Below are 71,849 nucleotides of genomic sequence, written 5' to 3' on the forward strand. Positions count from 1 at the left end.
CACATGGAGCTCCCTCTCTCTCCGAGCTCTTCTCCCCGTGAGGACAGAATGAGGACTGTCCCCATCACTGCCCGTGCTACAGACTGTGCTGCCCAAACCTCAGAGCTCCCTCGTCTTCCTCCTCTGCAAAGTGGAAACCAGAGTGTCTGCCCTCGGGATTTCTGTACGATTAAATGAGAAAATTCTGTAGACCTGTGCATGGTGCCCAGCACATAGAAATTCAATGCTTAATAGATATCAGTAATGATACTTCTAGGCTAATAATGGTCATGCATTTCAGCCACTATTTTGCATTTTGAGCCTCTCTCCTCTACTGGGATTGAAAAAACCCCTGGATATGACATGTAGGCATGTGACATGTGAACAAAGGGACCCCAATATCACTCTGTGAATAAGGCTAATCCCAAGGTGACAGGATTAGTCAAAGGGCTGCGTGACCCAGCACGACCCCAATGTTATAACTGCTGAACGGTGGGCTGTGCCCGTGCATCCCAGTAGGGTAAGAAGCCAAGGCCCAGCCTGAGAGTCAACCTGGTGGCCAGCTACCTCCCTGCGCCTCTTGGAAGGTGGGAGCATCAGAAAGCCCTCCACGATGGCTGCAGGAGAAGGTGGGTCTGGGCCCTAGCGGGGGCTGACTTTTGCCTAGGGGGCAGATGTGCACCTGGGATGTGGGCCTGGGGCGTGTCTGCTGGCCTCCGGGCCCTAGCCCCACAGCACTCCTGCCCCAGCCGCCTCCTTGGCTGCTGTGGAAGCCTCTTCACTCCGTCCAGGCCCAGAGGCGAAGCCGTTTCCAGACAGGAAGTGGAGAAGGGGCCGTATCCGCGGTCACTCGGGCCTCTCTGGGTGTGTGCAGCTTGTCCGCGCAGAACAGGGTGTCCTCACCAGGAGCTGGCGGTCCCAGGGCGGTGGCCACGGCTGGAAATCAGGGTGGAGGGCAAGACCGAGCGGAGGCTGGGGCAGAGCCAGGGCGGGCCTCACGAGGTGTTTATGGAGAAGGAGGGGTGAACTCGGGCTTCAGATGTGGGATGCCTGAGCTGAAGGCAGAGAGCACAGAGGACTCAGATGGAAGATTCTGGGACAGAGTGCACAGGGTCAAGGGTCTGGGGTCTGGTTGGTATGACTAGTGTGGGTGGCAAGTCTCCTGCAGGGACTGCTCTGGGCCAGGGCTGAGCCTCCCTGAGGCTGGGCAAGCTGACCCCGCTGGGAAGTCCGCTGAAAGCTATGAGGCCGCTCCAGAATATGATGGCCTCTCTTGGGGGCTTTATGTTGGCAAAGACTAAGTCTGTATGTTGCATGTAGATAAACATGCAAAGGGGTCTCTGGGTTTTTATTCCTTTCTCATTGCCGACCTGCAGGCATCAGGACCCTGGGTTTATCTGGGCTCCGGGGTCCTGCCTCTGCTCCTGGCTCCAGCACACAGGCCTGTATCAGACCTGAACATCTGCTCCTGTCCGCTGCCTCCGCCCTCCCTGTCTGGCCTGTGGTCCAGGACATTGAGGTCCAGGGGCTGTGGGTGTGTCCTGTCTGGGAGGGGGCTTTGCGCTTTCACAAGCTTCATTGAGACGAAGCCACTGTGGGTGGTTCCACTTACCAAATGATGTGTGAGCCCCGAAGCTGTCTGTCCTGAGAATCTGTGTTTGTAAGAGGAGGCAAAGCTGTAATTCTGTGTATTATGGAGACTGTTCATTACAGAAAACTCTTTTATACTCTTCCTCTCTGCCCGTTCCCTCATCTGTGAAAACAATCGCAAGGTCCCCACTTATCTCCTTAGAGAGTTCCTGAATGCTGTGGGAATAGGAAGATGTTTGGGGACTTACTCCGGTTTCCAGGGCAATGTCTGGGCTGGGAGGGGCCGTGAGAGGAAGCTGGGGGTGGAGTGCTGTGGGAAGCACTTGGAGTCCTGACCTCACCGCAAAGGAAGCAGCTGCACCTGAGAAAGGGTCTTATTGAGGCTCCTGATGCGTCTCTCCGGCCTGCGTGGCACTTGCTCGGCACACTCCTCAGCACACTCCTCATCCCCCGGCGCTGCTGGGCTCCTGGAGGCTCAGGAGACCTGGGGCGGATGCCAGGCCTGGAGAGGGGCACTGCCCTTCTCAGTAACCCTGGTGCTGAGGAAGGCCTCTAGGGGGAGCTCCCAGGCGGGGGTCTGGGGGGCCTGGGGGGTCCTCTGTGGGGTGGAACAGGTCGTGTTCCCATGTGGAGAGAGCCCAGAAATGCTCATTTGGGTCGAGCATTTTGAACTGGTTTGAATCCAAATGAATGCATAGCCAGAAATATGACAGGCATTCATATTCTAGAAATACACACGGAGAAAGCCAAGTAGCTCGGGGTCCACCCAGCAGATGAGCTCAATGGCGATAGACACTCCACTCACGTCCCGATTCCCTTCCCCAATTCCGGGATCTGCGGAGTTGTTTTGAACATTCTGCTTAAGTAAACGTATTCTTCACCAGCAGGAAGCAGGGCACCCATGTCGGGCATGGGCACCGCTGTGTGCCCACAGATGGGAGGCGAGACCCTCTCCGGCTGCCTCGCAGAGCCCCTCACCACCTGGGCCTCCATTTCTCTTTTCCTGTGCACTGAGTTCAGAACCTGAGGACTGGGGCTAGCTTCCTGCTACTTTGTCAAAACTCCCAGTGTGATGTTTTTACCCCTGAACTAGAAGAATTCCTAGGAGTTAAAGGAAGGTTTGGGGAGGCCCTGGAATCAGGGGATTTGAGGGCAAGGGCTGCTTCCAGTACTGATGATCCGGGTCCTGTCCGTGCGGGGTTGTCTCATGGGTCGAACGCAGGCTGGAGGAGATGGTCTCCCAGATGGCTTTGAGCTGCTGACTGATCTTGGTGCCTGTTATCCATGTGCCGCTGAGCAGGGTGGGTAAGAAATGCCCACTGGAGTGGAGTGCAGTGCTGGGCGTCACTGGAAGAGATGCCCTTGGTGTCTCAGAGACGGGGCGCAGAATAAAAGGGGCAATGTTGTTGGGAGCAGGTGAGCGTGGGGCTGCCGGGGAGCCTGACCATGCGTTCATTTCCTGGAGGTGAAGCAAAGTATAATTCAGAAGGTGCTTCCAAAGTGGTTAACTGTGAATCTTTTTTTTTTAAATTGACATTTATTGAAGGTTGTTCCATGTGAATATATGTGTATATATGAACATTAGAAAATTAGACTTCGATACAGCAGCAAGTCCAAGGCCACAAAGTCTGGGCTGGGTGTTGTGGTTGAGCCCTTGGTGAGGCTGAGCCCAAAGCCCTTGCCCGTGACAACCCTGCTGTATTTCATGTCATCAAATCAGGAGAGACGGGCAATCCATGCGGTGGTGGGTGTTCATGTGGCCCAGGGACTGTCCTGTCCTCGGCTGGGACATGCTCTCCCCATCATGCCCCTCACTTTCTCGGGGGTGCTCTGTCCTGGCTCCTGTGGCCGCCGGCCCACATCTTCTGGGCACTTTCTGTGCTCGATGGGAGGACAGTGGGCTTCGCAGCAGAAGCCAGGCCTCTACAGCAAGCTCGGCACGATGCTCAGGCTGCCCCCGTGTATGGTGATATCCCATCTAACTCTTAGTGGACACTTTGTTTTCCTTTTCTACTCCCAGATTCAGGGGGATGTTTTGCCTCCTACTGGTCTATGTGGTTGGAAAGAATGTCCTTACACTTTCCTTCAAATTTTGAATCTGCTCATCTATGAACTTTTATGAGGTTTATCCTATAGGATTTTTGCCAGAATTGCAGAAAAAGATCAATACCACATTGAGATGTTGGGGATCCCAACTCAATATTTTTAGCTTTTGTTGCCTAAGGTGAGCTTGCAGATCCGTTCGTCTGGGCTGCGAGCTCGCACATGGCATTCCCTGGTTAGCATCTCTCCAAGGAAAGGAGCCCCAGGCTGAACGCTGGCTGTTGGAGTCAATTAGCTGGAAGGCTTGTCTATTTTCAAGGGCTGTGTTTTGGAATGCCTTGTTCCTGCATTTCTGCATTCCACATGGGCAGAGGGAACCCTGCAAAACCTGTCAGTCATGACAGTAATTGAAAAAGAGGAATGTTTTCTCTTATCTCGGATTTGAGCCAAGACGTGGGCGGAACCCAGCGGGGCTGACTGCATTCACTTGCCGCCTTCTGCGGGACTGGTCCCCTTCCTGCTGACTACACACCCCAAGGCCATGCATTCATGTGTGCATGTAGATCCTTGGAATAAGAGCAGGGAGAGACCTCAACCACATCTAGTCAGAGAGCTGCCATCTAGTCAGTGTGCCCAGGGAAGATGGAAGGGGCCCTGGCGGGCGGTGAGCCTCCGCTGGGCTCTGCTCCTCTGTGTCATCGCCCTTGTTCTCATAACCTGTGGATTCATTAGTTGCATTTTGTAGATAAACAAAAAGATGGAGTTGGAGTGACTTGCTCAAAGTTGAAAGGTAGTTATTTTTAGCCTAGGATTAAAAAGTGGTCCCTCAAGTGTGTTTATTTATCCATCCACCTATCTATCCACCCATCCATCTATCCATCCATCCATTCATCCACCCATTCATCCATTAATCCATCCAACACATGTCCATTGAGCTCCTTGTCTGGGACAGGTGACAGATTGCAAGAAAACCTGGAGGCCCTTCTCTGTGAGGACACAGGCAGACAGGCAGGTCTCCTCTGCACCCTCTCATTATTAAGGTTTCCTGGGGTTGGGGTCACCTCTGTTTTCTTCTTAATTTCCCTTGGGGGAGGGTCATCTTCTCTGATAAATCAGCTCCGGGCCTAGCATAGGATGAGTCCCAAATCTTCCTGTGCATTGATCTGCTGTGGACGGAATGGCTGGGGGTCCCGCATGTGGAAACTTCAGCAAGTGGCCTTCACCTACAAAAAGCATTTAACCCAGCGCCAGCATTTAGCAGGCATTCTCCTTCCTCCCAACTCTGTCCCTGTGCCTAGCAGGGCCAAAGGGATTGCTACTCATCTGCCTCCCTCCCCCGGGGCCAGAATTTGTCCACCCTCTCCCTCAGTGTCTACGCGTAATCCCATTGACTCTAGCTCAGAGGCGTTCCCGCCCCAGCCTGTGGTCCCCTCACTGGGGCTGATGCAGCTTCCTGGCTGCGGGTGGGAGAGGATAACCCAGCCGGCCTGGACCAGAGGGACATCACCAGCCAGGTGAGGCCTTGGCAGAAGGGATCTTCCTCCTGCTCGCATCCTTTATCCTTTATTGACTTTGCTCATAGAGGGAGGTCTGAGGACTTGGATTTGCCCTTCTGGGCCTGCAGTGATGCCTCGGCTTAATCAGGTGGCCAGTGGCCACAGCTTCTGAGATTGCAGCAGGCGCCGAGGGAGCCACCGCCCAGGTGACCCACCTGGCTGGAGACGAGGAGGCTTCACGGAAATGTGAGCAGTGACTGTGGGGTCTGAGCGCGGCTGGAGGGCCTCTGCCCCTCATGCGCAGGGTCAGCCCTCTCTAGCTGCCTGCGAGCCCACCACTGGGCAAGCCTGGAACAGGAGAGCCACTGAACCCTACAGACTGGGGAGGGGATCCCAGACAGGAGACTGGATAAAAATCTCCTGGCGGTGTCGGATTGCTGGGCAAGAAAGAGGTCTGAGGGGGAGCCTGATGGACAGGAAAGCAGGGCTGTGGGGGAGGTGAAGGCTGGCGCCTCCCGTAGGGGCTCAGCGGTGGCTTTGGGGAGGTCCTGGACACCGACATTCCTTTGGTCTGGAGCAGCCGGTGGCTCAGGGCCACCAGGGCTCATTCCACACCGACCCCAGGGTCAGCTTCCCTGCCATTAGGGCCGCGTGCCAGGGACCTTCTCCTCTGGATGTCTCTGTCACAGAAATGGACTCACAGTGCTGCTCCTGTCTCTCTTGTGAGGTGGGGTCCCACTGGCTCCTGCTCTGGACACACCAGGGATGATCAGGTTCTCTGTTCTCTGGCTTGAAAACAGGGGCTTGGTTGCCTTTGGGTCTACTGTACCAACCGAGGCAATCAGTCATCTTCCTTTTGGAAGTCCATGAACGATCCAATTGTTACATGGTGTTTCTGCTGTGGTATCAATCTTTGGAGGGTGGCTATGGAGCATGGTTTCAGTTATGTTTTCTTCTCTCACTTACTGGCTTTTTGGCTAACGTCAGCTGTGTATTTGGCTTACTTGAACCCGAAAGGAACAGGCTCTATCTGAACATTTTAAACTGACATTTTGCTGGACACCTTCAGGTGTCAAAATGAAACAGAATTAACCTTTCTGCCCTGTTCACACATTATAATTACTACCACATTCCAATATTTATGTACACGGCGGGGTGACCATATCTTGAAGGCCTTAACCGAATGGCTGAAAAAACCCACTCTGCCTCCGGTCTGTCAACTGGCCGGTATTTTCCTATTACGCGTGGTAATGACAGGTACCATTATTAAAGCAGAGCTGACCTTTTTAAAGGAAGGCCCAATCAAATGTCACGTCCAGTATTGCTAAATGGTCTTGTGAAAACGCATTCGCACAGTGACAGCAATCTTGGGAGAAGCCATTTCCCAAGAAAAGCCAACTCAGGATCCCGGGACACCTCGCTGGGCTTGGGTTTCCTCGATCAGATTACACCCTGGCTGCCAAGGGGACTGCAGATGACAAACCAAAGGAAGGCCTTTCTGAGCTGGAAGAAAAACAAACAAAATATGCAAGATGTTTATATTTCCAACAGCTCAAGTATGTGTGTGTGTGTGCATACGCACATGCATGCGCGCACACACACACACCCACACACACCCCACCGCAGAGAATATACACTGTTTAATAAGTGCTGGCAGTCCCGCTGCTTCCTGTGCATGAGGCCACATGTAACAATGGGATCACATCTGGAACAGTGCGGCAGGAGAGAGCACAAAGCCCCGAAACCCCTCTGCTTCCTTGGAGCCTGTCCCAGCTCCTTAGAGTGACCGTGACCTCTTTCCCTGCCCTCCCACCTACCCATTCACCAGGTCATCTCCAGCTCCCCCTGACATACCTGCCCCAAGAAATGCACTTCCCTCCTGTGGTCATACTACAGGAATGCTGGTGTATCTGCAGGGAAACAAGGGAGCAGACATTTTCCAAGAAGTGACCTTGGCAGTCCTGAGAAGACAGTAATCCCGAGGGACATTTGTATCCTATACTGGGCTCTACAGTGACCTCAGTCCTCCTCCATCCTCACTGGGCTCTCAGCTCCCAACAACACTTCAGTGGGGGTTCTCTGAGCTGCGTATCAAGGAGAAGGTCTCAATCTGTAGAGCTGACAGATGAAATCCAAGGACCTGTCTGTTCCATAAAACAATGGGTCTGAGAGTTGGGTCACACCTCTCCCTGCCACCTGTCTTCCTCTGGAATGCCCAGCCACTTGGCCCACCCGTCTCCAGGAAAACGCTCTGCTTCTATAGGGCCGAACCGCCCTCCTGGCCTCCCTCCTCTCTGATTATTTTGTTCTTCTGATGCCTTTGCTCATGTGAACCTATTTTCTGGTTCCCCAGTCAGAATTGATCTCACCCCAGGTCTCAGAGCTGGTAAGCGGAAGATAAACTTGGAAAAAGCTGCTCACACACTTTCTAGGGAAGAAAAGAAAACCAAGCATTGATCCAATTGCCTTGCCTGGTGAGGGGAGCTAGGAAGATCAAGGATGTAAACTCTTCCTAGCTTGCACATCCACTGGTCTACCACTCAGTGATTGATTTGATTGACAGATACTCACTGGGCTTCCAGCAGGTGCTGGACTGGGAATATCGTGGTGAGCAAAGCAGGCTGCCCTGTGACTCATGGAGAGGCAGACGTTGGATCATCTCACACTCATGTGTGCACACACACTTTAATTACAATTGTGGTAACTGCTCTGAAGGGCAGAATCTCCTCGGAGGAGCCAGGAAGGAGTTCCCTGGAAAGGGTGTTTTTTGACACTTAAAAGAAAAGTGACATTAACTGGGTGAGAAGAAAGAGGCCACACCGGCCACAGCAGGAGTGTGCACCAGGCCGAGTCAGAGGGCAGGGCCAGCAAAGGGCTGTGTGGGCCCAATCTGCCCACTCCCTGTTTTGTCAGTCAAGTTTTTCTGGAATGCAGCTACACCCACATGCTTTTGTACTGTCTTTTGTGGTTGTTTCCGTGTTATAATCACAGAGTTGAATAGTTATGACCGAGATCCTACAGGCCATTGAACCTAAAATGTTTACTGTGGGCCCTTTATAGAAGAGGCTGACAGTCCCAGCTCTGAAGCAAGGAACAGTGTGGCTGGGGCAGGTGGTGGGGCAGGTGGGTGAGGGCCTCTGGTGGGGCAACAGAGGAGGGGGAGCCTACAGGCCTCACAGGGGCCAGAGGCCATGAGGGAGTTTGGCAATCTCCTGAGCAGCAATGGGGAGAAGTCAAAGGTTTGGAGAGAGGATTAGATTTGGGTAACTCTTCACAGTTCTTAATGGTCACTCTAGGCTTGCTTTTCTTGGTTTATAGTAATTACTTAATGCATATTTACTAAATGAATGGAAAAACAATTGCAAAGGGTTTGAGCAATAATCATATTTAATAGGAATAGAGTAATATCTTAAGATCCTTACTCCAAGCTACTTATTTTTAGAAAGTGTGCACCCTATTAAAAACCATCCTCAAATCTCTGTTGTAACACTTGTATTTCAATATTTTACCTTGAAGCACACTAGCTCTATAGAGGGAGGGAGTTATAATGACCCACTTGAATTTCAAAGTGCTTTCTTTCCACGAGAAGCCTGTTCCCCAGCTGTGGTGGGTGTGAGCCAGAAAGGTAGAGCTGGAGGAGGGAGTTTGTTCTGGTGAGTTCACCTGCTTAGTGGGAGGGACTGTGGGGTGAGTCCAAACAAAGGTGTTAGTTACCTTCTTTTTAAAAAAATATATTTTATTGATTTTTTACAGAGAGAAAGAGAGAGGGATAGAGAGTTAGAAACATCGATGAGAGAGAAACATCGATCAGCTGCCTCTTGCACATCCCCTACTGGGGATGTGCCCGCAACCAAGGTACATGCCCTTGACCGGAATCGAACCTGGAACCCTTGAGTCCGAAGGCCAACCCTCTATCCACTGAGCCAAATCGGTTTCGGCTAGTTACCTTCTTAAGCCAGGTTGTCCTGGCCAGAAAGTTCATGAACACTCCAATCTGACCATCTGGTCAACCTGAGAATTAACTCTTGCTGAGTGAGTCCTGGGGGCCAAAGAGCTGCTTTCTCAAGGTGCAGATGCACACACATGACACTTACTCTTAATTGCTTGTGTTGTGTTGGCCAGTGTGAAGGTCAATTTTGTGTGTCAACTTGACTGAGCCACAGGGTGCCCAGACATTTGGTCAGACATTATTCCGAGTGTGCTTGGAGAGTGTTTTTGGATGAGACTAATGTTTGAATAGGAGACTGAGTAAAGCAGATGGCCCTCCCAGTGTGGGTGGGCCTTAGCCAACCATGAAGACCTGAATAGAAGAAAGCTGAGTAAGAAGGAATTCTTGGGCTGGAGCATCAGTCTTCGGACTTCCAGTGTCAACTGAAAGATGACTCTCCTGGGTCTTGAGCCTGCTGGCTGTGGGCTGGAATTACCCCCATCGGCCATCCTGGGTCTTCAGCTTATCACCTGTATGTTTTGGAACTTCTCAGTTTCCATAATCACATGAGCCAATTCCTTATAATAAAGCTCTTTCTATATATGTGTGTGTACATGTATATGTATGGGTGTAAGTGTGTGTGTGTGTGTGTGTGTGTGTGTGTGTGTGTGTATTTCTGTTTCTCTGGAGAATCCTGACTACAGGTAAGTGTTTTCATCCATTACCACCTTTCTCAGCTTACTGTCTGTATTTTTATTTTCATAATGTTTTCCTTTAAGCTGACTTATTTGTGTAATACATTATGTTAAAAGGGGAATTTAGTATCGCTGCCTGAAATTGAAAAGCACTATCACATACCAGGAAGGAAAGCCAGAGAATGCTGTCCCCTATGGGCTCACCCCTGGAGGCCTGCTCCCTTTCTCTGCTGAACAGAGAGATAAGCAGTGTGGGTGTTCCAGACAGACTAGCAACAAAGAGATGCAAAGGCAATAAAGTCCTCACATGTGATTTATGACTGGATGCCTGAGGCTGGTCCCACGCTAGTAGAAACAGTGGCTACTCCCTGACCAGTGAGCTGACCCATAGCCTCAGCTTCCTTCAAGGATGGAGGTCAAGAGAAGACCTGGCAGTTCTTACTCTTTCTTTTAATAAAGATCACCAGGGGAGTTTGTTAGAAGCCCTGGTTCCTGGGATTCCCGCCGCCCCCCAGAAGTTTTGATCTGGGAGAGGCTGGGAGTTGACAGGGTCACAGGGTCAGGGTCACCCTGGTTGCCTGGGTTTGGGGGATGCACTCTGGGAAGCACAGCTGAGGCCGGGTCCATGGTGGGTGTGGGTCCAACACAGGCCTGGATGAAGGGCCTCCACTGAATAGCAATAAATAGCTCCCAACCAACCCGAGACAGTGCCCTGGCTTCCTCCTTACACGTGTGGTTTGGAAAAGTAATCTATACACTGCATGTGCACACAATTCCATCCACTTATAAGAGGGATTTGGGTTTGAGGCACTTTATTGCTGAGTTCCTGGAATGAGAAATTGCCATAGACTTCTGGGATACCCAATAAATTCAGGCAATGAGAACTCATCCGTTTCCTGCCTACTAGGGGTCTGACCAGTGGTTCATCCCCCCTCCATCCCGCAATGGGCTTAACGGTGGTCCCAAAAAGATGTGTCCGTATCCAAGTTCCTGGAACTTGAAAATATTACCTAACTAGAGGCTCAGTGCACAAATTCGTGTACGGGTGGGGTCTGGCCCGGCCCCAATTGGTGGATCAGGGCCAGGCCTGTTGGAAGGAGGAGATGGCGGGAGGTTGGCCGGCTGGCCCACCCCAATCAGAGCCAATCAGGGCTGGGCCAGCTGGGGGGAGGGGCCGTGGGTGATTGGCTGGTGGGCCCCACCTCCTATTAGGGTGGGGGAACTGATTAAGGATGGAGCAGGTCATGGGGAGGGGCTGTGGGCAATGGGCCGGCTGGCCCCACCCCCTAATGGGGCCATGGGAGGGGCCATGGGAGGTTGGCTGGCCAGCCCCACCCCTGATTGGTGTGGGGGGCTGATAGGGGGCGGAGCTGGCTGGGGGAGGGGCTGTGGGCTGATCAGGGTGGTGGGGGCTGATCAAAGGAGGGGCCGGCCAGGGGGAGAGGCTGCAGAAGACTGGCCGGCCAGCACCGCCCCCCTATTGGGATTGGGGGGAATCAGGGGCGGGGCTGGCCAGGGTGAGGGGCTGTGGGCCCATCTGGGTGGGGTGAGCCCATTGAGGGTGGGGCCAGCGGGGGAAGGTCCACGGGGGGGTTTGGGGCATCATTGCATCTGGTCTTTCAGGTTGTTACGGTGTTCCAGTCACTGGCTTTTTATATATATAGATATGGTAAAAATGTGATGAAGTAAGGATGTTGAGAGGAGGCCCTAAACCCAATGATGGGTGGTCGTGAGTGACGCAGAGGAAGTGCCCACACACGCAAGAGGGGAGGCTGTGTGAAGACAGGGGAAGATGGAGTGATGCCATCACCTGCCAGTGAATACCTGGAGCCACCACACGCTGGAAGAGGCAGGAAGGATTCTCTCCTAGACAACTGGGAGGGAACCTGGACCTGCCGACACCTTGATCTAGGACTTCTGGCCTCCAGGACAGCGAGAGAATACATTTCTGTTGTTTTAAGCCATCCAGCTTTGGTAATTTATTATAGCAGCCTCAGAAAATGAATACACAGCCCAGAGCAGGATCCAAGAATGACACTCAAGGGGCTGCTGATATGACCTTCTATAAACAAGGCAAAGTTCTTGGTTTCCCACAGGGAGAATCAGACTGAATAACTGTTATTCATGGAATATGTGTACACATATGTGCACGCATGCACACTCCTCATACACACACTGCACACACTCTCATACATGCACACAGAGTCACACATAGCCACACACTCGCTTCCACATGCACACAAACAACTTTGCTGTTCTCTCCTCTCACCTGGGCAGGTTTGGCTGAGCTGGTAACCCCGCCCTGTGCATCCTTCATGGACGACCAGCCATGGACCGCTCTCCTCTGCCCCAGGGAACACACAGACAAGCGGGCACCATTCTTACCTGACTCCGAAAGGCGTTTGGGGCCAGAGCTGGGCATAGCCGCTCACTCAGGAAGGGTCCAGAGCAGGGCTGCCCAACAGAAATAGAATGTGAGCCACTTACAAAACCTTAAACTTTCTAGAATTTATATTTAAAAAGTTTTTAAAGGTGAAACTAATTTTAATACGATATTTTATTTTACTCACTGCATCTAAAATATTCTCATTTCCACATGGACCCTATATAAAATTAACCAGTGAAATGCTTTACATTCTTCTTCCTTGTATTACATCTTTGAAATCCAGTGCGTGTTACACACTGCCTGTGCATCTTGGTTTGCAGTAGCCGTAGTTCAAATGGTCAGGAATTTCGTTTCTAGTGGAGAGTGCAAGTTAGCGCTCAGGCACCAACAGGAGGTGGGTGCGAAGGGCTGCTCCGACCACTCTGGGATCCCCCAGCTCTGAGATTTGATCCATGTGGTCCCTGGCAGCGCTCCCTGGCCAGTGTTTCCAAGGAAGCCAGGCTGCGTGTACATTTGTGTGGGGTTGCGGTTTGGGGTTGGGGCCACGCGAAGGCAAACGAGAAAAGAGTCTCCTTAAGAGCAAAGTAGACAGGAAAGTTAAAATGATGGCCGGGGTCCAGAGATCCGAAAATCTCTCTCCTGGTTTGAGTGAATTATTGGGGTGGCTACAGCATTCCATCTGGGTTGAGGTCTTGAGTCCTTAGGTCATGAAATCTTCTAGAACAGAATTCCCTCAGGAGGCATCTGTTCCTTGGGAGCCCTGGAGAGCCCAGACTCGACATGTCTGTAGAGAGAGGATGGGAGGAGAAATTGGTTTACCTCACTTCGAATGGAAAGTTAATTGCTTTTTAGAAAGTTGTTTTCAGCCCGATGAGGACCACACAGAGGAAAAAGCAGCACTGCCCTGGGATGGGAGTTGAGCCAATGGTGACAATAGCCATCTGCTTTTCCGAGGTTGATGGACGTGGAGGGCAACCCGAGGCAGGACCATTGTGTGCCCTGACAGCTGAACAGCAGGCGGGAGGAAGAGGAGGTTGCTATGGCAGTGGGATGCCATACACCCTTAATCCGTCACAGAAATTTTGAGGGAATCAGGCGCCAGACCAAACCCTTAATTGTTGGGCACTGGCCGTCCCGGGCTGTCTGCACTCGTTGGATGCCAGCATGGCTGGGCATTCAGGCCAGGACCGCCCACTGGAGGGTGTGGTGGCATCAGTCCCCAGGAGACGTGGGAAATATGATGGATAGTCACCTATCCACAGTGCTTGTCTCATTTATTCAAATTAGCTGGTGCCCAGAGCTGCAAAGAAATGGATCTGGACTCAGACAAAGATGGATTGCAGTAAAAATGGAAATTACAGCCCAGAAAACTAATATCATCAGGCCACTGGGATTTTATTAGCTAATCATGGCGATGATATTGGGCTTCTGAAAATGTTGCTCTGATTGAATTTTCGCCTTGTATCCATAAGGAGGTGTCAGGATGCGTGTTCAGTGACGCGGGGAGGGAGTGACATAGACTGTAATGAGCTGTTTCACACCTCCTCTCGGAGGTTTTTGTTTTGTTGTTCAAGTATCACAGAGTTTTTGCCGTTGACAATGCTTCAAGTCCTAATAGTAGACGCAAGTGGCTGCTACCCCCCAAGGCCAAGGTCAAGCATTATTCAGATGTCTCAGGGACCGCTGACCATGTCATCCCAGGTGTGAGGTGCTGGTGCTTTGGGGGTTCAGACAGCGTTTCCAGCCTAGGAGAGGAAGCAGTATGGAAGGCAGCCTCCCTAGCGTGAGCACAACCTGGATCACCAGGACTGGGCTTTTGCCCTTAGCCATGTCTTTAGCACCTGCCTCAGGGCATCGACCTCGAGCTTGATTTCATCCTCACTGCCCCCCAAATCTCAAGCTGATCCTAACCCATGCCTCCCTGTGTCTCTGCTGGCTTCTAAGCCTGTACAATGTGACTCACATCCTCCGGGTCCCCTTCTGACGTCCACCTGCAGGTTCTCCTTGCCTGGCTGCCCCCAGCACAAGGAGTGTCTTTCATTTGGCGCCTAGGGCTTCCCCAGGGGCAGACAGTGCCAGGAGCCTATTTCTCAATGCAGAGTGTGGGGAGTTTGAGTCCTGGGGGCAACTTTCAATGAGGGGGGGGGCAGTGGGTGAATCCTTCACCTGAATCCCTGGAGGGACAATTCCACGCTCTCCTCAGAGGGTCCCAAGCAGGATCAGGACCCCGGTTTCCTTTCTGAGTAGACATGTTAGTAACATAAGCTTCTATTGACCCTCCTTCTGTTTCTCACACTCCCGGGGCCTTCCCTCCAGTTCCCTGCGATCATCTCCATGGTAATCCAGGTGATCACAAGGACTTTTCTCAGCTCGTGGCTTTCTGGGGGAACCCAAGCCAAGCACCGGCTAAGTCCCAGATCTTACCGAGGGCCTGGAAATCCACGACAGCTCATCATTCTCACCCACCTCCAGGATGCCAGGGACTGTGCGAGAGCTCGTGTGCGATAGTACCTTTACTTCTCACCAGCCTCTCACACAGCGGGCACCATATTTATATCCATTTTATCCATGAGGATATGGGACCACACAGAGGCATAAGAATTAGCCCAACCAGGTTACACAGAAAAACTGGGATTTAAATTCAAACAGTTTGGATTTAGTCCCACTACATAAAATACAGCCTCCACAAGTACTTTTTTTTTTTTTTAAGTGAACTGCCTTTGCCTTGTGCTCCTTGAACCTAGGAGTGTGCTATCTGAAATGGAATCCAACCTCTGTTTAGAAATAAGATGAAAACAAGGAGACGGTGGTGGATCTGAATGAACATGAATGAAGGGCTGGCCCACACGTGCCTTTAGTCTGGTATTTTTTAAGATAATGGAAATGGATTGAAACCCAGAGAGCCTGGACTCCCTGCAGGACCCATGCTTCTTCCTCCGGCAATGTATTAAAGGCCCTCCTGCTTTTTCTCCGGGTAACGTGATTGTGCTGATAAAATCGTTTATCATCGTGTGAGCTGCACTGATTTTCTTATGAAAGAATGTGGCTGGAGGCTCTGAACGTGGCTGATCCGGACACGTTTTAATTAGGGCTTCCAGAATGGGGCATGGGCTGGCCGTGTAAGTCGGGATGTGACTCCGCCAGTGTTTAACTCCTCCTTCCCCTGACACACAGACATGATGGAAGAAATATGAGAGAGAGAGAGAGAGAGAGAGAGAGAGAGAGAGAGAGAGAGAGAGAGAGAGAGAGAGAGAGATTGGGTATTTTTCTGGGAAATAGAAAGGCTGCCATCAACAGGCTGGGACGAGACGGGTTCCTGCAGATTGTGGGCCTGAGACATCTACACCCTAAAGAAGCCAAATCCCCACCAGACCTCCCTGGGACCCCAAAACTACTGAGTTTACTGGTACTTTACAGTCTATTTTTACCTGTCAGTGTTTCTCAAAATTTAGCCCAACGGCAGTTGCAGGATAATTGCTTGGTCATCGCTGAGACTGATCCGGGAGTTTTGCATTGAGTGCCAGAGTTTTAAGGGTGCCCAGGAATCTTCATTTCCCTTAAGTTCCATCCCTCACACACACGATGCAGCCTAAGCATGTAGTTCAGAGATCTTCTTATTCATGGTGATGTGAAATGTGGGGCCCAAACACGCGTGTCTGCAGCATTCAGACTGCGGGAAGCCAACGCTGAACACGCTAAGCTTCTCCATTTCATTCTGATTGTAGCCAACATAGCACAGTGACCACATGAAACACTTCTGGGCTTCCCCTCCGTGACCTTGCTTCTCTCCAGGCTGGGGTTCTTTGGCCACCAGGAGTCGGCAGGGTCTGTGTAGCTGGAACCATTCAGGCTGGGGTTCACCGCCACCAGCTTCTGTTGATTTTCACAAACTCAGGACCCAGTTCCAGGAAGGCTGAGCTGCATGTGCCCGGCCCACGGCTGTGTCTGGTACTTCTCAGCGGCCACATGGAGCTTGAACAAATATGCCTGGGGTAGAGGTTTAATTAAAATGGCCTCGGTTACCGGCATAAATAAACAAAAATTTGTGTGTTCCAAGAGGAGTCATGCATTTCCCCAGGCCCTGCTTGTGCCCCGATTCCAACAAACCTTAAAGTTGGGCTTCAAGTAAGAGGTGAACGTCTTGACCAAGGGATCAGAGTCAGGTCAAATTCAAGGCCACCAGGGTCCTGATTTACAACCCACGAGGCAAAGAGAGACCATGTGAAGGAGGCCTGGATGGCTGGAGTCTGTAACCAGAGGTCGGGCCTTCATGCAGGGCAGCAGGGGCACATTGGGGTCAAGATCAGGTTGCTGGTGACCTGTGCTAGTTGGACACTTGGACTCTGAGAAAGAAAACCAACTTGAGCTGGCTAAACTGAAAAAGATAAATTTATTATCAGGATATATGTTGCATAAACTATTCAAACACATATATAGGGTATTATATTTAAACTAGTAGCCCTGCGCATGAATCCATGCGCCAGTAGCTCGCTGCCACCCTTCAGTAGCTCTTCACCTGCTGCCCCGCCCTCCTGTAGCTTCCCCCACCCCCCTCATAGCTTGCTGCCCTGCCCCCTCCTGTAGCTCTCCACTGCCTGCTTGCAGCTCGCTGCCCCACCCTCCTGCTGATCTGTGATCTGGTCATTACGTGGTCAGTCATTACGCTTCACGGCGTAACAACCATTTGCATATTACATCTTTATTATATAGGACTAGAGGCCTGATGCATGAAATTCATGCCAGAGTAGGGCTTCCTTCTCTCATCTGCCGGCACCAGCTTCCCTCTGACACCTGGGACCCAGGCTTCCCTTGCAGCCCCAGCTTCTTTTGGAAGGTTGTCTGTTGTCTGGAAGGACATCCAGTCTAATTAGCATATTACGCTTTTATTATTATAGACAAGTTGTAGAGATGAGGCACAGCCTGAGCAATACCAAGAGTTATTTCTGTTCTTGTTGGACTTGATCAGCCCTTTTTCTCGTCCTTTCTTCATGTACTTTGCACATATAGTAGCGTACTATATTTAAATGTATAAAATGTATGTACAAAGCATACAACCTATGTACCTTGTATTTTCAAGGGTAAATGATAAACCTGAATCCATTAACCAGTTCTGATGGTTTTAGATATGTCTCTTTAATTTGGGGGGCTTTTCCTTTGAGCTCACATTTAAGTTTTCAGATGCACTCGAGGGGGCCGTGGCATGTGTGGAGAGTCACCTGCCGCCCGTCAGGTGGAATCTGATCCCCTCCAGCTTGGCGGCAGCTCCATCATGACAGGTGATGATGTATGGCTGTGCCACGGCTTGTTATGTCACGTCTGTTGATAACTGTATAATTAATTTGACGCCATTGGATGCGGCAGCAGGCGAGACATGTGAGAAATAAAAAGTTGTCCATGCCCCACGGAGCACATCTGTTTAATGGCATAATTCAAATTAATCCCAGTGATTCTGTAGAAGGTCTGGAACCGCTCGGCATTTCACCGACGTCCTCTTGACGGCCGCGGGCAAGGCTCCGCTGAGCGTTCAGAGTGGTGGCTCCTGAGCCCATGCTCATGGAGCACATTTAAAAAACTATTTTTAAAAAACTTTTAGAACTAACCAAATGTAAAATTATACACGGAGTTCCCAGTACCCTCCCTATAACTTCCCCAAATGTTAATCATATGACAATAAATAATCGAGGCATTTGCTGCTGATACACCCTTACTAAGTAACGTACTAACCCTTTGCCAAGTTTGCTACTTGTCCTGTGACATCCTCTTTCTGGCCAGGACTTGGCTGTCACGTTCCGTGGTCATCTTCCATCAGGGACATTTGCTTCAGTCTTTGTCTTTTCCGACCTCCACACTATTTTCAGGAGATCGGCCTGTTTTTGTTTTGTAAAATGTCCCTCCACTTGGGTTTTTCTATGTTTCCTCACTATTAGCCTGGGGTTCTGCATTTTTGACCAGAATATCAGTGAGCAACAATACCAATAGTTATTTCTGTTACTGTTGGCTTCTCTAAGCATGGACTTGGTCAGCCCCCTTTCTCCTCCTTCCTTCATGTACTTCGCACATCCCCGGATGTTGCAGGCTCACCACTGAGTCCTGGGAAACAGCTGCCCTACAGAGAACCTGCATGAGCACTAGGGTCCTCTCCCCCACCAGGTGAACATGCTTAGACCTTCTAGTCATATCTGGCATGGGTGCTGGTAGAAAGCAAGGTGACAGGCTGTGGAGATGAGGCACAGCCTGGGCTGTCCATCTGTTATGGCAAGACAATGTGGCATCATCAAATGGGGGCAAACAGGGTCACATAAGGGGGTTCACTTACTACCTATGTCATTAAATTTTTGGGTCACCTTGGGACAAGTTATTTACTGGTAACTTCTCAGAGCCCCAGTTTTCTCATATCTAAAATGGGAATGTTATCTTTCTCGCAGAATTGTGAGGGATATCATTCTGTGTGTATTTGAGGTCAGTGCTGGGTACTCAAACATGCTGAGTGAATGACATGTGTGTATATATATATTATATACATGGTATGTGTGTATATATATATAATTGTGACCATTATACTCACGCATGCTCATTGCATATGCATTTACGTGTATTAAATGTGCATGTGTCTGATGCCTCATGCATATACCTGCCCCATACCTTGCAGCAGATAAACTCTTGAACCACTGATTCACGTAGGATTTATGAAGGAAACAAGGCAAAGGAAACAAACATTCATTAAAATCTGATTATTCTTGTTTCTGCTTAATGCCGTTTTCCTGAGCCATCTGGGAGCAGTTTATTGAAAACCATAATTGTGCGTTAACCATGGCGGCTTGTCGCAGCCCCCGTCTCGGACTACACGCCTTGGAGGTGGGCTGTGCAGTCAGCACCCAGCGGCCTGGCAGCTTTGGCTGCGGAGGCACGTTCTGTGGCCTCCACGGTTCCCTCGGGTCTTCCAGGATCGCCCAGGAGAATGAATGCTGGTCCCCTAAGCGAAACTCGCAGGAGGAAGGGAACAGCACCAGTGGAGCACCTCTGGCTCAGCGCCAACGGAGGCAGTTCAGGGAGACGTCAGCCGAGAAAGGCGTCTTCCTTTTACCGGGGCTCAGGGATGGTCCCCGAGACGCCGAGGATGCTGCAGCTCCATCCCCTGGAAGAAGAAACACCACCTGCCCAGGCGGCTGGGCTCCTGGAGAGCTGTGACTGTCCCAGGCGCCCAGTGTGGCTGCAGCGACGGCTGTGCAGGTGGAGGTGGGACAGTTGGAGGGGCAGGCTGCTGGATTTTGGTGTCTGGCCAGGATGGACTGATTGCTGTGGGCCACGTGCCTGGGGTTCAGCCTAAGGGGACTGTTTCTCAGCCCTGAACTAGGACTTCAGTAGGAACAAAAGGAAGGTATCAGTGCTGAAGAGCTGGATAAAAATGGGGAGCCTGGGGAGGTGGGAACGCAAAGAAGGACACTAGCAAGTGCTTTACATTATGATTTAATGCAACTGGAGGGAAAGTCTGATACCCCCATTTCCACGTGCGATGTTCTAGGTCTCCTGCTGGCAGGTCTCAGGGGGCCCGGAACCTCAGCCACCTGGTTCCACGCTGGGGCGTTCTGGAGTGGCCTCGTGGCCTCAGCGCCTCTCTGCTGGCACTCCCCTGCCTTTTCGCGCCCTGGCTCCCTGTGCTGCGGTCCCTTCCGAAGGTGTCCCTGAGAGCAGGCTGGTTCCTTTCCCCAGTAGCGCAGCTCAAAGCCCTGAACACCTTTGGGGCCAGAGAGTGGTGGCTGAGTGGCCGTGAAAGATGAGCAAGTGATGGATGAGACCGAACAGCCCTGCCCCGCTTTCACCAGTCCTTTCACACGTTTCTGTTCTGCGTCACTTGGTCTATCAAGCACTTTGCATTAGGCAGCCTGTCCACCTGAAGGACGTTGTATTTCCTTTCTTCTTTGTTTCTTTTCCTGTCCCCTCCCACCCCACCCACACATTTGTCCTGGAATCTATGGTCAACTCGTCATCACCAAGAAGGGGTGACTTCCGGAGTGCAAGGCTGCAGAGTGAGAGGCACGGGAATTGCCACTTCTCTGAGTTCCTGTCCAACGCCTGACGCTGTGGCCTTTGGCTCATAAACACCAGGGACATGTAAACACGCAGTTCCTGTGACCTTCCTGTACAGCGGTCGTTTGTGAAAGAAGAGGCTGTCATGACGTCGCGAGCTTCTTCTTTTGAGTCACTTCCGCCAGTCCCACTTGTGTTGTGAGGGTCAGTGGACCAAGGGGGCAGGATGGTCAGACCTCTGGCCTGTGTCCTGGGGAAGGCGCTGGGGAGAAGAGCACCTGAATCTCATTGTCAAGGTCAGAGAAGCTGAGGGAAAGCAGGACCCTGGGGGTGGGAGGAAGCAGGGCTGGAAAATTGGTTGGCCAGCGGGCCGGGCGGGAGGTGGTGGCAGGACAGGAAGTTGGTCAGAGCAGGGATGATTCGAGGAGGAATCAGAGGGGTTGTTATCTGAACAACCTGAGCTGGGAGCCCTGCCTCAGTCTCCCCCTACACGATGCTGGCACCATGGCTCCTTGGAGCTGGTGGGATCTCGGATTGGGACGGGTGGTGTGTTTGTACCTCCCTCAGTCTCAAGCATGGTGTAAGTATTGCTCTGTATGTGGTTAGCACCCTAGACCTTGACCACGTCCTGGCCCTGCCTCGCCGGCCCCTTGGAGCTGAGCATCCATCGTGAGCTGTACCTTAGTGAGAACAGGCGGGATCAGGCAGGGTCCTCTCATTCAGACCAGAAAGTCAGGGCCCGGGGCTTGGTTTTGTTAAATATGCAAATTTAAACATATGCACACACACGTGTGTGTGTGTGTGTACCTGCTCACAGAAAATACTGTAGAAAGTAATAAAGTAATAAACCACAAAGGTAAAAGTTATCACACTTGGTGGTAGAATTTTTTGCTTTATTTTGCACTTAAAATCTTTTGTATAATAATAAAAAAGAAGCAAGTATCATGGTTAAAACAAGCTATTAGAAATTAAATTCTATATTGGAAAATATTCTAAAACAAGCTATTAGAAATGGGATTCTATATTGGAAAATATTCTAAGTGTGTTTAGACAATTTTTAGGATGCAGTGTGGTGAGACTGGGCTCAGGCATTGAACCCCCTGATCTTGCCTCCCTCGCTGACTGCGTCCACCTGTGTGTGAACTTGAATTTCCCAGTGCCCCGAGTGTCCCTAACTGGAAAGTAGAAATAATAATAGCACCTCCCTGACAACAAATGCTGTAACAGTCTAGAAGTGAGTTTATATACTTATGCATTAAATACTCCTTATTAACATAGTTCTAATTCATTAGGTTTGAAACATTAAATTTTCAGCCACTAATAGCACATTTAAAAAATGAGTTTGAACGCTAATAGAGAAGAGTGAGGAAAACTGGTGTGTTTATGACCATTTATTCCTTCCTGAGAAAAAGAGCAGAGGGCAAAGTTGTGAAAAGGAGGCAGTTGCTTCAGTGAGATTAGAACCTGTAATGTCAGAAACAGCTGCTGGGTTGTGAACTTGGCAATGAGCTTACTCTGCTCCCGACTGGGGCACGGGAGACCAAACGCACAGCAGGCTGGTTGGGGTTCTCGGGTCATCTGAGGCCATGAGCTCAGCTGGCCAGCCTGGCTCCATCCCCGGGCCGCCGTCCCTGGAAGTCATAGGACCGAGGCCCTGCTTTCCCACGCTGGCACATCCTCCTTCCCACTTTTAGCCCAGCTAACTCTGTGAAGGATGCCCTGGGGGACAAGTCTCAAGGCTGTCAGCAGGAAGTTCTTCGGCATCTGTGCTCACACAGGTTCCCTGCTGCTGCCCAGGCCACAGTGATGTGCCCCTGGGGCTGGTGGGTTTAACAAATGAAAATAGAGGAGGTCTAGTTAAATTCAAATCTCAGGCAAACACAGATCCTTTCTTAGAATAGGTATGGCCCATTCCCTACATGGGGTATACTTACACTAACACAAATGATGGGTTGCTTCTCTGAAATTCAGTCTTAACTGGGCATCCTGCACTTGACCTGGCTTCTGCAGCCCCAGTGCCTCCCAGATCTGCAAGCCCACTTCGAGGGGTACTTATATAGCACAGCACAGCATGTGGGTGGGAGGGGAAGGGAAAGATGTCCACTGCAGGTACAGGGGGAGGACTAATTTAAGTGAGTCAGCAAATGACAGCCCAGGGGCCAAACCCGGCCCACCACCCTAGCTTTGTAAATAAAGTTTTATTGGAATGCAGCATGAGTATTTGTGTACAATGGTCCGTGGCTGCTTTTCGGCTGCAGTGGCAGAGCTGAGTAGTGTGACAGAGACAGTGGGGTCCATAAAACCAGGAACACGCCCTGTCTGCCCTTAGCAGAGAAGGTGGGCCAACCCCGACTTAGGGCAGCGATGGAGGAGAAAGGACAGCCTCCCTTCCACACACTGTGTCGGGACAGGCCCGTCCCATACGTACACTGTCGGGCTGCATCCTCCCACCCATTTCTGAAGTTGACCCTCCTCAGAGGGGACAGACTCTGGCTCAAGGAGGTCCGTGTTCTTGTCCAGGCTTCCTAGGACTGAAGACACAGGAGGTTGTATAGGTAAAGGTCTCAGAAGCCACTCCCCCAGGTGTCTAGCCAGGATGCTGGAAATTGGCGCCAGTGGGACCCAGGCCTCCTTCCGCCTTCCCAGGTCTCTGGCCGTTCTGGAGACCAGGCTCTGCTTTTGGAACTTCCTCTCCAAATCACCGTGACCTCAAACGGCAGCCTCCGCTCTGGAGAGCAAGGGTGATCAGGCTGGTGTGAGGTACTCCCCCTTGCCGTGTCTCTGTCCCCTGCGTTGACCCTGAGAGAGAAGGACAATCTAATTTAGGCCTCCAGGACTCTCAGGCCAGGGGCCCTGGGCAGCGTGCTGACGCCAGCAGGCAGGGTGGGTACATTGGGCTAAGGGGCTCATGTCCAGGACAGTCATGCAGCCTGTGAGTGGCCAGGACTGTCCTCAGAGCCCAGATCCCAAGCATTCACCTTCTCACGGAGGTAAGGGCCAAATCATGGTGTCACGCCTGCCAGGTGAATATGGTGGGGAAGGAGGCACAGTGTAAAACACGTCCCTGTCGCAGAGCCTGACTTCAATTTAACCTCAGCAGTCAGTGCCAGCTAGAAGGCAGCCCGTCACCAAGTGCCCTTGTCCCAGAAAGGCCCCTCCAGGCTTTGCAGGAGTAGGATTACCGGGACAAAGGGCACGAGTGTTTAGGGCCAAGGCACGTCGCCCTCGGACAGACCCGTGTCCGCTTAGGGGCCACCCCCAGCAAGGGCTGGGTCTGTTCTCCTCAACCTGGGGGTCATGGCACATTCTCTCTCCTCCTTCTCTGTCCAAAAGGCTATATGAACATGAACAGGGAAGCAGCCTGGACCCACGCTGCCCCCGTCATCCTGGCCCTCGGTCTCCCTGGAGCAGCCGGCCTGCTGCACGGCTGAGTCTCTGGACAGGGCTTCTGGACACCTGGCGGATATGGAAAACCTCTGCCTCGGCTGGAAGAGACACCGGAGAGGGAAGAGGGGCGGGCGGTTTAAAGGCAAAGAGAAGAACAGTGCATGACAGCATTAACACCCGAGAACACTTGGGGGCAACTTCCTGCCTCAGAGACCCAGGAGCCCACCCATGATGCCTCATTTGAGAGGAAGTGACTAAAAGTGGCCAGTTGACGACCTGTTGGTACCTGTCCTCCCTTCCTGTGTGTCTGGGTGTCACAGCCAGAGGTCAGTGCAGGGGACATTTTCACCCCGAGTCACCACGGGCAGGTCCCACAAGAGTCCAGAGATCCAACCTACACCTCTTGTCTTCAGTTCAAACCTCTGGCCTCACCAGCACCATTTAGAACCCGTGGAGGAAGGAATTCACTCCCTCACTCTTCCATTCATTCTTTCACTCATTTTGTGACCATGTATTTAGAACATTATATGTGGAGGGCGGCTACAGTGTTTGGACAGGTTATGGTCAGAACCTGTGGTCCCACGTGGCTAAGTGATATAAGCTGCGGGAGGTGCAGCAAGTAAACAAAGCTTGATCAGGTGCATGTAATTGAGTAGATTCGAAACCTTTGAGAACATTGTAAACATCTTGACCATGCCCTTACTTTGCCTCGTGCAATCTGGCTATAAAATAAAGACTCGGCTTGCAGGCCGTGGCGCTGTCTCTAAGTCAGAGAGGGCAGCGTTCCACCCAGCCCCAGCTTTCTTCTCTTGTCTGTCTTTTCTAAATCCTTCACCCATGGCCGTGCTGGCTCAGCACATATGGCACCCAGTGTGGGGCCTGAGTATGAGGGAACTACAATTGTCAGGTGAAAGGAGCCTCCCTTGAGGCCCGCGCAGAAAGAAAAGCAAAAGTAAGGTCAGAAAGCAAAAGTAAGGTAGGAAGCAAGGTTTGGTTACAGCTGGGTGTAAGACATGGAAATTCAGGATCTCAGGAAGGGGATCCCTAAAACAATGCTTAGTGAAGCATTTGTAAATTAAGTTTTGTTAGGGACTGTAAAGCAAAGGATGGAAAGTCCGGTCAGCAGCATGTTTAGAGCCAGGCCAGGGCATTTTGTTAAAGGCTGTCTGCTGTGGTTTGTGGTTGATGACCTCAATATGAGTTCTGGCTGTTCGATAAGCTGATAGCTCCCTGGAACTTTGGGTCTGTGAGAGACGCCAGATTCAGAGTTGGAGGTCTCCAGCTCTGTAGGACCGAGGGCTACTCGCTTCCGGAGAGGACTCCATGCAACAGTGGCTGAAGAAGCTGAGGAAGGGACGGACCAGACTTCCACCGGCGCGGACGGGGCTGACTGGGACTGGTGCCGGCTCAGTCCCAAAGCCAACCATCCAAGCAACCTGATCCGCAGAATCCAGGGCACCATCCTCGCATCAACAACATCTTCGAATCCACCGCATCTTTGAGAGGAGCCAGAGCATCGTCAGCAGCCTGAATGCCGAGGCCATCCCACAGAGGCTCGCCGACCTGCAGCAGCTGTGAGGCCTCCTCATCGAGGAGACGGAGAAGCGGCACAGACGGCTGGAGGAGGTGCAGGGGACCCAGAGAAGCTTCTTGTCCCTCCGTTCAAAAGACTGAGAGTTGCCCCGATGATTGCAATGAGGAAGAAGAAGACAACGAAGACTACGCAAGGGACCAAGGTACCAACATGGGGTCAGCTGAAGTTAGCAGCAGATGGTAGAAAAGCAAGAAGTGAAAGGTATGTTTCTGGCTATGCTAGCGTTGGTGAGCTGCCAGTTTTCTGTAAAGTATTGCGCAGCCAAGTCTGAGGACTCTGAGTAAGATATACTCCAGCAGCAAAAGAAATTTTCATTTTGTAGAAATAGTCCTGAAAATGCTAACACGTTTGTAGTTTGGTTTCTCTCTTATTGCTGTATTACAAGTTTGTAGTTAGGTTTACATTACTTCGTTTGCTGTTTTGTTAATAGCCAGAAGTTTGTTCTTGATGTCTTGGTTATGCTGCATAATTTGCCTAGAGCTTTTGATGATGTAAATGAAAGTGTTTAAAAACAGAAAAAAAAAAGTGGGGGGTGGGCAGGGGAGATGTGGAGAGTGGCTACAGTGTTTGGACAGGTTATGGTCCGAACCTGTGGTCCCACGTGGTTGAGTGATATGGGCTGCGGGAGGTGCAGCAAGTAAACAAAGCTTGATCAGGTGCGTGTAATTGAGTAGATTCGAAACCCACGAGAATGTTGTAAACATCTTGACCACGCCCTTACTTTGCCTCATGGAATCTGGCTATAAAATACTCAGCTTGCAGGCTGTGGCTGCCTCTCATCAGAGAGGGCAGCGTCCCACCCAGCCCCAGCTTTCTTCTCTTATCTGTCTTTTCTTAATCCATCACTGCCCCCTCTCAGGTTCACCGAACCTGGCTGTGCTGGCGTGGCACAATTATGCATTTTTATACAGCTCGATTTCGTCCATTTTTCTAGGACTAATTGTGTTGTGTGTGTGTGTGTGTGTTTTTAACCTTACGTAGCAAACTGGAATCTTACCCAGAATCCCAAAGTGTTGAATTGAGAAGAGGTAGGTGGTGACCTTCAGATGCATATGACTCACTGGGTTCATATATGTATGTATGTGTTTGGAAACCTCCAGTTTGCAGGACTCTGAGGTAGGTGCCTGGTGGTCTGTGAGGACATGGCTGGAAATGCCCTCTCCCCACGCTCCAACCCTGAGCCCCTGTCCTCACCCCTTCACACCCTCTCTCCGGGTGGAGGGAGGGTGTCCTGTTTATTTCAGCTGAATTTGCCCACCGAGCCCATGAGGGGCACATGGTTGGATTTAATAAGATTTCAGCTGAATTTCTCAGCAGCCACAGGTACTAAAGGTGGATCCTTGGATTATCAATCCTCATTCCACCCTCATTTTTGTTGAGGAAAGACTCTGAGACAAACAGGAGTCCTTTCTATGCAGCCGAATACCGCAGGTTCCCTTGGATCCTGGAACCCCCAGGCTGACCCAAGAGGTTCGTCTGGGGCTGAGTCCACAGTGTGAGAGCCCAGAGCCTCCCTGGGCACAGGTGGAAGGAACCACGGCTCCACGACTGATTTATTCTTCCCTAAAGCCAAGAATGACAGGATCTTAGAGACGCAGGCCCTCCCACCATGGGGCCCCTTATCAGGGCTCACACCTTCCCCATGAGCACTCCTCTGTGCCAATAGCACCCAAAGTGGGTTATATGTTGAACACATACCCACATCCGTGTGAGCACTGACCCTAAAGATTTAGGAAATCCGTCCAAACTCTGCGGTGCATGCCTGCCTCCCAGTGTGTGAAAAGGGTTGTCTCGTCCTCCTGAGGTCGTTTCTTATATACAACATCGCCATTAGCATTGAAGTCCACAGCTTCACCCTCCCCTCTTCCCTAAGGAAAGCAGAGCCTCCCACATATGTTGACAGCAATACCTTCCTGGGAATGACACCTAAAGGCCCAAGGCCCAGGTGACGGAGTTACAATGTCACTTTCCAACATTCCAACTCTGCCAGTGGCACTGCAGGAACCCCGGGTGTGGAGGACACTCTAACATGCACTGTGGGGGAAAGTGTGTCTCTACAAAGCATGGCATCTGAAACAAAAAACATGAGTACAGTGATACTATACGAAGTATGCAAATTCAGTGAGCCTCTATTCTCCAAACAACAGAATTATGTGATGTGTATTATGTAGTCACAGTACAGAGGCAGAGTAGAGGACTGGCTGAGATACAGCACAGGCGTTCGCATCTTCTGTCTTCTCACTTGGGTGGTGTCAGAAACTTTAATCCTCTCTGGTTTCTGCACCCTGGTATTTAATACAGTGTTAGGGTGGGCTCCGTGGAAACACAGTTCCCCAAATGCTCTTTAATATACGGTTTCTGTGGTCAGAAGAGTTTGGGAAATAATCACATATTATAGCCTCCTCCTGGAGATTCATAATTCACATTGCAATATTAAAAAACTACAAAAGAATGCAATAAATAAACCGACTTCCACTGTGTTTAATCAGTGATTTATAAGCTTGTTTGAGCACCGGGCTCTTTTGTTATTTAATACCTATTACCATCCTATGGAATTACCACTCCATCGGCTGCTCCTTGGGAAATGCCACAGCACAGCTTTCTCATGGATTAAGAGCGTTGCTTTGTTCCCAGGTTTCTCACTTAGCGCAGCTCCGTTGCAGGTGGCTTTGGTCACTGTGGGACCACTTATGGTGGCGCCGGGCAACGTACCTTTGTACCTTTTGTCAACACAGACTAATCAAACTGGAGGTCAATTACAAAACTTGCATTAAAAAAAATCTTAATGGTAATGGTTTTAAAAGAGGAGACACGATCCGCAGTTCAAGTTGATATTAACATACTGAAAGTTTGAATTCCTTTTGCAAAATAATTCATTCAGCAATCGCTGCTGATTTTCCCCAAGGTGGGCTAAAACAGAATACAGGATTCTGAGAGCACCCACCTGCCCCAACCCTGTGTCCTGCCGCTGACTTCACCGATGGATGGAAGCGCTCACCTGTGCTGGGTCAGTAGGGAGCTGGACTTGCCTCTCTGTGACCAGCAAAGCTCTGCCTTTGGGCTGCTTGCGTCCAAGTAAGGATGCTCCTCCCTCTGGAAAGGCCCACACTGCCACCCCCAACAGTCTGGACAGGTACACTTCTCTGCCCTGAGGCCTGTTCCACACCTTCGCACCTCTACGCACCTCCTTTTCATGCCAAAAATCATGTTTTATCTCCCCCACAAAATGAAGGCTCTTGGAGGGTAGGAGCTGCGTGCCTTTTACTTTTTGGGGCTCCCCCAAGCATGCAGTGTGGGATGGAGAAGAGCCATGTGCTTGTAGCCATCTGTAGTAAATACTTGCAGAGGATGCAAATGGTTTTTATTTGTCCCTGTAAACTGCATTTTGCGTCTTTGCCAATCTAATCCTTAATTTAAAAAAAGCATTCAGACATCAGATACATTTGAAGGCATAGCCAGTTCCCAAACTGTGCTATAAAATAGGTTATAATTCTCTTTGCTTCCTCTCCACCAAATGTTAGCTCTAGTGTTTCTTGCCTGGTTGGATTTCACATTTGTTTGTTTTTCTGGCCACTTCTCTGTCATCTCAAATTCCAAGTTATGGGTATAGCCAATGGAGTCATGAAGTACTTACTGTTCTTTGAGTGCCAAGATGTCACCCATGAGTGACGGCCAATAGGGCATGCACTGAGAGTGTCTTCTCCAGCTGGGAGGATGTGCTTCACTGTTATCCATAACTCCAGTTCCTCAGGTCATCAGGTGAGAGAATGGGGAATTGATAAATGTGTAAACAGACAGATTGATGGGTAGATGGACAGATGGATGGATGGGTGGATGGATGAATGAATGGATGGGTAGATTGATGGATAGGTGGGTGGGTAGGTGGATAGATGTATAGATGGATGGATGGATGAGCTGGTAGATGGATGGATGGGCAGAGAGAAATTCTTACAGCTGGAAGGGGTGTTAGCTCAAATGCCTTCTTTCCCAGTGAATTTTTGTGGCCTAGCAACAATCATGTGGACACTAAAGTCTGAGTGTCTTGGTTTGACCCCCAGCTTTGCTGCTGCTTTACTTCTGAGAATTCATTTCCTTCTCTGTGAGATCAACATAATAACAGCATCCACCTCTGAGCTTCCTGCCAGAACCTCAGGAGGCAATTAACACAGTGTCTGATATACGGGGAAGTGCTCGAAAGTGATAGCTGTTACCGTTGGTGTAATTGTTATTTATAGTTGAGTGAGGAATTGTCCAGGGAAGAGTGAGGGAATCACCTGAGTCTCACACGGCCAGTGAGATCATGAGAAACAAGGCCTCCCCGATTCTCAGTGCTTTTCCTCTAAAATCATGTCTCTCTGGGTCACAAATATTCAGTGGCTAAAACCCAAGGAAAACAAACAGAGATCCAATTGGCTAGCCACTGAGATAATGAGAATGTACCCATATGTCTAGAGTCTACAAGAAGTATCTTCATTTGTTCAACAAATGTTCTACGTGGTGCCATGTGCCGAGCATGCTAGAATTCAACAGTGGAAACAAATCAAAATAAGGCCATGCAAAAATCCCTTTCTTCATGGAGCTATATTCCCATGGGGTTTCGGGATAAAAAACAATGAGCAAATAAGTTATGTAAAATGTTCAATTGTGATAAATGCTAAGGAGCAGTAGAGGAGTAAAGGAGGAAGTATGTCAGTGTGTGTGTGTTTGTGAGTATGTTTGAGTATGTATATAAGTGTGTGTGTGTGAACATGTGTGAGCATGCATGTGTGAACGCATGTTGAGGAAGGTGTGGTTTGGGAAAGGAAGTGATGGAGTGAGCCATGGGAAGTCCTACAGGAAGAGCATTCCAGGCAGAGGGAAAGGCAATGCAGATGCTGAGAGTGTGGGAAGAGCAGGAGTCAGTGTGGCTGGGGAAAAGTGGGAGGAGAGCAGTGGACAGGATGAGGGGGTGGCAGGGGAGCTTTGGCCTTTGGAGGGACTTTGGCTGCTGCGTGAGGTTGGAAGCCAGTGGAGGGATTTAGGTGTTAGCAGGCGTTTGAACTTTGTACTACTATGTTAGTTTTTCATTAGGTCTATTACTGCCATGCTTTCCCTTCCTCTTCCTTTATAAAATCACTTTGAGGTAAGGTAGGTATTTGCAAACCAAAGACCCAACAAGGTACTTGATCCAGGCCCCACTGGTCTTTGAGGAAAGACACCAAATCCATTCAGTTTGATTGTAACTGGCACCAGGAATCCTGAGCCTGCCCAGCTCACTCTGCTGTGGGAGGTATTATCTGAGGCCCTACTTCTCTCCCACAAAGGCCTGGGGGATCTCCCTGAGGCTGCTGGTGGTGAACACCTGGAAAGGTGGGTGAGATATCCCCAGGTTGGGGGAGGAGGAGCTCCTGAGATAGGAGGCTGGCTGGGCCTGGGGTGGCCTGTGCCTGAGGTGGTCCCCACTCCTGAGGCAGCTTCTCTTCAGTTATCCACCCAGAAAATCGAAGTTTTCAGAACCTTAACTTTTTTCCCCTAGAGAACTGTAATTCCGTGTTCAAGTTGCCCCACCCCTCAGCAGTGGAGAGGGCTGCACCTCCAGTGGCTGCACACTCATCTACTTGTCTCTCAGCACATGAAAGGGTGGGTAAGTCCTCCATCACTGGTCTCTCTGCCACTCAGGGCTCCCTCACGAAGCTCATGGCTGCAGCACTTAACGAACAAGCGGAATTAACCTGAATGACCAAGTGGAGCTGCAGATAGGACTCCAGGGCCACCCCCTTTCACTCTGCTTGAGTGACGAATGCATGCTTTGGCTTTTCTACTTTTCCGAGTCATTTTGTTTAATGAGTCTCTTGGAGGCGTGTTGGGTTGGATTTATGGGACAACCAAAACCATGTTCCGTGACCTCTCCCTCTAGGCAGATGGGCTCTCACAGAGCGAGAGAGCCCGAGATGCCAATGCGTCGGTGAGACTGCAGTGTGTGTTTTCTGTAATGATATAGGTTGTGTTTTCTCCCTCTCCTCCCACCCCCTGCCTCCTAGGGGAGCCTTCGTACATAGTGTCCTGGAGGTTAGTACAAGTTACCTTAGGAAATGATTCCATTTTCTCCTGGACATTCTTTGAAAACAATTTGGAATAAGACACTTACCTCCAAGACAGTCCATAATCCAAGAATGCAATCATTTGATACAATTTTCTAATAGTAATATGGTCAGGGTAAACACATTCAGTATCTTACCAAGGGTATCAGTGTGTCTCCATAGAGCGGTCTATATTGCAACAATGATCAGTCATTGCATTTGAGTAGTGCTCTTGCCAGGAAACCCTCCAAGTGCCTGTCCCTTTGTCTGAAGATCTGCAAACCCCCAGGAGAGGAGGCTCATTAGCCGTGGCAAATACCCAGGAGCCCCTGCAGCAGGGAGTGGCCCTGGCCACTGACTTAGGAGCTTCTGGATGCTCATGTTTCCACAGCATGAATTTAGCTCCAGGGACAAAATGAACTTGCTTATGCTTTGGGCATAAATGATGAACAGTGGATGATAGGATAGGAGGTCTCCCGGGAAGAGCAGGGGTCAGGGGAAGGCATAGAGCTGTGGCCCTGGTTGAGCAGAGGACACATCCCCAGTGGGAAGAGCAGAATGAGGGCTCCTCCTCCAGCTCACTGGGCTTCTCACCACCACTTACATAAACCTAAGGTACTGGTAATGGCTACTTTTAAAAAGGCATGAGCTGTTTTCAGAAGTGGCCATTGATCTAGGGTCTAAAGGGTCTCTATCCCCCAAAGTTAACAATGTCGTAAAATAAATCAGAAAGTAATTAGGTAGAAAGAGGAAGGAGAAAACCAAAGCCATAGAACAGGTCATTCCTTTGGGATGAGCACTGAATTTGCTTCTGAGCGTCTCTGAAAACAGAGAAAAAAATGAAAAATCATCTCATGATTTCCATGATCATAAATAGTATTTTTGTTTTTCAGGTTTGACTAAATGTTTTCTGGCAGTGAATTATTAAAATAAGAATTGTCGTGGACTTCAACTGTGGGACAACATTGGATAATGAGAAAAGGCTTAGGCAGTGTTTTTATATAGAAACCCCAGAGCTGTTTCCTATGACCATTTTTTTCTTACAGTAAACCTGTAAGAAAAAAGGCCAGGCAGTGGCATAAAAGTATAAACAGGATCCTGGATGAGGTTAAATTTACGTGGTACAAGTACGTAGCTTCTAGCATTCTAACTTGATGCAATGATCAAATGTAAGAGGAGTAGAAAAATGAAGGCAGCACAAGACTGATCCCCCCCTGTCCTTGTGGGGACTTGTGTGGCCCCTCCCACGAAGGGCTCGAGATTCCAGTTCCATGTGTCTGGTGGAGAGAAAGTTGTGCCCTTGGGAGTTCAGAGGTTGTGGTGACAGGACTGATCTCTCAGCCGTGGGAAAAGGAGACGAGGAGGCTGCTGTCCTCAAGGCGGGACGTTCAACGCAGGCAAACTCATAAGATTTTCTTCTGGGAGTGTCCTAGGAACTGGTATAACCTCAAATCTCTCCTTAATGAGAGCCCAGAGTCCCATGGTTTATAGGGTCAGGCAGAGACAATTTGGACCCGGAACATCTTCAGGGAAAGTGTTACTGCTTGCTCTCCTGGGGAGCCCGGGAAGACCCTGGAGACCCTTTCTCTTCAGTGTGTGAGCAGCTCCAGATGCTGGGGCAGTCACCAGGGTGATGGACACAGACATGTGGACTTGCTTGTGAACTCGCCCAGTGAGGACCTGGCTCTTAAACTCATTGAGGGATGACTCATTGAGTCTTGAACAGTGTTTGCAAAGACCATGGCTAGAGCTGGGGCGATGCCATGGGAGCTGTTCTTCCTGGCTGTGGTTAGATCTTTAGAGGTCACTGTCAGTTCATGATAATGAAATTATGTCCTCGGCAGAAGGGAGGAGACGTTATCTCCCTCCGTGTTACCTTGGGGACATACATCCAGTTCTTTATAAGCTCTGCTAGATGATTAAGATACGAGCTCCTGGGGAAGGATTGGAGGAGAAAACCAACTGCACCTGCTCTCACTCTGCTTGCGACCCTGACCCTGTCTGTTGGGTCACCATTCCTGTCTCTTCTCATTTGTGTCACAGTTCTTAAAACGGACCTCTTGCCAAAGCCCTCAGAGCTAAGGAATTTGATGATGGTTTTGTTGCGCTCCAATGCTTTGGATTTTCATGTGCTTCAAATTACTGAATGACAACACCTTGCCTTCCTCAGCGACATGAAACAATGTCCTGCTACTGAATGCACTCCCAGGCTGTCCCAAGAATGTCCAAGGAAAATCACTGGAATGTGTTTGGCAAATGCAAAAATGCTTCAGAGAAATCATCAATGCATCCCATTCACAGATGTTCCTATGTGTCAGGAACTATAGACTATAGACGTTTATTAACTATAGACGTTTCTTAAGCGCTTCATTTTGACCACAAGCATGAAGTTGCTGACCATTAACGGTTCTCTGGGAGCCCATCACCGCACAGACGTCTGAGTCAGCAGCACTTGGGCCCTCAGAACAGACCCATTGGCCAGGAGTCAGGACCGTGCATTTATCAGGGCTTTAATGAGGCCTATAGATTCTTACTTCTGTGCCAAAAATAGTAGAACAAAACACGACATGGTCAAAGATGCAGAAGTGGGGAAATCCCTTCATTCAGAAAAAAACTGACGTGCAATAGCAGAAAGAGAGATACAGAAAGAGGTGCTGGCTGAGGCTTTCTGAGGCTGTTTCTTTAAATATATCCTTTGCTATTTGCGCAGATTTGAACTTGGCCTAAGTGCCTTGAGGAATAAGAATGAATGGAGTGTTCACAGAAGCCTGGGGGTTGGGGCACTTGGTGCCATTGCCAAGGGTGCTTGCATGCACCAGGCCTCTCCCGTCCCCACACCCAGGTACCCACACTTCTCGGGAGAATGTTCCTGAGCACTGAACTTCTGGAATGGAATTTAGCTTTTAACCACAATTGTTATTTTTCTCCAGCTAAAACTTTGCATTCATCAAGCCGGGTGGTCTATTAGAGCACAGTGGCCCGGAGAATGTGAATGATTTACAGAATTCGCAGACAGTATCACCAAAGGGATAAGCCAACATGTGCTTCAATTCAGGGCATAGATGTTTGTTATTCAAAGATTATTCTTAAGGACCATGCTTAGGTCACAGGATAGCGTCTTCAAAGTTTGTCAATGATTTAAAGAAATATATTAGTGTGAATTCCTGTTCCTATCACGTCTTTATCACTGTTCCTCTTGTCTCCAGGACAGCTTTGGAAAACTTTCTGAATAGTCCTCCTAAGAAATAACTCTAGGAAATAGAGCCACACGATTATGTGAACATGCAATGTCATAGTCATAGATTTGAGGGGCCAACACACTTATTCCTGGCTACTGGGGTTGCTTAAGTTCATGTTAGAATTTGGAGCTATACCTCAGTTCTTCTAGAACAGCAAGCACAGGGTTAGAATTTCCTGACATTTGGTGAACAGCTAAGATGCCCTTGGGGGTAGGGGGCACTAACAAGGAGCTAACAATTGCCAACTCACAAAGTCCACCTGACAAGAAAGGTTTTTTTTTTGCTGAGGAAGTACCATCAAGGGACCCTGAAGAGAAGGAACAAGACCTGGCTGTTTACACCCATGTCCCTGTGCGGAGACACCCACGGTCACGTCCCGATGGGTCCCAATCCTATTGCAGTGATGAAGTCTCTGTTGGCTGAAAGGCCACAGCCGCTGTTTCCTGGTTGGGTGGATGGTTGTTACACAGATATTGCTTGGCTGTTGTTGAGTATCCTCATCACTGATGTTCTTTATCTGATATAGGAAGTCCTGGTGTGTGACCAGCGGCAATGTGGTATGTCACTGTGTCACATCAGACCCTTGGTGCCCGCAGACCCCGGGTGGAATGTGCTGGGTATGGCATCAGAAATCTGAGTAATTGGCAAAGAGTCTATAATGGGTTCCAGATGCTCCTCTCTTGGAGTTCTCTAACCTGATTATTCACATGGAATTCACAAAAGCAACTGGTATCCCAGGGAAGCCCACATTGGCAGTTGACCTCTCACAGCCCTTTGCATTCACCTTGAAGTTAGGACCTGGTCACCTGCAGATGACCTTCAATAGGGCGGTCACATGCCAGCCCCAGGCTGTCGGGTGAAGTTACCGACTGTGGGTCTGTGCTGAGTGCTGCGGTCCTGGCTGCTGCTGGTTTGTTGTTTTGCCTTTTCTATATCATCTATTTCTAGAGTCTCTTCATTAAATCAGCCCAAAGCAAAACAAAGTTTCTTTCCATTTCTGAACATCTGGAAAACAATCTGTTAATCACTTTAAAATCAGCTCTCACTCCTCAGATATCTGGAGTGACCACTAGGTCAGGGCCCCAGGACCTTCCGCACTATTTTCCGGGGTAAGAGTGCCCCCAGCAGCAGAGGTCTCGTGAGCAGGTCCAGGCACTGAGCCCACTGGGAGAAAGGCATTCAGTGGGTGGGGCAGATCACCTCTCTCCTATCACAGCTCTGGCAGCTTGCTTCACTGTCTGCCGTGATTCTGTTGGCATGGCGTCCCCCCTCCACCATGCAGACAGATTCATAGGGACGCTGTGGAGGGGGGATCAGGTCCACTCATTTCTGGGTTCTGTCTCCCAGGCCTGCAGCAAGGGCACCTGGGTGGGATCTCAGGCTCCACCACTCTTGGCGCCTGCACTGGGCTCTGATCTCTTCACACTGAGTTTTGCTTTCTGGATTCTTGGTGAGGGACACCTCTCAGAAGCTCATCCAGAGGCAGATCTGACACCCCTGTAGCCGCGTCCCCTCAACCATCTTCCTCTTTAATGCACAATGTGCGCTGACCTTGGCTCACGGGCCGTTCAAAGCAGCACAGCGTCGTGATTAGGAAATATCAGCATTAAATAATTACCCTGGGCTTTACTTCCTATCCCAGCCAAATCCCAGCGGGCCGCCCAACCTCCCAAGCCTTTTTGCTTAGTCTGCTGTTTTATGTCCAATTCCAGGATCTGGCTTGATCCTGGCTGTGAGCATCCCTGCCCCCAATTCCTCCGTCGAGTCCTGGCCATTGAGCCAAAGATATTTTAAAATCACAGAAGCTTAAGGCTGGAAAGCATTTTGACAGGTCCCCCAGGCTGAAGTTAAATGCCTTTTCTCTGGTTTTGCTGAGTGGAGCCAGACAATAGCGGAGTGCCTGGGGTTCCCCACAAGCTGGCTCTGGATACAGAGGCTGGGGGCTCCCAGCTGCAGACCCTCCCCTGAAGCTGGCCTGCCACCGGGTTCTCCGGGAATGTCTAGCATGAGCGAGGCAGAGCATGAAGGTACCTAGGACCAGGCTCCCCCAGAACGTTAGTGGAAGCAACAGCAGTGCCTTGCATTAAGCAGGACGTGAATTGCCTTGGTCCTCCAGAAGGCAGAGCTTGTACCGTCAACCCATATTTCCCACAGCATTTCCAAAAATAAAAAGAGGAAGAAATTATACAACCAGATGTTCTAGTTGTGACTTGGCTGGTGATGGGATAGTTTCAAGCCCTGATGGGGAAGCTACACTCGAACACTTTACATGGAGAGCCATCTGACTTTTTAGCATGTGGTTGACAATTTTCTGCACCAACTCTTTTATTTGATATTTCTACTGATGGCTTTATTCCTCTGATATTTATGGGCTGCACTGGTTCAGCGGTGAGCAGGCAGACATGCTCCATGCCCACGCGGCCATCACAGCTCAGCTGGAGGCAAAACGTCCCAATACCACAGGCCAGTGTTGGGCACAATTGTGGGAAGCGTCTTTAGGGAAGGAAGGCAAGCTTGGAAAGTAATAATGGGGGCAGGAAAGGCTTCCCCAGGAGGGGATGTTCACATGGAGACCTCCAAGGTTACTGAAAGGAAAGGGAATTCCCAGGAGAGAGAAAAGCTTGTGAAAGGGCCCTGAGCCCAGAGGATGGGAAAGAGCGATGTGTTCCACAGGTGGGGGGAGCTGGGCCAGGTAAGGACATGCACCTTCCCAAGGCCCCCTGGACCTCTTTCAAGAAAGTCTGCGTCTTGTTGTTGATCATTAATTTATAACACTATACATTTCGTTTGAAATACGATGTGAGAGAACATACAGTGACATATAGTAGAATACAGTAGGGTATGGGATAAATAGAGAAAGTGAAGTGAAAGGGAAGGAAGGTGAGCACCCGGAGCTCTGGGCACTCTCAGAGATGAGTCCAATCTGGGCTCAGAAGTTCTGAAAACAAGCGAGTTCTATGGTCAAATCCACTTGGGAAACATGGCCCCTTCATCACAGCTTCAGAGTCCCACAATGCACATCTGCACATGAAGGGCATTGGGTTTCCTTGTGGTAAAGAATCCAATTAACTTGCTGTCCACCTCTCTCTCTCTCTCTCTCTCTCTCTCTCTCTCTCTCTCTCTCTCTCTCTCTCTCACACACACACACACACACACACACACACACGTGTGCACGCGTGCGCAAGCCTGAGATGCTTGTTTTTCTCTATTTCAACAATGAGATGAACTGAATATACTGTTTTCAAACCTGCTTTCTCCATTCAATAACACATCACAAACATTTTTTCAAGCCATTAATTAACTTTTCTCAAACATCTTTCTTAATAGTTGTTGCATTAGTATTCCATTTCATGGTTGCACCATAATTTATGGCCCCAAATCCTATCCTAACATATTTAGGCCAACCCTCATTTTTCTACCTATAAATAGCTGAACAGCTTTGGAGCTAAATCTTTGCAGACATTTGTGATTATAACCTCAGGATCTGTCTTGTGTAGTGATGTTTCTGAATCAAAATGTATATGCATCTTACGGTTCTTGATACATACATATCGCCATTGTTGAGCCTTTGCAATAACTTAAGCTTATTTTTTCATTGATTATTTTGAAATAATTTTAGATAAACAGGAACCCTGCACCAATAGCACAAGGAACTTTCCCCTGAGTTACCTGAGAGAGTGCTGTCGCCAGGTGCCCTTCACGCACAAATACTTTGCTGTGGGTTTCGTGCAGACGAGGTCCTTCTCCTCAAGGGCAGCACAGATAGCACGGAAGTCAGGAAATTAAAGTTGATACGTTGTATTCTTTGATTCCAGACTCCTTTCAAATGTTACCAGTCATTCCAGTAATGTCCTTTTGTTAGAGCAAAATGATTCAACTCAGGCCACAGATTGCATTTAGTTGTCCTGTCTCTTTCTGTCCCCTTCATTCTGGGACAACTTCATAATCTTTCCTTGACTTTCATTACCTTAATGCTTTGGAAGATGACACCCGAGTTATCCTGGGACACGGCCCTCCATTTTGGATTATTTGATGCTTTCTCATGATGAGATTCAGGCTATTCATATGTGGAAGAATGTCATAGACATGAGGTGCCCAATGATTTTGTTTGGTACCATTGCTGGTGATGTTAATCTTGGTTACTTGGTTAAGAGGGTGTCTACCAGGATTCTCTCCTGTGAAGTTACTTTATTTCCTTTGTAATTAATAAATATTTTTGTAAGGAAATATGTCAATATCCTATTCTCTTCAAACTTTTACCCACTAATTTTAGTATCCACTTGTTGGAAGCCACCCATTGCCTTCACTAGCAGAGAGGTGTGGACAAGGAACCCGGAAGGCTGGTCAACCTTGAAGCTCTGAAAGGTCAGAGCCAAGCACCCACTGTCTAGTTGAGACAATGGTAGCTAAAGCAACTTCCACCTTTTAGTTTTATGTAAATCCTTGCTGATTGGCTATTATTGGAATTGCCTGCCTAAGGGCTATAGGTAGATCCCAAACCTGAATAAAAGGGATCGCAAGGCCAGAGCAAGGTGGAGTTCTTCCCCTTGAGTTGGGCTCCTGCCTGGCCCCCAATTCCCAAATTTATACTTTCTTCTCTAGTCTCTTTCATTTGTGTGCAGCCTCCTCCAGAGCCTGAACCCTGAACCTGAACCCTGAACCATGTGGGACGTGAAAGGGGTTCACTACATCCACTGACTTTTTTTTATGCTATAGTAGTTGCCAAAAATGGCGATTTCCCAATTCCTTCATATCTTCTGCATTTATTAGTTGGCTTTCAGCTCTCACAAAGAGCTTTCCCTTTTCCTTATTTATTCATGGATTCCTATGAGTATAAACTTCAATGGGTTATAATGTATTAGTACTATTCCTCATTTTGATGTTCAAAGTATACCATATTTAGCCAACAGAGGTCCCTCTACCTGGTATCTAATCCTTTTGTTATACCCCTGCCACAGGTAAAGCACTTGTACATTTTCTGTGACAATGAGTTGTCTAGTCTCCCAGCCTTGATATCAGTCATTTCTCCGTGAGAATGATAGTTAGACACCAATGTCTGGGTGCTAGGTGTGCTCATTGCTGTTGTGGTGTTGCTGCTTTATGTCACCTGACCCTAAAGAAAATTCAGCAAAGCACTTTGCCTCCTTCCAATGGGGCTTGTGTGTCTATGAGCTCATAAGGATACCTTAATTCCAATCCAACACCACTGAGTCCATCTCAGCTTCCTTCCCATAATCAGAACCCCATTATCTCCTCTATATTTTCTTTTTTTAAAAATATATTTTATTGATTTTTTACAGAGAGGAAGAGAGAGGGATAGAGAGTTAGAAACATCGATGAGAGAGAAACATCGATCAGCTGCCTCCTGTACACCCCCTACTGGGGATGTGCCCACAACCAAGGTACATGCCCTTGACCGGAATCGAACCTGGGACCTTTCAGTCTGCAGGCCAACGCTCTATCCACTGAGCCGAACAGGTTTCGCCACTCTCTTCTATATTTTCTTATTTTACTTCTCTTACATAATCAATCTCAGGGGTTGAACGTTGACCTATGAACCAGGAGGTCACAGTTGGATTCCCAGTCAGGGCATATGCCCAGGCTGTAGGCTCGATCCCTAGTAGGGACCATGCTGGGGGCAGCCAACCAATGATTTTCTCTCATCATTGATGTTTCTATCTCTCTCTCCCTCTCTATTTCGCTCTGTGAAATCAACTTAAAAAAACATTTGTAAATGTAGAAGATGAATAAGAAAAACACCAATGATGATGAGACCGAACAAAAGTGAGAAGGGGGTGGGGGTGACGTGTACCTGCACGTGCCTTTCACCTTACAGACGGGAGAGGAAGTGCATGCTGCTCAGTGCGATGGGCTTGGAAACAGATGTCTGAGCCCATGTTTAATGTTGTAATGACAGCCACGAGCATAACCCAAACCAGAGACTGTTCCAGGGGCGTCTACAGGATATCGGATGGGGAGGAGGAAGGTGAGAGAGATTTTCACTCTTCATTTAATTCCTTTTTGGACTCTGTAAATGAAGTTTACCAAGTGGATGTATTACTTTCATAATGATAATTTATATTGTGAGTTAACAACAGGATATATTGCTGGTATAAAGTGTGTGTCATTAGGCATGTTGGCAGTGGGAGGGGGGCGGTGATGTTTGCAGGAAGAGGTTCCCACCAGCAGTGTTGGGAAGGGATGGGTTCCAGAATCCGGAGAGAGAAGCCAGCATCAGAGGTGGGAAGTCTCCCCTGAGGGGAGGGTGGGGGACAGGGGGTCACCGTGCTTCCCATGGGAGAGGCTCTGGGTACTCGGATGGGATGCTCTCAACTCTTCATCTGCGGAAGACATAGGGCATGGACTGGTGATTTGGAAGAGGTTAGTGTGGGTGGTGGGGTAACCGTCATGAAGAAGTGAGTGACGGGTGAGCCGTGGGCAGGAGCAGTGACGTTGACCAGATGGCTGAATGCTGAGGTGTCCAGGGCCGGGTCTGCTTATCCCAGAACCTGAGGTTGAAGATGGTGAGACCTTGGGCAATGAGTCCCAAAGGCTCCTTATCACTGTGCTAACTAGACCTCAGTCCCCTGAAGTCCCCGGGACCAGAGGTAAAGTCAACTGATTTTCTTAAAATGAGGGCTCAGGAGTAGGATTGGAAAGGCAGGGCCCATTGTCCCCTAAAGAGCTCCACTATCCTGGTCCTGAGATTAGGAGGTGAGTCACTGCCGAGCACCCCAGCACCCTGGCCTCTCATCTCTGTCCTCCATGTCAATGTTCCATCGTGTCTCTGGTTTCCTGGCAGGTGAACAATAACTTGCAAGACCCTGACAGTGAACGCCTCCTTAACTTCTACACCCCAAGTGCCACTGTCACCTGACCCTAGACTTGGCCCTGGCCACGATGGTGAGAACTCATTAACTAAGAGTCACAACGGGAATAAAGAAACAGGTCCTGTGCCTGGTGGTCTCCTACACAAAACCGTGGCTTCAGTGTGGGGACGAGTGGCTTGGGGCTTAGTCACCATGAGGAGTGTGTGAGGGCTTATTCACCTGGGGCACACATTTTCTCGCTTTACCCGTTTTGGATATCTGCAGAAAGTAGAATCCTTGAAGGTTTGGGTAAAAATAATAAAAATGGTATAAAAATCTTAATATTTTAAAAGAAAATTCAGCAAAGCACTTTGCCTCCTTCCAATGCGGCTGTGTATGTGGGACAGAAATTAGATTCCCCAGGACTCGGACACGTTTTTAAGATAAACGCCTTCCCTACGCGGGAAGGAGGTGCTATGAAATGATTGGCTCTGTTCTCCACAGAGTGAAAGAAATGGAAGACGGCACATGAATGCCATTTGCTGGACAAACCTTGGCAAGGTCCGCTTACCTTTATGCATCAAAAAAACCCTAAAACTCCATCAGTTTCTAAATTTACTTTTGTAAATCAGCGAAGAGTATAAAACATTGATGTATAGGTCTTAAGAGTTTCTGATTTTTAATTATTTTACCTAGTGCTCTCGTCCCATGCTGCCTACCCTTTCTCTTGGGAAGAGGAAGATCTTGTTGCTTACCGAAGGAGATGACAGCCCAGACGGTCTGCACAGCTCACAACAGGAATGGCGGCCCCGAACTCCACCTGGATTGGAAAATGTGTGCATGAGGTGTCTCTTCAGAAAATCCGCACTGAGCTACGTGACATCGGTGTTCCCTGAAACTCCAGACATGGGAGTGCACACCTGTGCTGTCATGTTCAGTAAGAACGTGCTGGCTCCTCGCAGGCCACGTGGTCTGCACGTGCAGCGCCGACCTCAGAAGCACGGTGACGGCAGACAACACCTTGCGATGGTCCATGTGGGTTTCTCCTAACCACAAGAGCTTCCCCTTCTCTGACCTGCAGCGGCCTGAGTGCCACTCCTGCACCGCTGGGTGTCAGACAGGCAGGTGCGTGTGGCCCCTGTCCTGCCCAGATCAGAAGTGTGGCTCTCGTGGTTGCCATGCAGCAGCCCAGTGAACTGCAGGGAGGAATTGTGCATGTCCGATGGTGACAGTGATGGTGTGGGTGCGGGAAGATAGCTGACATTGCTCAGATCAGCCCCCCTCTTCCACACAAGGTCCCAGACCTTGTGTAGGAGTGCCTCCAGGTGCTCCCAACCAGGGCCCTCCCAGCCAGTCTTTGGGCCTCTGCTTTCATTCTCTGCTTCTCCAGTTTCCTCTGCGACGAGGCTCAGGAAGCCACAAGAAAAGGCCTGTCCCCACCTCCAGGTTGTGTTGCAAGTGCCTCTTTCCCAGAATCACCCCAAGCTAATTCAGGGCGCAGCCCCTGCCACCCACCCCCGCACCTTTGTGCCACGCCATCCAGGAGAGCTCCCAGGGAGTGGAGGCCGAGCCCTTCCAGCCTCACAGAGATCACCGGAACAAGCTCGGGGCAAGAACGACCTGCACGATCATGTACCAAGATATTAGCAGAGGTGCTGTCCAGGTGATGGATTATCTCGCTCTCCCCCTTTTTCTGTCTCTTCCCCACGCTTTCAAAGCTTTCCAATATTTGTAAAATTTTCAGTTTCTCTGTTTGTTTGTTTTTTAATTTGTAAAAATAGAGAGGACAAGCCAGGCTCTCTGGCCAGCTTGGCAGAGGCCTGGGCCGGAGATGAGCTGCCTGCCCTGGCCGCCAGGTCTAGATGCCAGGTCGCTGTGTGGACCCCTCTGTGTCTGCAGCCGCCACCAGCACTAGGAAGAAGCCTCCTGCTGGAGAGAGCATGGGTGTGGACAAACCTGTACCTGCTGACACGTGGTTGAATCCATATGCTGAGAAAACCAGGTAGAAAAGACCCTCTTCCTAAAGTGTTTTTTGGGGAGGGGAAACACCCTCAGGGGACCAGCTGCAGAGACAACAGCAAAGCTTCAGACATTCCCCTGTGGGCCTTTATTGTCAAGAAGTAACCTGCAGGTGGTTGAATGCCCAGCTTAAAACACCTGGAGGCCAGGTGATGGCCAAGCTGGCGCGGACCTGGCTCTTGCTGGCTTGGGAAGTGCGTCTTCCGTCAGCACTTTATTGTTTCATTAAGGACATGGTTGTCGATTTTCTGAGCACAGCCTAAGATACCAGCACTAGTCCCTGCTCGGCCACTTTCTAAACTTCCCAGGGAGCCTTTGTTCTCATGACCCATATTATTTGATCCACCCCCCGCTCCCCCAAGCTCTGCTTTTTGTTCTTAATTTCTCTTGTTTACAGTGAGTTTAATCTCTGTCATGCTTAGGGTTTAGTGGGACAGATCCGCCCTGCCCAGGCCTGGCCATGTGACCACATCCGTGAGGCCCATGACAGGGGCTTCAAGTGTGTCTACCTCTTGAAAGAACAGAGTCTTCAAAGCCTTAAGCCTTTCCCCCTAAACAGTCTTTAAAGGGCATCAGAGGCTGGAGTGATGGGGACCACCCTGCTACAGGATGCACCAGGTTTAGAAATGGAAAATTAGTCCATTTCTCCAGTCGGTGTGAAAAGATTCAGACCGGCTTTATAAAAGCTTTGCACTTAAATAAGCAAGAGACATTCAATCCATATGGTTCGCAGGTTGAACTCAGACTCGCAGGCACCCGAGTGCTGGGTGGTGGTTGTGCCTGTGCAGGTTTGTGAGTGTCTGGGGACATCAGAGCAGGGTCGTCCATAATGCTGCCCGGGGTGCGGGAGTGGGGTGCGAGGCAGAGCCCCCTGCATCTCAAGGCTGTGGCCGTGGCTGGTTGTCCTGTTTTCCCCCGGAAACTGGTAGTGGGCTCATGGAACCAATGCGACAGTCCTCGCTAAAGGCTGCTCTCAGGAGCCCAGCAAAGAGGCGCCAGGGAGAGAGGAGCTGGACTCGGAGCTCAGCGCCCCCGGACAAGGAACTCCTTGTGTTTATCCGCCCAAAAGCAGAGCTGTTTTCACATTGGTGACTTGAATTTAATTCAGCCCACCGAGACTTTTTTAAAAAATTGTGGTAAAATATACATAATGTAAATTCACATTTAAATCATGTTTAAGGATACAGTTCAGTGGCATTAAGTACTTTTACAATGTTGTGCAACCATCCCACCTTCATCTCTAGAATGTCTTCATCTTCCCCAACTGAAACTCTTACCCATTAGTCCCCCCATTCTCCCCTCCCCCCAGCCCTTGGCACCCACCATTCTACTTTCTCTCTCTATAAACGTGACTGTTCTGTGTATAAGTTGAATCAGGCAGTATTTGTTCTTCTGTGACTGTTTTATTTCATTTAACATAATGTCCTCAAGGTTCATCCATGTTGAAGCATGTGTCAGAATTCCATTCCTTTTTCAGGCTGAGTAATAGTCCACCGTCTGCAGGGACCACATTTTGTTTATCTATTCATCCATCGATGGACACTTAGTTGCGTTCAGCTTTTGGCTGTTGTGAATAATGCTGCCCTGAATATGGGTGTACAAGTTCCTGTTCAAGCCCCTCTTTCACTTCTTCTGTGTACACCTAGCTTATACGCTAACTCTATGCTGAAATTTTGAGGAACTGCCATATTGGCTACATCATTGTACATTCCCATCAATAGTGCAAAGATTTCCAATTTCGTCACATTTTTGTAAACACTTGCTAGTTTCTGTTTTGTTTGTTTTTGTTCTTGTTTGTTTGTTTCTTAATTATAGCCAGCCTAGGGGTATGGAGTGGTCTCTCATTGTAGTTTTGATTCGCATTCTCTAATGATGGGTGATTTTGAGCATCTTTTTTATGTTCTTATTGTCTATTTGTCATTTTCTTTGGAGAAATGTCCATTCAAGTCTTTTGCCCATTTTTTAACTGAATTGCCTCGTTGTTGAGTTGTGGGAGTTCTCTTTAGATTCTGGACCTCAGTCCCTTGTCAGATGTGTGATTTGCAAATATTTCCTCCCATTCCACAGGTTGCCTCTTCACTCTGCTGACAGTGCGTTGATGGTGGCCCAGGAGCGTGGATAACTATCTCTGTGGGGAGCACGGGAAGTTACGGGATGGGATGTAAGGAAAGCTAGCCGGATCCCTGGCCATAGAGAGATTTTCATGTGTGATCCCAGGACTCTCGGGACAGTGGCGGGGAGCTGGTGGGCAGGCAAACCCTGGCATGACTTTAATGAGTCTGTGGGCTGCCTCCCTCACTGGCCAGAGGCAGGGACTCACCCTCTGTGTCCTGGAAGCGCCCCGCCAGGCGCCTCTCCTAGCTCTGTCCTGTGAATGAACCCGGGGAGCACAGTGTCACATGACTCATGACCGTGGCACTGAAGTCAGCGGGCCCTGGAGGTCTGTGACCTTGTTTCTGGGCCTGCACCAGCCATTACCCAGGCTCCCTGCTGCCGCCCGCCCGCCGAGGCGACTTGATGCTCACACAGAAACTGGAAGCCCTGCAGGTCACAGGTTACACATGAGAGAATCTATCTGGGGGAAACCTGAGTCGTGGCATTAAGTAATGCCGTCCAGACCTCTCCACTCCGCACCTTCCTTCACCTTCGACCCAAGTCTCAAGGTTAACCTACCAGCTTGGCCCACGCAAGCCTGTGGCCCTGGGCCATCCACAGAGGCTGTTAGGAAGCTGAGCTTTGGGGTCAACTCTACTGTCCCTGAGGACTGACCCGTCCGCTGCTCTGAGACTCCGGGAGTCTCCTCTCTCCTCCTCCCTCTGGCTGGTGCCCTGGCCATGCTTGGGGCCGGCGCCAGGCTCTGAGCTGAGCGTATTGAATCGGAACCCCCCATTCCCTCTTCGCCTCTGCTGGGGGTGGGTCTGCTGACAGTAGGACAGGGCTGGAGATGCCAGATTTGCATGCGAACACGGAAGCTTTCCCCTCAGCCCTGCACCATGTTGTGGAAGAATGGCTTTGCCCCAGTGCCTCTCTGGCCTGCGTAAGTTTCTCTCATGTGGGGGCAGGAACAGGCACCTGACCACAAACGGGCAGGGGCCGCATGTGGATGTGATTGCCATTCAAGACCCCTGAGTGCTGCAGGCTTTGGAGGTGAGCCCTGCCCGCCTGTAGATCCAAATGACCAGAGTGAGGCCGCTGACCGACAGGGATGGAGGGAGCCAATCCTCTCCTGAAGTATTTCTTTCTAATGGAAGCCAGACCATGGGCCCAGCTCTGCAGCCCAGGCTTCTGTCCCCCAAATGTCGCAATGGCCTCTTGTCTGGGGATTTCCCTGCCAAACCCTAGCCTGCCAAGGCCGCATTCTGCCACTGTGCCCTGGCACATGCGGCTGGTATTAGAGGAATTTTCATCTGATGAGCAGATGCTGTCAGTGCCGGGCAGGGAAGAGGGAGGCAGGAGGAGCAGCTTCCCGGGAGGAAGGGCCTGCACCTGGGAGGACCTGACGGGTGGGGGTGACAATGGGCTCAACCAGAACATGCAGAGGGGCAGGAAAGCAGAAAGGGATGTCAGCTTGGAGTCCAGAAGTCCACCCAGGCCTTAGACCTGGGCACTTAGGTAAGAGATGGCATCTTCATGCCTGGGTGGGGTCCTTCTCATGGGACCCCGGTGCCATAAGGGCAGGGATCTCACTCATCCTGTGTCACCCACACCAAGAGCAGTGGCAAATGCCCAGGATGAGACCCAGGTAGGGGTGGGATGACAGGGCAGGTGGGAGGGGCCCAGTGGGAGGAGAAGCCTGGATTGTGAGGAAAGTCCAGGCAGTGGAAGGAGGGCCCCAGGCAGGTGGGCTCTGATCTCCGGGGTGCTCACCTCAGAGACAGGGACAGAGAGAGAGACACAGGAACTTTAGGATGGAGCGTCCCCCAGGGGACACCCGTGGTCAGCCGCATCTAAAGTAGATTGCTGACCACCACCAGGTGTCTACACTGGGCTAACGGGGGCATTGTTGGGGGAGGGCACAGCACCTTTCCTTTGGGTGGTTTACTCCCTTGTTCTCCAAAGCCCTTAAGGAAGGGTGGGGTTACCAAGTCAGAATCACTGTCCCCCACTTACTGGCTTATTTTCTGGGACCTGGACCAATAGGAGCTAAAAAGGTGGAGCAAGAGACATGCCTTCAGGTTGGAAGGTACAAACCCATGCTCCTGGTGTGTTGACCCCCAGGTGTGGCCCAGGCATGCTGAGCTGGGTGGGGTGTGACAGGCCCCGAAGGATGAGTCCCCACTGGGGCAGGTCTGTGCAAGGAGGAAGAATGCAGGAAATGCGACTGCACCTGGCTCGCCGGATTCCCGCCCTTGTTCTAAACGCCCTGGTGTGGCAGTGTGTGTGTGTGTGTGTGTGTGTGTGTACGTACGTACGTGCGTGCCCTCTGCTCCCTGTTCTTCCTCATCTCTGAAATGTGTGCTTCTAAGAAGTCAAACGGGGCCCAGCAAGACACTGTCATGCAAGAGAGGAACCCGAGGTCCTCCCCTCCCTGCTCCAGGGGCCAGGATGTTTGAACAGCCAGGGGAGCATCCTTTTCACCCAATCCTGGAAATGTTTGCCTCTCTCCCTGTCAGGTTCCCAGACTTGTACACGTTTCCAAGTTCTCTGAGCACATGTGATGACTCAGATGTACCTTCCAGAGAGCCCGGCCCACCAACATGGAGGCAGGCTCTGCCTGTGTTCAGGGCCATCTCTGTGCCGGCTCCCACTCTTTGGGAGGCAGACACCGTACAAGTTGCCTGGCATCTCCCAGGACAAGTAGGACAAGTCCCAGATAGTCCTCGGGGGCTGGGCCTCCGGAGTGACAGGCTGGGCCTCTGACCCCATGAATACTCTCGCTCAGGACGGGCTGGTGATCTTTCTACAAGAGAAACAAAGTCACTGACAGCGCCTGCATTTTTGTCTTAAGAACTCCCACCTCTGAAGAGGCATGGGCTTCCTCAGATCCAAGGGGAAGGTACTGAGAAGTTCACTGGCTGCATTTGGATTAAGAACCCACCCCCAGGCAAGTCAACTTTGCAGGGCGCCAGCTCCCAGTCCCTCAAGACCCATGTGGATGGGGGGGCAGGGAGGAGGGGTGTCTTTGGTGGGGGAGATGTGATCTGGGCCCCTGGGCATGGCCGGTCTGATGAGACTTGGGCAGAGTCCCTTTCCTGGGCACAGAGAAGCCTTGGTGGCTATTCGACGCCGGTTACAGTGCCAAGGACTTGACAAGATTGGTATGAATGCGCTGCCCTCATGGAGGAAATCAGATACACTGGCAACCCCAACAATGGCTGTTAGAAAGCATTCCAGAGCCCCCAATGCTTCTAGGGTGATTTTGAAATGGCTGCCGAGGAGATACAGGGCGAGGCGGCCAACAATTGGGCTGGGTTTTGTTTATTTCCCTCCGTCTTCTCACCCCTAACCATTGTGTGCGGGCAGTGACAGAATAGCTCCGGGAAGCGGGTGGGGAGGCATGTGGGCACCACGTTCCCGAGGAGATAGGCAGGCTTCTGATGATGGGCTGGGACCGTGCTTTCTCCCTCAAAGACCTCAGCCTCCTTCTGTGGGCCACCCGTCATCCATCACCTACCCACAGAGCCGCTCATTAGCTCATCCCCTGAACAAACTCCTCCTTGTCACACCAGCCCGGGGCCACAGTGCTCTGCAGCCACCCAGGAGGGGACGGCCTGCCTGGTGAGCACATCCGGGCCCTCCGCTGGACCCCAGCCTGCCCTGGCAGTGCACAGATGTCCTTCTTGAAAGAGCTGTGGGCATGACATTGTCCCCAATTTAGACTTTCCCTTTCTTGTTGACATCAACATCCATGCTGTGCTTCATCCATCTGCAGTCTTGTGGGGATAGAGAGGGAAAGTTGGTTTTAATTTATGTTTTTGCAACTTAGAGTGTTCTAGATCTGTGTTCTGTGGTACCAACAAGTGAGAGAGGGAAAACGAACTTCAATATTTTTCTTATTATAGATGCTCATTGAAGCTGTTTGGAAAATACAGCCAAGTGTGAATAAGCAAATTAAAGCCACCTGTGGGAGCACAGTTAATCACTGTTGACATTTCGCTGCATTTTCCCCATGCTTTCATTCTGGCTGCAGTGTGCTTTAGAGCAGCGTTTACAGAAGGGGAAAGTGCATAGCAATCCGCTGGCGATCAGGCCAAAATCCAGAGTCTGGTTCACATTTGATCCCTTGCCTGAGCTTCAGGTCATACTGATGCTGCTGGTCTGGTAACCATGACTCTGAGGTTAGAGCTCAGGCTTGGAGTTCAAGCGCGGCTCCTATCATGCACAAGTGCTGGAGAGCAGCTTATTTGACCTCTCTGTGCCTCAGTTTCCTCATCTATAAAATGGGGATAGCATCTGCCATGTAGAGATTTTGTAAAGAAGAAACGAGAAAAAGTACACCAGGATTCATCTCTTGCCTGGCACCTAGCAAGTGCCCAGTAACTTGTAACTAAATTAAAAACCAGCCAATGATTTCCCAGAACACCGTAGTCTGTGTACAGCCTGACAGGCTTGCTTTCACTTGACATCATATGGTGAGCATGTTTCCAATATTACAAATTCTCTGAAAACATAATATTCAATAATTGTTTCTTAGTGGCCCCCACTGTGTTGATGAATCATAATTTATTTGAACATTTAAGATGTGAGAATAATTGTTTACTTGTGTATTTCTTGTAATCCAATAAAATCCTGTTAGCAAAGCCGCTCTTTGAAGGGAGAGGAGAGTTCTAGATTGAAAAGAAACTGTGGTGTGTTTTCCTCCCCTGGAAACAAGGGTTACAGAGCATTTTGTGAGAACAGCCGTAGCAACTTACAGACAAGGATCTTTTAAGTTCCGAGGGTTCCTGGCACCCCAGGGGCACTTAACAACAATGATAGAAATAGTTATAGGACCCCAACCCCCCACACTTTATAGATCTAATAACAGAAAGTACAATTAGTGCTTTTCAGACAAAGAGGATATTTTATGACTTTGTTCCTGGTGATGACGAAAATAACTATTGAGAAGAAACCAGCGAACTTGGGAAAAATCTTGACATTTTAAGAAAGAATTTCAAACATTTTAGGACCCTTTTGTACTTGGAGATTTTTCGCCCTCGGTTTCAGAGCCCATTTGCAAAGACATTTCGTGGAATTTACATTAACCCTCGAGAACGATGTTTATTTGGAATCCTCGCTGGCGTTTGACGAGGGTGCCTTCTTACTGGGCTCAGGGAAGCTGCTTTGAGCGGGGTGTGCACGGCCAGGCTGCACAGGGAGAGGTGCGTGCAGGTCAGGCCTGCGAGTGGCTGCTGAGATGGCCGCACAGACCTCACCTGCGATGGAATCGCTCTCCTAAAGCCAGGTGTGCCTCTGGGGACAGCAGCTTTGCCTGTCACTGAGGATCAATGTTGATGGCTTTGAACCTTTGATGAGGATTTTGAAATTTCATGTGGACGGTGTAACTGGGGAGAGGGATAGCTCGTGGCTTCTGTTCATTTTTGCTCAAAAGGTCACACACAGTTGTGGCTGGGACTCTGCAAATCTTTCTGCTGAGACCCACGCCTTGCAGACATGAATAAATGATCATAAAAGACCTGTGGGGAGGAGCCACTATTCCCACCCACGTCCATGATTCTCCCCACAAACCACACCTCAACACTGTAAACACTGTGGTCTGTGTTCACGCTGTGTGTCCATCATCCGCCACCCACAGGTCTGATGAGTGACTCACTCCTTCCCGCTAAACCCTACCTCTGCCCCACACACCTGCTCTGCCAGGTAACCTCCTCAGGATTGGTCAGGGACGGAGCCCAGCCCCAGAGGACCAGAGAGGGACCCTGAGTCATGCTTGGCTCTGCTCACCCCAGATTCCTGCAAGGATTGAAGGCATTTTTGACTTCTTCTCTCCGACTGACCTTCAGGAGAAGTCTGGGCCTCCAACTGAGGCGAACCTCCGAAAGAAGTTGTTCTTCAGCCGTTCCACGCCGATAGACCCATTGCATATTCATCCATCTGACGCTATTCATTTTTTATCAGTGATCATGTTTATCCTGGGCAGCGTTGCCAGGACAAATATTATTTCATTGATTTTAACATCTGTTCACATGAAATCTGATATTCAAATTCACCCCGTCTTGTCCTGACAGCTAAAGGGCCCCCGGGACAGTCACACCCACGTCTGTAGCCAACACAAGTTATTTCTGCCCTGCGGCAGTGAGCATTCCTCTGCTATTTTCTGAAGCAACGCCTGCTTGCTTCAACGAATAAAAATGGCACCAAAACAGAGTCATAGAGAGATAGCTCTCCACCTTTCCTCTCACCAGGGCTTCTACCCACCTGGGCCTCCATCATGCTTTTCTGCATCTGAAGGATGAACAGGCCACACCCAGGCACCTAGACTTAGGACCACGTCTATCTTAATGCTGCAGCATCAGACATCAGGGTCCTCCTGCAGGGCAGCCCTGTGGGGGACGCACTCAGAGGCCAGAGAAGGGCGACTGCATGCCTGAGAGCACCTCCCAACAAAAGGGCCATCAGAGGTGACAACAGTCATTTCACATAGTCACCGTGTGTCCTGAGCAGGGAGTGATTTATAGCATCATGACCCGGCCCTGTGACCTGGATGTGAATGGCTCCTTGTTCCATTTGTTAGTGGGCCGTTGGTCATCTGGTCACCCCCAACCCCAGCTCTGTGAGAAAGGACAGTGCTGTCCTTGTGGCAGGCTGAGGCCAGGATGGAACAAGTCCCAGGTAGGAAGGAGCTGGGTGTCCTACACCCGGGGACGTTTGCTCCTGCACCTGCTGGCTGTCCCTCCATTGCAGAAGGACCCACACTCACACAGCCTGAGGCTGGGAACGTGTTTGTTCCAGGGAGTGGTCATCCCCTGGGCCTGTCGAAGCTCAGTTTATAAGAGGACAAACTGTCTGAGGCTTGGCTCCAGTGCATCTTGAAAAATGATGCAAAAATGATGCACGTGAGACAGGCCACATCTAGAGAAACTGTGACCTTTGCTCCCCTGCATGGAAGATGCCGGTCTGTGGCCTCTAACGACCTGCCCTTCTAGGAACTGCCATCATCCAAACGGGTCCTGCAGCTGCTGCCCCCTAAGACCACCTTCTCTGTTTCCCCCAAGGTCCTCTAGGGACTGCCTATGAGTGGAATCACGCAGTATTAGCCTTTTGGTGACTGGCTTATTTCACTTAGAATCATGTCCTCGAGGTTCAGCCATGTTGAGGTATGTCTATGCATCTCCTTCCTTTTATTTTATTTATTTATTTTATTTATCTTAGAGAGATAGGAAGATGGGAGAGAGAGAGAGAGAGAGAAACATTGATCAGTTGCCTCTTATATGTGTCCCAACCGGGGATCAAACACACAACCTGGGTATGTGCCCTGATGAGAAATTGAACCTGTTGGTGTACAGGATGACACTCCAACCGAGGCACACTGGCCAGGGCTCTCCTTCCTTTTAACGCTGAGTCCAGCCCATTGCATGTATGGACCACATTTTGCTTGTCCGTGCATCTATCCCAGAACACTGGTGTTGCTTCACAGTGACCTCTTAGAGATGCTTTCAATTTTCTAGGGTATACACCCACATATGAAATTGCTGGATCATATGATCGCTCTAATTTTTATTTTTTGAAGAATTTCCTTACTGTTTTCCATAGCGGCTGCACCATGTTACATCCCACTAGCAGTCCACAGGGCTCCCATTTCTCTGCCTCCTCATCAATACGCGTTGTTTTCTGGCTCTAACGATCTGTGACATTGAGCATCTTTTCATGTGCTTATTGGTAACTTACACATCTTCTTTGGGGAAATGTGTATAAGTGCTTTGCCCACTTTTTATCAAGTTGCTCGGTTTTTTGTTGTTGTGGTTGTTGAGTTGTAAGAGTGCTTTACATATTTTGGATATTAACCCCTATCAGATATATAATTTGCAAGTATTTTTCCCATTTTGTCAGCTGACTTTTCACTTTATTGATTGTGCTGCAAAAAAAACCCCACACAATCAATAAAGTGAAAAGGCAAAAAAGTTAAAAAACTACATCAGAAGTTTTTAATTTTGATGTAGTCCCATTTATCTATTTTTTCTTTTGTTGTCTGTCATGTGTTTTTAGAAGTAAAAACTTCTTTGGTCAAAATATATGAGGTCCAGGCCAGACTGAAATGAAAAAGCACCTCGTGGTGACCAATTACCTGGGACCTCCAGAGGCTGCCGCGGTAACGGAGAAATCGCTCTGAGGTGCACCGGGGGAACTGTCTGCCTGCCTCTCACAGGGATGAGCGGCCTTCAGCCAACATTCCTGTCACACCGCAACTCCCACAGGGCTCAGCAGTCATAACAGCCTGAGCTCAGCTACGGAGACTTAAAGGAGCAAATGCCCCCTTGTTTCAAACCACAGACACCTGGCCCACCGGGGAGCCCGGCCGTGCTTGTTATAGATCACTTCCATCCATCTATGCACACCACACGCACACACACGAACTCACACATGTGCATGCACACGCTCGTGCACACACTTGCACTCACAAATACACATTATACACTCACAAATACATAGTCACATGCTCACACATACATGAGCACACATGCACACACATGTGCATACTTCCACATGCACAAAAACACATTCAAATGTAGCCTGTCCCCTAATCTTTCATTCTTTGAATATAAAGAGGACCAGATATCCCCGTCCTTAATTATCATTGATTTTTTAAAAGTTTTATGTTCTACACAGTATATATCATGTTTCTATCAAAACAGAAATTCTATCTCAGACTGGGTCTCTAATTCCAAGATTCATTATAGCCAGCATTCTGAGACTTAGCTATTTTTGCATTCACCATAGAAAAGGGTCCTCACAGAAACAGGGAAGATTGTTGGTGTCCTCCCTCGGCCCTCCCACCCCCACACTCTTTCTCTCCCTACAGCCTCCACCAGAGTCAGTGTTTAAATCCCCATTCACATTTTGGATATCTGTCAAGCTGTGCCCAGAATTTGAGGTGGCTTCATAGTCATACAACCTGGCTAGTCCCCAACACCTCAACTCAGCACCCTTCCCTCCACCTTCTGTCCCTCCCTCCACGGATTCCTATTTGTGCAGGTGACACCATCTGCCTCGGGGGACTTCACTGGTGTTTGTTCTCCAGAGCCTAAAGCTGCCACTTCTGCAAAGTCAATGCCATCTCTAGAAAATTCTTTGCGTCTCTCCCCCTTTCATCACCACTCCAATTGCCTTAACACAATGTATGGCCTCCTTCCCAATGGTTGGCCTGCTTGTTTCCATGCCTCGGCTTCCTCTGCCTCCCCTGCCTCTCTTACCAGCAAGGGCTTGCAATGATCCTGACACCAGCTCTGTGTTTATCACTGAACTGATTACAATGTCAAGGTTTTGGGTTTTAATCACTCTCCAAGAAAACCCCACACCCCTTTGCCTGGCTGTCCTCATGCTAAGGAGAAAAACACCTCCTCCCCCCACAGAGTTGGTGTGAGCGTGAGCCGAGGTGCCATGAGAAGGAACAAAAAGTCTGAGTCAACATGAGGAGTCCGCTGAGCTCCAGGGCAGGTGCCCGCCCCACCACGGGGAGCTCTCCTCACCTTGCTTTCCTTTGTCAAATATAACAATGCCTCTCGGCTCAAGCATACTAGAATACAAGAACGCCCAGGTTGTGGGCAAGCAGGTGGATGACCAGCACCAGGTCTCAGTGAACTCATGGCCAGGGAGGATGTGGCGGGCGCTTGTGAGGTGAAGACCAGGGTTCTTAAGTGAACCAGCAAATTCAATTTAGCCCGAACTGCATTGGTCAGCAACCTGGTCAAGGTTTTGCTCTACTTCCTTCCTTTGAAATAGCTTATTATACTAAGTGAAACAAGCCAGTCAGAGAAGACAAAAACCCTATGATCTCACTTTTATGTGGAATCTAATGAACAAAACAAACTGACAAACAAAATAGAAACAGGCATGGATACATAGAACAGATTGAGAGCTGTCAGGGGGGAGGGCCTGGGGGACTGGATGAAAGAAGGTGAACAGATTAGCCAAAAACATGTATACATAACATATAGATACAGACCACAGGGTGGTGATAGTCGGGGGGAAGAGGGAGGGCAAGGGGAGCTGGGAAAGAGACTTTGCTTGGGGTGGTGGGTGCAGGATGCAGTGGGCAGATGATGTTTTTCTAAGTGGTACACTTGAAACCTATGTGGTTTTGTAAACCAATGCCACCCCAATAAATTCAATTAAAAAAAAAAAGAAACAACACGCCGAGGAGTTATTCCCCGTGGGGCAGAAGTACAGATTTTGTCTATTTAGCAAAACAGGACGCTAATCGAGTGCTGCTGGGCTAATGGCTCTGCAAGGGAGAAATGAGGCAACGGCTTAATAGATTAACCAGATTTCCTCCCCTGTTCTTTCTATTTGATCAGTTTGCACGCACACTTCAAAACACGGAGCTGTAAGAAAGCTGAGCCGTCGCCGTGTTCACCGAGGAATGCAGCCTTGATGGTTCTCGTGTTAAAGCAAACACAGAGTGTACGGCTGCCGCGGAAACCCCAAGCAGAAGGAACTGTTTACGGGGCAATAACATTTCTCTCATTTCCCACATCTCTTACATTATGTATTTCATCGTTTTCGAGGAGCTCCCAAGCCATTGTTTCCTGGAATCCACGCGGCTTTGGGTTCTGGGTACAAGTAAGCCTTATTTAACCAGGAATGAATTCGTGCAGGCCTGGGAGGCCCTGGTCAGGAGTTTAAATCATTGCCAGGAAGGGCAACTCCCCCAAGAAGCAGACCTGCTATGCGCGCGCCCTTTGTACCTGATGTCATTGATGTGCAAAGTGATGTAATTCAAAGAAATATTGGAAGTTCTGCAGTGACCCACGCCTGCCTCCCACCACATAGCTGACGTCCACAAATATTTGGCCTCGGGAGCTGTTGACAGATGGTTTGAGCCGGTCATTCTGAGCCCCTGCTCTCGGAGCCACAGTTTCCACTGAGGAGCTGGCCAGTGGGACCTGGATTTTCTAGATAATGTCTACCTCATCCGCCCATCCACATGCTCACTCAACACACACATCCTGAGCTCTATGACTGTGGACAAAGCACCAACAAATGGTGATTTTCTGAGAGAAACATGTGGTAATTAAGTCCAGTGTCAAAACAAATACCATTGCTTTGCCAAAGTCATTGGCATGCCTTGCTCGGCAAAAATTGACCACCTGCACGGGAATGACAGTGGCCCGGGCAGAGCGCCCTGCGTGCCCTGCTGAGTCTGGGGACTCGTGCTCTCCTATGGGCGGGACAGTCCTGAACTCAGCCTGGGGACTGTAGAATTCGGTTCTTTATGAGATGGGATGGATTGTGTGAAGGGGGCTCTGAGTCAGCAGCTCTTTGTTGGTCCACTGCAGAGAGAAAGGAAAATGAAAAAGGGACCCCGTGGTGACATTTTAATTTAACACTGCTCGCTTGTTGAGTTTGACCAACTAGGGTCATAATTCCTGGGTGAATGTAAAGGAAGAGGGAGCCAGGATCCCTCCTCTGAGGGCCCAAGGGGACAAACACAAATGCTGGGGGACACACCTCCTCTAGGGCTCCATGAGCAATTTGGAAACCAGCTTAAGCAAGATGCTGTCCAAGTCCTTCCTGCCTTCGCTGTGACCTCTTCCCCTGGTGCTGTCTGGACCGTCTTTCCTGAGACTTGTGGATAATCCGGTCTTGAGGGTCAGTGTGTCGGGCTGTGCCTGTGCCTTCACTCTCTGCTAAAGGCATGTGTAGCAGACTCCTGACATCCGGGAGTCATCTGGATAAAACCCATCAGTCACCCAAATAACTCACACCAGGCAGGCTATAGGGCCCATCAAGTCCCACGGCCCAAGTCACACAGCTATTAGGGGACATCAGTCCTTGAACCCAGTGTTCCCTTACTCTGCACACAACAGCCGGGATGGGAGCATGGACAAATATCCTAATAATCCAGGATGATCTCTCCATCTCAAGGTCCCTGACCTAACCACACCCACAGAGTCCCGTTTGCCGTGTAGGGTCACATATCCTTAGGTTTCAGGAATTAAGATGTGCACATCTCTGGAGTCCATTATTCTGTCTACCACACTAAAAGAAGAATAAAATGCACAAGTGTGGTGGTTTCAAAATTTGCCCACCAACTGATACTCCTCCCTTCAAGAAATGGAGCTTAATTGCTTTCCCTTCGCTGGTAGGTCAGATTTAGCAACTCTCTTCTAACAGATAGAAGGCAGAAGCAATGGCTTGTAACTTCTTGGAGACTAGGTCAACACTTTGAGACTAAGTCATAAAAGGCATTTTGATGTTTTCTTTGCTTTCTCTCTCTTAGGTCACTGGCTCTGGGAGAAGCCAGCTGCCATGTTGTAAGGATGCTCAAGCAGCCCTGTGGAGAGGCCCACGTGGTGAGGAACTGAGGCCTCCCGCCAACAGCCACATGAATGTGCCATCTTAAAACTGCTCCTCAGCCCCATCGAGCCCTCCAATGACTGTAGCCCCAGATGACACCTGGATTGTAACCTCACAAGAGACCCTAAGCCAGAAGCACCCGGCTGATCCACTTCCAAACTCCTGACCCACAGGAAACTCTAACATAATAAATACATTTATTGTTTTAAGCCACACAGTTTGAGGGTAATTTTCTGTATAGCAATAGATAACTAAGACAATAAGCTATTTTAGAATCCTGTAAACAAAAGAAAAACACTTTATTTTGTGCTTTGATAGTCTTTGAAACTCTCTTATCCAATCAGGATCCCACACTACCTCAAGGGACAAGATGAGGAGAGTCTGATCCCAGTAACCCCACCCTTGGGATTATGGTCTCTTTAGGACCTTCTCCAGTTACCATGGAGCCCAGCACAACATATATAAATCGGTGACCTGAGAATCTGACTCACAGAACAATCCAGAAAGTACAGTTTCATTAGTGAATTCATTTCTATCTTCTGGGTGTGTCACTTTTACATTTTCTTGCACATTCCATTTCTCTTATCTCCTTTGGCTGCTATTATAAGTGTTATCCAAGTTTCCTAGCTACCAATGGATCTAAGTCTTTTATCTTATTATTTCCTTTACTTCTTTGTTTTAACATTCATAAGCCTTGGTCTAATGGTGCTCTGGATTCTGCAAGTCTTCGAGATCCTCCTGCCCATTTCACCCCTCACATCGAGGACCTAGATGACACTTCTGGCTCACCATCTGAAGAAGGTCACCTTGCCTGCCTGGCTCTTACTGCTGTTCCCATGGGCTAGATGTTTGTATCAGTCAGGATCAGATAAACTATGCTGCAATAACAAACAAGCCAAAATATCAGTAGATTTAAAAACTTTATGTCTGTTTATTTCTTTCCCCCACTCATGCCACATGTCCATCACTACTTGTCTGGGGACATGGGCTCTTCTCTATCTCATGGAACCAGGCTGAGGGAGTCTCCAGCTTTATGTTTCCATGATTGGCAAACAGAGGAAAGGGAATGTGTTGAAATAACACATTGGCTCTTAAAGCTTCTCCCTGGAAGTTAGATGTGCCTCTCCGATCACATTTCATTTACAAAGCAAGCCATATGGCCACAGCTAACTTCAAAGGGGATGGAGAAATGCAATCCTAATACTAGTATGTGCCTGGAAAATCGGGAACTGGAGAAATTTGATGAATATCAGCGATGTCTGCCACCTTTGGTTCTTGGTCCGCCTGACCCCTTCCTAAGCTCTCTAGTTCTGCAGACAATTAGTTAAGAGTCTTTCAGTTGCAACTGACAGAAATATAATTAAAGTTGGTTTTAAGAAAAGATAAATCCATTGGCTTCTGAAAGTTCCAGAGTGAGCAAAACCTTGCTTTAGGGGAAACTACTTCCAGATATTCCAGCAAAGTTTTCAGAAGCTGGTCTCCATTGTGGGGCTCTGCTTTCGTCTGTGCTGTTTTCATTCTCAGATGGAGTCTCCCGAAGATGGGAGCTCCAGGCCCCAGGCAGAGAGGCTCCTTCCCAGGAATTAGAGCAAAGTCCCAGGGCTGGTTCTTGGTTTGGCTCTTGGGCTGCATACACCAAATCCATCACTCTGGCCGAGCAGTTGTGACACCTAACTGGCCAGGCCTATTTCATAGCCTTTGCCTAAGAGCCAGAGGCAATCAGCCTCACATGAACTACCTGGCTTAAGAGTGGAGGAGGGGTGGCCCCAGAAAAGAAGTCAGTGACCTACACTTTAAAGAGGGGGTGCTATGGGTGGGCAGATGGACATGTCAGATATTCTCTGCAGGTATTTTTTCATGTGTTTATTCTATTCCCATAAATAGCATGGCCCACACCTCTCCCACTATTCCTATGGCTGTGTCCCTGCCACCAGAAACCAGTTCTGATTTGCTCTGGGTTGGCCTTGGTGGCAGTCAGAATAGCAAAGTGACCCCAATTCATCATGTCCTGGACAGCAGGGACGAAGCCAAGGACTCGAGGGCTGTCATTTCTTTCTTAGATGTAGGTATCCCACCTTCTCAGTGCATCAGGAGCAACTGGTTTCAAATATGAGCCCCAAGTCTTTAGATAGCCAAATCTAAGAAGATGTTTAGCAAATGGCTATTATAAAAAACTCATGCACTTCCCCCCTCCCTAGCCCCTGCCCATCTAACATTGTAGATGGAAACAGAATTCTATTGTGAGCAACTAGAAAATTACCCAGATAATTAGGATGGAAAGGAGTGCTGGCCCAAGGTTAGTCAATGACACCTATGTGGCAGTAGTTTCCAAAAAGCTATGATCCATGTTAAAAGTCTGACATATCACTTCCTATGAAAAGGGGAAGATGAAACGTCTCCTTCAACCACAGCCCTGGAGCTGGATCCAGGGCAAGCATTTAGAAATGACTTTCCAGTAGATGGTTTATAAGCCTCCTGGGAGGAAGGTGATCATTTGAAGCTAGTGGGAGTTCCTTGAGGGCCAATCACAGGAGATTAGTCCCATTTCCTTGTTTTGACAGGGAAACTGGACTTACAGAGCTGAGCCGTCTGCAGACATCATATATCTGGATCGGAACAGCATTTTGGAAAAGTTTCTCATGTGATCCTTTGGAAGGATAAGCTGAGGGATCACGCTGGATTGGCCCGGGATTAATGGCTGCACGGAAATGGGGCTGATGGCTCTCAAATTAGTGGGCCGCCCGGCTTCCTGCTGAGCTTCCATTAATCCTGCACGTGAACTATTCCTGTCTGTAACTTAGATGATACTGATGGCACACGGGGTAGTATTATTACAAATATTAACGCAAACAGTGACAACAGCAGCCACAGCTGCGGTAATACATATTGTGTGTTCACTGTTCCGGGCATTGTGCCCAGGGCTTTCCATGGAGAATATTATCAAAGCCCCAGAATCCAGTAGGTCAGGCAGTCCTATTTCCCCATTTTACTGGGGAAACAAGGGCTGGCACTGGGAGGGAAGTAACTTGAGGAAAGACAGCTTAGCCCATCTAAACCTAAGCACATTCAACCATGTGCAAGGCAGGTGGGGAATGGGTATTTGGAGGGGGGACAGTTGATTGTGTTTCCTATCCAGGGGGTCGCATCTAGGGGAGGGGCCCAGCGATGGAGTTTCCTGCAGAAGGTCTTCTCACAGCAAACTCCCCTTGCTGGCTCCCACCTTGATCCTGGTTCAGGAAGGGCCCCGACCACACACTAGGCCTTAGGAAGGGGACTGGGCAAGTGACAGCAAGTGCCAGGCCCCCTCCAGGAGAGTGGGGACTTGGAGGACAGAAAATGATGTGGGACCAGATGGTATCACCCGTGCCACGGTTGAGGTGCAAACTGCCCTCCAATGGCCCTGGTGGCCTAAGCAAAAACAAATGTGAATCCATTATCAGGTACCAATGCTCATGAGGAGAAAGCAAAGTGTGTCTCAGGGAAGAAACTTCTCCTAGGGCATGTGTATGTGTGTGTGTCTGTGAGTGTGTGGTCTGTCTGTGTTTGTGTGTGTGGTGTGAATGTGTGTCTCTGTGTGTGTATGATACCATTTCTCACATTGGGCATCTTAAGAGGGAACCTACACAATGTCCTCAATAACTCAAGGCCTTTTCTATGTCATGCCTACATGTGCGTGGAGAGTTTGATGGCAAAGTGCAACTCCATGACAAATGAGAGAACAAGAAAATATAGACTATACTTAAACATGGAAAATTCTAGAACATGTGGAGGACTGGATGGACTCCATGTCCTTCAAACATTTCTCAGTGGGAGCTCGGGTCAGAGCTGCTCTGTGGATGAATGATTGCCTTTGGAAAGTGCACTGAACCCGGGGCTTTTGTGTTCTTGGTTGAGTTCAGGCTCAGTTCCCTCAGAGAGCTGGTTAGATGGTCACATTGCACGTCTGCTTTTGGGAACCCAAACTCTCCACTAGAATGAGCGGAGGGGATTAGGAACACATTAAGAACCACTGGGATTATAGAGTTCTATTCCCTATAAAACATTGGAGAAATTATTTTAGCTGGGAATTTTTTGTGGTACAAAAATTGTAGCCAAAGGAAAAGAAATCTCAGTAATATTCCCATGGAGCCTCAGTCTCTATTGCATATAATATCTCGGTGAAACCAGCAAGAAGAATTGATTCCAGAATGCACTGTAAGTGGCCTATGTCACAACATTTTGGGAGCACATCTGCTGGCTGGAATTTGAGATGAGCTGATGACCCCTGGCAGTAATTAACCCGCAGGACTGGCCTCAGCCTGGAGATGGCCCACAGCGCTAACAGCAAAACCCCGTGGGCCCACGGAACAGGCACTTGTCCTAAGCCCTCCCAGGCAGGAGGGTGGGCCGCCAGAGCTACCGAGAGCCATTTTGGCAGGAGGGGGCACACAACCCCTTTTTATACCATTTAGAACTACTTATTGATTCGCCAAGTGACCCCCTCACTTAGAGGTGTTTAAACCCCAATCCTGAGTAAGCACAAATCCCAGAATCCACTGGGAGCACACATCACTTATCCTGCAGCCTGGCAGGGTCCTCCGTTAAGGGCTGGGGATGGGCTGCTGAGCAGCATCAGCATGATATTGTTTATGACAGATTCTTTAAAAGGGGTTTGTGAGTACAGCCAGGCTGAGTTAGAACTGCGGCGGCCTTGTCCAAAACCGCACAATCTGGACCATCGGTCTTGATGTGAGCTTCATCTTGGCATCTTTGTAGCCATCTTTGCTCAAAGCGTTAATTACCTTGTGTACCACTCAACCCTATAGCAGTTCTTAATATTATGCCTTATTCATTCTTCTCCATTTCATGTTTCCTTGAAAAACAATGAACAATCTTGGTCTTTTCATAGAGAATAATTGCCCATGATTTTGGAAGAAAGCAGGTTTTGTGCCAAATTTAGAAGCTCACGTGATGCTTACCCTGCCTGGTTTGGGGCAGCTGCAAGTGCTGCAGGATTATCTGGAAGCTGAATTTGCATCTCTAGCTGAGGGGACCCATTGTAATGCCTGCAGCTCTTTGAATAGTGCCCCTACCCGCTACAGTGTGAGTCCCAAGCAAGTCCGTCCCCTCATCAGGTTGAACCTAGGCAAAGCAGTCACTGTGTGCTGCACCGAGCATGCCTGTCCTCAGGACCTAAGACCAGTAGAAGGGATGGTACTGTGGTCATTAATGGACCCCGTGCACCATCTCCAGTTCCCACAACAACCCTGCAAACTGGTTATAAGTGGAATTGTGACCCCCTTAAAAAGATGTGTTGGAGTTCCAACCCTCAGAATGTGGGATGATCAAGGATGATCAAGTTCAAATGAGGGATGATCAAGTTCAAATGAGGTCCTAGGGTAAGCCCTCATCCAGTGTAACCAGAGCCCTCAGACAGACACACAGAGGAAGGACTACCTGAAGAACCACAGGGAAAATACCAGGTGAAGACTGCAGTGATGTAGCCATGAGCCAAGGAATGCCCAGTGCTACCAGCAGCTGGAAGAGGCCAGGATCCTTCCCCTGCAGACTTTAGAGGGAGCAGGGCCCTGCACACACCTTGATTTTGGACTCCAGACTCCAGAACTCTGAGATGATCCATTTCTGTTGTTCTACATCACCCAGTTGTGGTACTTTGTGACAGCAGCCACAGGACACAGAGGGATGGATGGATGGAGGCACTAAGCAGTTTGTTTCCATTGTATAGCCCAGGAAACAGTAGAAGCCATTTCCCCAGGCTCCTATAACTGCTGTTACGAAGTGAGTCTGAGTCTGAATGGGTCTTTAGTTTCCCGGTGCCTGCCCTCCGAGGCCGGGATGCTGCTGCTGATGCCAGCCCTGGCAGCACCTGAAGGATGCCGCTCTGGAGGGTGGTGGTGATGAACGTGACATTCCAATACCTCACTATGCTGCACATACACACTGCTTTCTTCACCTTTCTCTGTTTATTTTGTGCACAAACTCAAATACTACGGACAAGCAGACAGGGCATTATTGTACGTGGTGGAAAGCCCTTCCTGGATATTTTGGCCTCTGATATCAACCAATATACAAGGGATGGATGCACTTAACACCCACCTTGGAGGACTTGGCAAGAGCCGGCAGGTATGTTGCTGAAAGATGAGGGGCAGAGCCCCTAGCAGAGTGGAGGGACAGTTCAGCACCAGGGGCTGTGGGAATCGGGAGGTGGCATCAGCCATTGGCTGTGAGTGCAATATTGCAATAGCAGGATGACTTGTCAGCATCATTCCTGCTTAGAGCCCAGAAAAGTCTGGGTTCAGGTGCTCACGAAAGCTCTGGTCTCAGCTCATGCCACGGGAGGGCTCCGTGCTGTACGCCGCAGCAAAGGGTTCTCAGCACCGTCTCACGTTTCTGGCAGTTTCTTGGTCACGGTAGCCATCTGCATAATGGGGCCCTGTTAATCCACATCCCTGTAATTGTAACCATAGATTACAGACATTCGTTCGCATGGCGCCCAAGGTGGGAGATGAAGAAACTGCTTCATGCATGCAAATCTGAACGATTCGTATTCCTGAGTATAATGATGGAGGGCGGGTGAGTTTCCAGATGTGCTAGAGAGAGATTTTCAAGACGTACAGTCACACCATAACACGTTCTGATGAATTCTTCAGAGATGAAATATGCCTTTGATTAAGGAAGGATTTTTTTTTTCTCCCTTTTTGATTAAGTCCTGTGTGCATTGGGGTCCTCATTTAGTCATGATGGCGTATGCAGAATGAAAGGATAAAAACTTCACTTTGATTTATGATCATGGTTATTAATTTCTGATGCAGCTTTTTGGTTTGGATTATTTGGGGGTGGAGGGATTCGGCAACGTATATGAGAAGCCTGAGAGATTTACTGGCATAAACATCACAGCTGAGGTCTAGCCGTAAATAACAAAACTTCTAAAAAGGAATATTAAATCCTACATTAGTAGCAGGTACAGGAAGAAACTTAAACATGTAAAGAGTTAGTGGACACAGACGAGGGTTTCTGTGCAGGTCACTTCTGAAGGGAGCCTTACACACAGGGCTTGGACTCGTGCTTCCTTGTTTCCCGTAAGACTCTGATTCCAAACTCTTGTCACTAGGACGGGGTACCCTGATCCTGGTGTGGTCAGCAAGCTAAGACCAGTGCTTAATTTTGCTAATGACCAGTGTTCACAGGATATAACTTTGATGGATTATTTTCTACCCTCTTATGTTAAAGGCACAGTCATGAGCTGCCTGCATCAAAATTCCAACTTTGAGTGCATGCTGTATTCATAACGTTTTCCGTCTGGACGTGTTAACATCGTAATTGGCTAGTTAATATTAATAAAAGGAAAGAAAGCAAACGGGAGGCCAGACAGGATAAGCACGGCCATCTTGGCAGCTTCACTAGGAAGCTAGGCTTCATGCTCTTCAGGGAACCACAGGTCCATCCCTTGAAGTTCACTGGGGGAAGGGCAGGGATCAAACAGAGGGGGCGATGGGTGCATGGGCAATGAAGTCTGGATGATGGAGAGAAGTTGCTTGCCTGTCAGTCTAGCCTGGGAACAGTGGATGGGCCAGGGGGTGGACCCCGTCAGAAGCACGTGCAAAATCTTGGAGAGTTAATTGATTACTTCTCAGAAGCTCCTAGTTAAAATCCCCAAACAGGGAGTTCCCTCTCTTGGGCTCTCTTGTTCATTCTCGCTTGTTTGCTTTTGTTCTCTGTTCGCTCTCCTGCTCCATGACCCACACTAGCCCATGTGCTCGCCTCACCTCTCTCCATAGCCTCGTGGCCGTAAGCAGCTGCATGGCTCGTGGCCATGCAGACCCCACATGCAATGGACTGCAGCTGGGAACACAAGCTGAGCTAGGCAGATGCTGGACCGGACTTCAATATGGAACAGAAATTCTGGGCAGTGGCCTTAATCCCGGCCCTGCTGAAGACAAGATTAGACTTCTTTCATGGAGAGACGGACAAAGATGGGACCTTGGAGGGGAACCCCCTTAATTTTACATCATCAATAAAGCTTTCCATGAAATCCCATCTTCCTGTAGGGGCCTCAGGAAATTCTTTTTCTTGAGGCACCCCAAAAACTACACTTCCACTGATAACAGAAGCATCAGGTGACGCCTCTTTTTGTCTTGGGCAAGCAGCCTCGAGGTGGGATGAGGGTATCAAACTGGCCTGGCAGGAGAGAGGTCAGGCCTGGAGGATGTCGGAGTTTAGGGGATGCTGGCTGCCCAATGCAGCAGGGCCAGCTGTCCACTCATAAGGTCTGCTCTCCTCAGGGTGGTCTGGCTGATGTCCATGGTCATGGCATGTACCTGGCATAGGGTCTCTGGACAGAACTTGGGATGAATTCAGAATTCCAAAGAAATTCAACTAGAGCCCCAGGTACATTCAGAGAGCAGGTCTGGTATCCAGGGATGGGCTTGACTGGTTGCATGTGGGGATGTGTTTAATAGACCAGATCCAGAACCTTGACTGTGACCCAGATGCACTGGAGGTGGAAGCCAAGAAGAAACAAGCTAAGCAGAGAGGACTGACAAGCTAGGCAGATGTTGGCGCACATGGGGGAGTGGGGATTGTCAGGGAAAGAAGGCTCAATTTGGGGTGCTCTGCCTGCTTCATTCAGGATGAGAGATTTCACCAAATACCAAGAGCTGAAGGGACTCGACACATGAGAGGGGAGATCTGTGCATCGGGACGGAGGCCCATGTCCCCTCTCCCACGAGGGTTTACAGAAATGCCAGCAGCGCTGTCACCAGAGCAATGGCAGGAGCTGGGTGTGCACGTCACCAGCTGTCGAATGTGCTGCCATCCCCACGCCATGAACCCGGATGGAGCTCTCTGCCAGCTTTGCCCCATCTCCTACGATGGTTCACCCTGAGGCTGAGCGGGGCCCAGCTCCCTTCTCCTGGCCACGGAGGAGCTGGGCAGCTGCTCCTCTCCCCACCTGGCGCCGGGCACTGATGGCTGGAGAACCTCTGCCCCTCTGCTCAGCCAGACGTTCATCCTCAACCTTCCAGAAAACCGGCACGCGGGATTGTCCTTCATCGTATGTGAACCACAGTGAGGCTGGGGGTGGAGTAGGAGGGCGGGGGATGGGCAGGTATAAGGCTGTGAAAGCCAGAGGAGCTCCCCACCTCTGCCCAGCGTGCATCTCAGGAGAGGGGTCTGAGAACACGGGGTGCTTTGAGTCAGCCGAGGAAGTTTGGGGGGACCGCCCAGAGGAAGCAGAGCCGGGGAGCCTGGGTGCCGAGGCCCCTCCGTTTACCTGAGGTCTGGCAGCAAGGCCGGAGCCCTGCCCTGGTGTCTCTGCCTGTTTTGAGTTGCTGCCCTGAGCCGCTGACTAACCCCATGCTGGGTCCACCACCGATGCGGGCGCTGTGGCTGAGGCTCTCCAAGGCTGGCCAGCTCCGCCCAGGGAGGTACCTCTGTCCCGCGGAGGAGCAGATCCGTTTTCTCTGAATTGTTCATGTGAACTTGGTCTTCAAGGAGGAAAGAAACATTTAGGAGCAAGGAAATAAACTTTTAATCATTTCAAGCAATGAATCATAAAATTACAGTCCATTTCCCCCAACCCTCACCTAAATAAATTAAATCTAATGAAATAACGATTACAACTAAAATTTAGGCAAATCATATTTTTAACCAATTTTTCCAGTGAGCAGATGAGTCTTAGTGACCATCATTCAGTCAGAATTGTCACCCAGAGCACCGTGGCTGCTGACCTGTGACTGTTTTGCACTAAGACAAATACATTCAGGGGCTGGTTGTGTTTTCAATCTGAGGCATATTCGGCGTGGAATTCTTTGCAATAATTAAGATTTGTGGAGGGTGAATTTTAGAAATAGGAATCCTTCAAGGTTTTGTTGGACACACGAGGAAAAGGGTCATTGTTGACCAGGGAGATGAAACAAAAGAACGTGTTCCTCATTCCTCAGGCCCAGAACACACTTTCCCGGTGCTGTCTGTGCCATTGGAGAGCCTTGGAGAAAGCCTCTCACTACTCCCCCAACACAGGTGCACACAGCACAGGCACACAGTACAGGCACACAGCACAGGCACACAGCACAGGCACACAGCACAGGCACACAGGACAGTGCACACAGGACAGGAACACAGGACAGGTGCACACAGCACAGGCACACAGGACAGGTGCACAGCACAGGCACACAGGACAGGTGCACAGCACAGGCACACAGGACAGTGCACACAGGACAGGCACACAGGACAGGTGCACAGCACAGGCACACAGCACAGGCACACAGGACAGGTGCACAGCACAGGCACACAGGACAGTGCACACAGGACAGGCACACAGGACAGCCACACAGGACAGGCACACAGGAAAGGTTCACAGCACAGGCACACAGGACAGGCACACAGGACAGGTGCACACAGCACAGGCACACAGGACAGTGCACACAGGACAGCCACACAGGACAGCCACACAGGACAGCCACACAGGAGAGGTGCACAGCACAGGCACACAGGACAGGTGCATACAGGACAGGCACACAGGACAGGCACATAGGACAGGCATATAGAACAGCCGCACAACACAGGCACACAGCACAGGCACACAGGACAGGTGCACACAGGACAGTCACACAGGACAGGCACACAGGACAGGCACACAGCACAGGCACACAGGACAGGCGCACACAGGACAGGCACATGCAGGGGGCTTCAGGAGAAGTTAGCAGTGCAGGGACCTGGCTGCAGGTTAGCAAGACTCTGAGCAGCTGATCCTGCGCTGGCCTCGCATCCTCCTCAGCACCACCTTCTGCTCACCCCTTCCCAACCCCGAGCACATGGGTGACACACTATCTGGAAAATGAAGCCTGTGCTCTCACTTCCAGCACCTCTACTTGCTCCCCCCATTCTCCAGAGCTTGGGAGATAGAGCGGCTTCTCTTCCCTAGAGCTCCATCCTCTGGTCCGTGAGGCTCCCCTGGCATCACCAGGCGCCGGCAGCATCTCTTCAACCAACCGTCCATCCACTAGTGCTAGGACAAGCTGCGTCATCTCTGCAGCCCAGCGAGGCTTCCCTCTCCACCTGCCATGTCGCCATCCACGGGAAGCCCAGCTAGTCCTCGCTGGGCACTGCTCCCACGTGGCTGGGGTCCTCGGGCGGCCTCCACAATGCCCACCCGTCCCAAGACCTGAGATCCTGCTGCAGATAGAAGGCTACTCCTGTTAGTGGCTGTCGGAAACACGTGTGCGGAGTGCCCCCCCCCCTCCGCCCCCAGCCATGCAGATTGGACTTGGCACGCAGGTGCTTTGTTCGTGAGGATGGTTTAAGTATGTGGCGTGTGGGAAACTGTGCCAAAACCACAGAGTGAATCAGCTCTTTCTGATGAAAGCGTCTGTCTTGCCTCCTCAGAAGCGTGCGGGCAGGTGATGGACACGTGGAAAGAAACTGTGGCTCTGAGGTGGCGGTCCAACAACAGTGCTGTGTCGAGCAGCTCGCCAAGGACGTTTGACAAGCCTCCTCTGAGAACAGCGATCTCGCGCCTCCTTCTCTACCACATAAATAAGTTACAACAGGCCCCGTGGCGTGTCTGGAATGAATGGATTGTAATCAGAAGGAGCTGCCCGTGCAGACATGGGCCCAGAGGAGGGGAGTCAGAGTGAGTCAGGGTGCAGGAAGAGGGTCAGGCGCAGGGGGACTCGGCAGGCCGGGCCGCTGCCTGCAGAGCACAGGACAATGGCCCAAACCAGCTGGGGTGAGCAGGATTGAGGGAGGGAGGACAAGGGAGCCAGGAGCAAGCTCGGTTGTTCCCGGTTACCCCCACCATCTGGGCTGGGCCACGTCCTGGGGCCAGCGGTGGACACAGCCCAGGGGATGAGCACAGCCACAGGCGGAAGCAGGACCCAGTGTGTCCAGAACTATGGTCCACACTTGAGCCAAACCCATTCATGTTTCTATTTTTATAGAAAAGGACACACTGAGAGATTGTCAAGGGCTTTGCTACAAAAACATGACTTTGTCCCATCCCTATTCTGCAGTCTACCGATGCTCTCGTTGTTGTTTTTAAAGAAGCTACTGCAGCACAGCTGCTCTGCGCAGGCTGACACGGGTGCCGAGCGGCCCTCACGCCCTGTCCACACGCTCTGACACCTCCTCCGTCATCCATTATAAATGCCCGTGTTCCCATGTGACTCCATAAAACCAGGACGTGAGATCGATCTCACACACTGCGACCACAACCGCATTCCAGAAACTCCGCATCAGGTACCAACGCTGGGAAATGTGTAGAGAGGCCAGCCCTTGGCCTCGGGTGTGAGTCCTCCCAGGTACGTTCTTTCCCTTTCCTTTCTTTCTCCCTTTTTTCCTGTATATTGAAACATTTCACCAATGATTTTTGCTCTGCTTCTACCATGAAAAATAAAAGAACAGTTAAACAAAACAACGGATCCTGAACCACCCCAGAGGCCAGGCCTTGGACCTCACCAGGCAGACGGGTGGATTTAAAGGCATTTCCAAGTCTGCGGATGCTGGTGGATAGCGTGTCACTGGTGGGTCTCCTGGGAGTGACCCAGACTCTGGCCCGACGAGGGTGTGCCCGGGTTTGTAAGGCCCCACCCTCCCAGTCTGGCCTCGGACATCTTCCCTTTCACGCAGATGCCAGGAGAAAGTGGTCAAACCAAAAGATCCTCCCTTCCATAAGGAGCTATTTTGTTCATTCCCGCCTCACAGGATTGTAGGAACTCACGAAGTCGGGTTATTGACTTCACTACTCCCTGTCACAAACGAGGCTCCACAGAAATAGTAACCAGAGGCCTCCAAATTAAAAGAGGGATGGGACTGGGGAAAGCATGCACTTTGTTTACAGTAAGCATCTTTGCATCCATCACTGCCATCCTCATTCCTTGGCCCTTTTAATGAGCGAGACAGTATAATATTTCATCGGAAAACTGCCCTTACCCACTCGTGCACAGTCACTAGAAAATAGGCTGCAAACACCATTCTCCAAACTAATTTGATTTAGGCTTAAATAGAAAAAACGTCTGTGCGGTGCCTCACTTTTCACCGTGGAAGAGAGTCAGCTGGTTCTCTTTGCGACCTGGGAGGCCTGGACCCTGGACCTGCAGGGGCAGGGAAGGCTGCTGTGCGGCCCCGGGAGCAGCTGCCGTGGGGGCAACGCTTCCCTCTTCGCTTAAGTCTCACCCTTCGTTCTCCTTTTGTTAGCCCATCCTATCTCCCGCAGCATCAGGGCAATCCATGTGGGTGGGGCAGCCCTCCTAGCACCCACACCTGTAGGGGGTTTGAAGGCACAGGTCCCTTTGACTTAACCATGGAGGGTCAGGGGATCCCCAATCCTGGAAGACAAAGCAGCCGTCACCCACTTTAGGGAAGGGGAGATGCCACCCATCCTTTCTCCATAAACCTGAGGTCCCACGGTGAACTGCTTAGTTGGTTCTATCCCAGTTATAACACCCCCCTTGGAATGAACTTGTCCTCCTAGATATTCATTCATTTGGCTGTGTCCATGGTGTCCATGGGTGACAGGGAGGAGAGGAGAGTGAACCCCTGCTTGGTGGCATGCTGGTGGGGGTCACCTTTTGGAGCTTACTGAGGTGGAGAGGCCTAGTCCCGGCCTGGTGACACCTGCTCCCCATGTAGCTGCGGAGGCGTGCGGTGGGTGCCAGGTCTCGGTGCTGGCAGGACACGGAGCTCCTGCCTGAAAGGATAAACAGAGAACACATATTCAGCCATTTAGAGAGAAAATGTTTTTTGAAACTAAATAATGCATTTTTAGTATTTCCCTATGTATTTGGTTTGTGGCTTAACTCTTCAAACAGGAAGTGGATGAATAGCAGGATGATTAAGGCCCGTCCAGGGTCTCCCAGCCCAGGGTCTGTCAGGCCCTGAGTCTCTCCAGCCCGAGGCAGAGGGTTCTGCAGATGAAACCCCAATAACGGTGCACAGCAGTGATTCATTAAGGCAGTGAGCCACAAGGTCTGGGGAACGCGGGTCCAGAATTTTAATGAAGACACGCTCCTGGTTAAAATGCCGATACTAAAAACACCCCAATAAAAGTCAAAGTCTAGCACACACAATGTTACAATTATTTTTCTACAGCGGAAAAGACCTTTGAGGGTGGCCAATTGGATCATCTAATTTTTCAGAAGAA

General features: G+C 49.9%; 1 long non-coding RNA gene across 2 annotated transcripts; it reads left to right on the forward strand.

The window, feature by feature from the left end:
* Positions 1-20,355: 20,355 nt before the first annotated feature.
* On the forward strand, positions 20,356-43,233 carry LOC307105848. 2 transcript variants are annotated; one of them, XR_013814061.1, is made up of 4 exons: positions 20,356-20,441; positions 23,479-25,327; positions 41,930-42,896; positions 43,015-43,233. It is a non-coding gene; the product is annotated as an uncharacterized lncRNA (long non-coding RNA). The 2 variants fall into 2 exon arrangements; XR_013814060.1 differs by having other exon boundaries at positions 41,930-43,233.
* Positions 43,234-71,849: the final 28,616 nt, after the last annotated feature.

Source organism: Cnephaeus nilssonii (genome assembly GCF_951640355.1).
Source record: "Cnephaeus nilssonii genome assembly, chromosome: 10".
NCBI lineage: Eukaryota > Metazoa > Chordata > Mammalia > Chiroptera > Vespertilionidae > Cnephaeus > Cnephaeus nilssonii.